The sequence below is a fragment of the Tamandua tetradactyla genome, chromosome 9 (genome assembly GCF_023851605.1).
Source record: "Tamandua tetradactyla isolate mTamTet1 chromosome 9, mTamTet1.pri, whole genome shotgun sequence".
NCBI lineage: Eukaryota > Metazoa > Chordata > Mammalia > Pilosa > Myrmecophagidae > Tamandua > Tamandua tetradactyla.
Window position 1 is genome coordinate 61,554,738 of NC_135335.1, and position 68,105 is coordinate 61,622,842.

A 68,105-nucleotide genomic window follows, 5' to 3' on the forward strand; every position below is an offset into this window, starting at 1 on the left:
TCTTAAACAACCTATTCAAATAAATACCAAAGCACTCTTAAAAGAGTAGTCCTAAGGTGTGGCCTCTCTTGCGAAGCCAGCTCCTCAGGTGAATTTAATAAGTGTAATATAATATTTTGTGGTCAAATTCACTTCCTTTTCTCGCAAATAGTTTTTTGTAGGTATTACATTAAGTGAGGGCTTCAACTGAGCTTCCCAAAGTATTCTCTCACCCTGGGCATCATTGTTTGCATTTTAATTTAATTCTACCGATCAACTCTCAAACATTTTGTTATACTAAGCCACTATTGGAAGAGTGTAAAATTACTTTTGACACATTATGCATTGATTAAAATTCCTTCATTCCTTCACAAATGACCCTTTCCTATTTACCACATATTTCCCATGTCTAAATTGATTACACTTTATTCTTTAATGTATTTTGAACTCCATCTGATTTGAGAGCATAGTCATACCCCAGATATCATTGTACATGTCTTACAGACACTGTTTCCGTGTATTATTACACAATATTTACCTCCCCCCAACATAGGAGTAGCACAATGATGTTTATCGAACCATAATATGTTACACAAGAAGGACATATGTTATCTTTCATTCACTCTAAATGGGACATTAGAGAAGAATAACAAAAACTATGATGTTCAGTGACATCTTTGCATGGTATAAGTTTAACAAAGTTTTCCCATGAAGGTTTCTCTTTACTTTTGTTTTCTGTAAGATTTCTATCCACTGACTATTAATGACATCTCATTCTATTGTAATTAAAATACCCAAGGGCATTGCCTAAGTGAGAGCACATTCCAGTTCCAAAGTTATTAATGGAAATGATGTTTCATTACTGCCATTATTTTATTTTTTTATTCAACTTGAGATATATTATTCTTCATGCCATTTTATAACCGTAGTCAGTTTTCTGTAGGAGAACTTCCTCTAGTATCTCTATTTAGACTAGCGAAGAATTCATCATGATCAAGCTTCAAAAATATTACTTCAGCATGATCTGATATCACCCATGCAGCCCATAAATCACTGCAGAATATTTGCGGCAGCCAAGCCAATGCTGATGAAACCATCATAGATGTGGTTGCTGTATGGCTTGTGCAGTTCAGAAGTGCTTGATGCTTTTTACCCCACAATGTTATGTGCTCCATGACACTGTCAACTAGGTTTATTCTAGTCTCAAATTAGCTCTCTCTGGCTGAGCCATCTTGGTTCCCTTAAAGTTTCCACGCTTGCCTATGGATTGAAATTTTCTGTTTTTGGACTACAAACTCATACCCAAGTATATCCTCCTTGAATATGTTTGGATTTCATAGCTACTGTATTCAAATAAATACTATCCACATTGATATGCTAAAGGAACAGATAAACATAACATCCTGGGTAGGTAGCCATGATGTTTTCCATAACACATAGCCATCTGATTTAACAACAGGCTATCGTGTTTATGACCACACAGAACTCAGAAAGCTCTCTTGTACAGTGTGCTCCTCCTTAAAATATTCATCAGTAATATGTCCCTCAGGTAATCTGAAATGTTACCAGAATGGAAAACATGGCTTGTCTTAGTTTCCCATGGCTGCCATAAAAATGAAAGCCAAAATAAGTGGCTTAAAACAATACCAATTTATTATTTCACAGTTCTGGAGACCAGAAGTCCAAAATTGAGATATCAAGAGGGCCATGCTCCCTCTAACCTCTGGGAACTAATGTGTTCCAAGCCTCTCCCTTGGCTTCTGACACTTACCAACAGTTTTTGGTGGTCCTTGACCTCTGTATGCATTATTCTATTTTCTGTCTTCTCCATTTTCACGTGATCTTCTCTTCAGTATATATCTGCATCCATTTATTCCCTTGTTTTAAGGAAGCCAGTCATAATGCATTAGAAACCACATTAATCCAGCTTGGCATCATCTTATCCTTTATCGCATCTTCAAGGCTCCTTTTCCAATTATAGTTACATTCATGGGATTGGGGGGTTAACATTTGAAGATATCTTTTGGGGGAGCACAATTCAAACAATAACCTTCCTTCCTCTCTCACACACTCATGCCCTTCCTATGTGCAAAACACATTCACCCATCTTGACATCCTTCAAAGTCTTAATTCTAAGTCCAAAATGTCATCTTCCAAATCAGCTAAATTAGTTATTTTCAGGATATGACACATGGTGAGACAAACTTTCTCCCCATAACTGGACCCATGAAACTAAAAAAATGAGTTAGCTGTGTCCAACACAAAATGGTAGGTCAGAAATATGATAGATATTCCCATTCCCAAAACGAGAAATTCAAAGGAAGAAAAAGTCAGTTGCCTTCAGCAAGTTCACAACACTAGAAGGGGAATTGGATCTAAGAGCCACAGGACTAATCTCTTTAGCAAGTGGCTTCCTGGCCCCACACTTGACCCTATCAACAGAGCAAACTATCCGAATTGGCTAAGAATTTTCCAAATTATCAAATGATGGTTTATTTTTATTAACAGTTATACTGAACTGTTCTCTTTCTTCCTACATTTTTCTATACATAGCAGTATACATCAAGCTGCACTTTCCACATTTTGCTTGAAAATATCCTCAAAAAACCATTCAAGTTCATCACTTATAATGTCTACCTTCTTCCAACAAGGGGTATCCACACACAAAGAAATGGAGATACATCCTACCTCATAATATACTCAAAAATTAAATTGTAACTTTTTAATAACCTAAATGTAAAAAGTATAGGACTCTTAGAAAGAAACATAGGTATAAATTTCCATGATTTAGGATTTGGCAGTAAATACAGATATAACATCAAAACCATAAGAAACAAAAGAAAAAATGATCAATTGATTTCACAAAAATCAAAATCATTTTCCATCAAGGGACAAATCAAGGTGCTGAAAAGACAACTTTCAAAATGGGAGACAGTAGTTGTAAAACATGTATTGGATAAGAATACATCTACAGAATATGTAAAGAACTCCAGCAACTCAACAGCCAAAAGGGGAACAATTCAAATGGGCAAAGGAGTTGAACAGACATTTTCCAGATATTCAAATAGTGCAGGAAAAAATGATCATTATCTATCTAAGTTTCCTGCCTGTGATAGCAAATATTAAATGTGTTGGCTTAAACTACTGAAATTTTTTGGTTCATGGTTTTGAAACCAGGAGAAATCTAAAATCCAGGTTTCAGCCAGGCAGTGCTCTCTCCCTGAAGACTAGGGTGTCCTGGGAGTGGCTGCTGGCAGTCCTTGAGCCTTTAGTTTTTATTTTTTTATGTGTTACTGCACATGGTAGTGTCTTTTCTTTCTCTTCTGTTTCTATTGACTACCAGCTTCTACTCCTCTAGGTACCTTGCCTTCACAGAACTTCCAGAAATAGGATTAAGACCCAATGTTATTCAGCTGGGCCACATCTTAACTAAAAATAGGACCTCAAAAAGGTAAGGTCCTCCTTACAAATGGGCTCACACGCATAGAAATGGATTAGGATTAATTACATGATCTTTTTTTTCTGTATAACATAATTCAACCTACCAAAGCATAACTAGTCATTTGAGAAATGCAAAATGAAACTAAAGTGAGATATCCCTTCCTACCCAGTAGGATACTATAACAAAAATGAATAAGCAAAAGGAAAGTAACAAATATCAGAGAGGATGAGAAGAAATCTGAACCTTCAGAACTTGCTGTTGGGATTTCACAACGGTGTTGCTACTAAGGAAAATTTGGCATGTGTTATCATGCAGAAGAAAAGCCAAAGGCCCAAGAATGTCCAGCAACCCTGAATGTGTGGGGTCACATCTCAATCTAATCAAAAGGTCACACCCACAATTGGGCACGCCACATCTCCATGAGATAATCTAATCAAAGGAGTCCCCTCTACAGTATTGAACTAGGGTTAAAAGAAACGGCTGCCCCCACAAGATTGGATCAAAATTAAAACATGGCTTTTCTGGGGTACATAATAGCTTTAAACCGGCACGGGGGGTATAATGGAGCTCTTTGTCTTGTTTTAATTTTATTCTTGCAACTGAAAATTCTAAATAATTTCAAAATCAAACTTTTAAAAATAATAATTCCCAATATTTTATTGGACAAGGCTTTCCTTATTATTCATGGTTTGAAGAAAAACTGTAATTTTTAAGTACAGTTTTGTGGAAGAAATTCCAAACATACTGAAATTTGCCTAATACACAGGAAAAGAAGGAAGTATAATAAGCACAATGAAATGCATCCTTCATTACTCGTCACTAGCATGTTTATCAGCATTGCTGACCTCTACCCACTAGATGCATGCAACATGTCTTTAGCGACAATCAGTAAAGTTTCCAGGTATTTTCCAATTGTTACCTGGTAGGTAGAGGGTGAACTACTCCCTAGGTTGGAATGATGATGACAGATAGGTAGATAGATAGACAGACAGATGGGCGGTACACAGACAGACAGATATTTATATGAAAGTGAAATGCATTTTTGTTTAAAATTGTTTTTAGGTATCTATACTAACTGTACTAGGTTTATTTTTACTGTTGTACTAAATACCATTATATAAATAACAAATTCATTAACATTCTCAAATGTTTATTGGCCTTGTCACCAGTTAATTTACTTTTCCTTTTACTATTGTACGTAACACTGCTCTCATTTACATGTTTTCTGCTGCATATAGAGAAGGTATAGATTGCATATAAATTAGGGGTACCATTTCTCAATCAGAAAAAGTATTGTTGACCATTATAAATTCAAATTATTTTTAAAAATAATTGCAACAATTTCCTTGCCACTCGCAATGTATGTAATAGATATATGATATCCTAATGTGTATATTTTTATAGATAAAATAAGAGTTAATACATAGATTAGATTAATGTTTCAAGTAGCATCTTGAATTCCACAAATGACTAGATGCTTGCACTTGATTGATTTTATCGTGTGCCCTTATCTTCCCATTTTAAATGTGAAGGAAAAGGAGTTATAGCACCCAAAATATGGAAATTGCTCAATGTCACTTTCTATGATTATTTTATATTCAGGATGCATTAAAGTTTGAGGTGTGACAGTGTAATATTTTCAGTTACCTGTCCTCCTAGAAAGCAGCAAAGGTTGAGAAATGTCCCCAAACTTTTGGGTTCAAAGACATTGCTAGCTGTAAAGGACCACCCTACCGTCATATATATTGAGATATGACCCACCTCCACCTTTCATTAATGATTCAGGTAAGACCTACTTGCAACTGTCCTCATGACTCATGGCTTTGCTGATCACTTCCTTGTATATCTGCCTCTATAAAACCCAGAACCCCTCATTCACTTTCAGATATTTCCATTAATGCATGTCTTCACTATTGAAATATTTTGAATAAAATGATCTCTTTAATTGTCCAGTTTTTTAGGACTGTTGTGATAAATAAGCAAGATTATAGTTTCAATGTAGCATATATGCTTGACATATGTTAAAATACAAGTGACTGATCATTATATTATGATTAAATAACCTTCACCAGTTAGAGATGAAAAGAAATCTGTGTTTCACAAGAACTTAGCTAGAATTGCACTGTAAATTCTCCCCAGGTTTTCTACTGTGACAGAAAAAAGAGTTTGTGCTTTAAATCACATTTGGAAAATTACAAGTTAGGTAAGCTTTTATTTCCTAAGGCCATTCTTTTATTTATTTATTTCGCTTGGGCAGGCACCGGGAAACCATTCTTTTAATTTTATTTTTGGTTTTAAGTGTTTCCATTAGGTGATTTCTCTGACATTCAATATTTTTGAACTCTGTACAGTTCCATTATGTCATCCTCAATGTGTTTATATGATTTTTAGTTAATCATATATTTTTTAAATGCCAATGTATTTTGTGTTTATTTTTGTCTTTCATGGATCAGAATTTATCCTGTATGATGTAAGATGGGAAATCAAGTGACTTGTGCATGAAGTAGCTAGACAGTTATACCATGGGCATTTGTTTAACTATTCTTCTATTGATTTTGAATGTCTCTGATTAAATTATATTTTATACAAAAGTATTCATATAAGCATTTAATTTTAATTTTGTGGTATCTAACAGTATTTACAATTGTATGTCACTACAAAATTGCTTTAAAAGGTTACATTTATGTGTGCTGCATGTGTGTGTGTGTGTTTGAGCATAGTAAGTATAAATTATGGCAGGTACGGAGAACATCCCTCCAAAGGAAAGCTAAGATCTGGTGATGGTCTTGCTGGAATTCGGTCTAAACCTGCTGACGCCAGGGTCAAACTCTGGCCCTGGTCTGGTTTCCCCACCGCTTAAAAGAATTGAAAAATGAGCAAAGCACTTAGCAGCAAATAGCAAAAATACTTAAATATTTTAAAATCAATTCAGCTTTTAAAATTGAGGTTTCATTTGTTTTTGTGTGTGACGGTTTGGACGTTTTATGGACTCCAAAAAAGACCATGTTCTTAAAGTTAGTCCATTCCTGTGCATGTACCTATTGTGAGCAGAACCTTTTGATTAGGTTATTTCAGCTGAGGTGTGTCCCAATTGGGTCTCAATCCACTTACTAGAGTCCTTTATAAGAGGTGGAAATGCGGAGGGAAAGACACAGAGAAAAGAGAGAAAGTCCCAGAAGATCCAGAAGCATAGAATGAAAGCAAATAGAGCAGCCAGAAGCTGAAAGCAGCAAAACCCGGGAGAGAAGGACCAGCAGAGGCTGCCACTTGCCTTGCCGTCCACCGCCGCCCAGTCGCCTGTTGATGTCTTGATTTGGACATATACACAGGCTCGGAACTGTAAGCTTATGAGCTAATAAACCCGGTTGTTTAAAACCAGGCCATTTCTGGCGTATTGTGTTTTTGCAGTGTTAGTGAATTAAAAGTGTGTTTTTTTAATTTTGCCATACTATGTACCTAAAATTCCCCACTTACCAATCCAACAGTGTTAAATATTGATGTTGTGGTTTATTGAGGGTCTTACCAAAATCACTCAAGCATAAAATTTTATTTCTTAAACTCATTTTTCCTCATGAGCAATTCATTACAGTAATTGGCAATTTATGGGGAATACAAATGAGTTTTTTTAAAAAGAAATTCTAATGCCAGACTTCTAAGTAAAGACATTTTAAAAATAAAGACATTTTCCTTTGTTTGCTTTAAGTTTAATGAATTAATTGAAAGACATTTAGGGGAATTTGTGTGACCCAAGCACTTAAAAAAATTGTAGTAAATTAAACCTATGATAAAGACCAAGTAATATATTGAGACAATGATGGATTACGATTATACTCATTTAGACTTTGAAAAGTCATTTGGCTTGTAAAAAATGACCAACACTAAATTACTTTCTCATCTTTTGAGCTATCTATTTTGAAAGATGAATTATTTTAAATTAGTTTGGTGGTTTTTAATTTATCACAGACCAATGGCCATCTGATGATTTCTGGACTAGCTAATAAGAAACTTAATTGCCTTTGTGAATAAAGAAAATTACTTTTTTGTAATGCAGTCAATAAAGTATATATTTTTTCTCGTGTTTATTCTTTTATGCATTTTCTTATTTAAATTTTTTCATGACTGCTATTCTTATTTCCTTATTTACAATTTTTAGTTCACCAGTTTTTTGTAGTTGGAAGATTTTTATTTCTTTTCTGATTTTTAGAACCACAATGTCTAATATCGTGGCCAGTAACAATAAGTGGATATTTACATTTACATTAAAATTATTTGAATTTATTGAAGAAAAAATTAATTCCTCTGTTTCACTAACCACACTTCATACTAATCATGCAGTTGGCCACTGCAACCGTAGCTTGACTGATTAATACACATCTATAAACAATTTGATCATTGAAGAAAGTTCTATCAGACAATGATTTTCTGCAAAATGTCATCATTCTAAATATAGATCCATTGTGACTTGAAAATTTGGAATCAATATGCTTAGACAGACACTTACATCATATATAAGGCTTTTGCATTAATTTGATGTGTTTAATAAAATAACTTAAAGAGTCAATTGCAAAATAGATATAAGAAATAATGAAGTTAATATATCTTGATATAATTACAGAAATTTTGATCCAGATTGAAAATTATTTGAAATTTTTTGTTATTTACAAAATGAGAAATGTGTATTTCTGCTTCTGATTAAAAGTTGATTTCTATAGCAAGCTATTTGTAATCCCAACTAATTATTTTCATCAACATTTGTTTAATAATGTCTAAGTTCCAGATAGAGGGGATACAAAAAGAAAGCAAGGATTTTATCCTTAAATTGATTCTTTGTAGGCTCTATGCAAAATAAAGTTAAAGCAATTTAAAATTTCAGGGATATGCTGACATGAAGCTATTTTGTACCCCAGAAAACCATGCTGCTTTAATCCAATTTTGTGGGTGCAGGCCTACTGTGGTTGGGATATTTTGATTAGGTTGTATCCAAGGAAATGAGACCCACTCAATTGTGGGTGGGACCTTTTGATTAGGTTGTTTCCATGGAGATATGACCCACACAATTCAAGGTCAGTGTTAATCTTTTTTCTGGAGTTCTCTATGAAGATAATAAAAGAAAGAAAACATAGAGAGACCTCAGAGCTACCACAGGGTGCAGAGAAATGAAACCAAGTGACAGATACTTGTAGATGCTAAACTAAGAGAAGAAATCCAGAGACTGCTCTAGAGAACCAGAGGATGCACAAATATTGGCAAGAAAGCCACTGGAACCTGGAACTGAGAGAGCTATTTGAAATGGGAGAGAAGGACAGTAGATGTCATTATGTGGCTTCTCAGCTGACAGAGAAACCCCGGACACCATCAACCTTTCTTCAGAAATAAGGTATCTTTCTCTGGATGCCTAAATTCAGACATTTTCATAGCCTTAGCATGGTAAATTTGTAATAATAAATATCCTTTGAAAACGCCAATCCATTTCTGGTATATTACATTATGGCAGCATTAGCAAACTGAAACAAGGGAGCTGGAGAAACAGGGAGACATCTAAACACATTTCCATTGCCGTAGACCTTAGTAGCATAAAAAGGTGGGGCAGAAGGGGAGCCAACACAGAGGTCTACACATAGAATTTACGTATTTATTTGTGTTTAAATGTAATTCAGGATGTGTCCCAATCGTAGTGATCCTGGATAGCATGACTGAGTAATAGAAATCTATTCCCGAATAGCTAAGTCAAATCTGTGACCACTTCACATGATTTTGGAAAATGTGACAACTAGACCAATACTGAGGCTTTTATATCACTGTAGTAGATAGAAAGTGAGCTCTTTACATATTTCTCATTGCAGAAGATCTTAGTCATCTTTTCATCTTTTATATTTTATATATAAAATCTTATATATAATTTTTGATTTATTTTATATTTTTATTTATATATTTATATTTTACATTTTGTATCTTTTATATTTAATTTTTATATTTATATTCTAAATATAATTTTTTATATTTATATTAGATTTAGAGAAATAATATTAGACTCGGTTTCTACCTAAAGAGCATAAATTCAGCATGACTTCAATTAGCAGATATAAATGAAAGGCTATTATACACCAGCAAGTTGATTATCTAAGAATTTTCAGAATAAAACATTTGGTTCTATTGTTGTGGTGAACACTAACCGATGTACTTGACAGAATAATTTATAGTTAACTGGAACAAACTAATTTTCTTATGAATCTATCCAATATGCATAAAATAAAAATAGCAAAACATTTCTAATCACAGTCTTTAAATTAATACAGTACCAGGCAGGTTCCCACTACTGCTATTTAGTTCTAAACTTCCCAGCTGGCAGTGTCCTGCCTTTATTCAGTATACCTACTATTATAATGCATTTTTGGGAAACTATGCCAATGTCACCCTCTCCCAATGGGGAAAGAGACATTAGTAGTAAACAGCAGGTGTTTTTCATGGTGCATAAAGCCATATAAATAAGGACTACACTGTTCATCCAACCTTAAAATGGAACATAAGCTTTGGGAAGGATAGGCTATCTTTAAAAGATGACATTAAGATCTTCTGCAATGAGAAATATGTAAAGAGCTCACTTTCTATCTACTACAGTGGTATAAAAGCCCCAGTATCGGTCTAGTTGCCACGTTTTTCAAAATCATGTGACATGATCACAGATTTGACTTAGCTATTCAGGAATAGATTTTTATCACTCAGTCATGCCATCCAGTATTGCTACGATTGGGACACATCCTGAACTACATTTAAACACAAATATGGACATAGTCCATATGCACTGGACTATGAATAATAATTTCATAGTATGAACTGCACAAGAGGAGGTGTAAAGTTGGAATGGTAAATAGCTTTCCTGGTAAACTCCCATTTTACTCAGGAAACGACAAAGAAGAAACACAAGGCAACTGAGGCAGGCTGATGTGCCAAAGAGCCCTTGTGGTGCTAATTAAAACCCCTGGCTCTATGGGAGAGGAGGAACTGTGCTAAACAAGTCATGCTGATGCCACAGTCTGCTCATCTTCACCAAATAGGCCTATTCCTACACAAACATTCTACTGGGCAGCTTTTGCAGATTTATGGGACCCAAGAATGCCCTGCCCAGACAACTCACATAGCTCATGTCCTCCTTGCTTCTTCATTCCCGTAGGGCCCATACCTTGTCTTTGTTCTGAACTGATACATAAACCATTTCCCCGCTCTTTGCGTTGAGCAGTAACTATCTTTTAGTTCTGTTTCTACGTGTGCCACTTAGCTCAATAAAGTTATTCTGTACTTTGGTTTTCAGAGTCTAGTTTCAACTTAACAAAAGCTATAGTGTGGATATTAAAATGTTCATATTTTAGCACTCAAATTATACAAGTGTAACATGATGGATCTTTTTGATACAATAGCATGCAATTCCTTACTCCATTGAATCCGGACAACTATAGATGCACCGAATCAAATTTTATATGTAGACAGTAATTATTGCTAGATTACTAATGACACATTCTATATGTTAAGGCTATTTTGGTTAACAGTTTCCAATTTCTGTTTAATGGAAAATCCATAGATATGTAGTAAAACAAAGATTTTGGTACATACATTACTAAATATATTTACATAGTAATTAACGTTTTTTATTAGCCTTTAATAGATGGAGCCTCCCATATTGCTCAATTTGTAAAGAAAAGAAACACAATTACATGTGAATTGCAAAAGTGTTTTTGATACCCATAAAAGTACAGGCCAGTAACTCTTTAAAAATATGTGCTTGGTATGACTCCCAAACTGTGACTGAGAGCAGGTTTGAAAGAAAACCCTGAATAATACAGGGTAGAACTCAAAATTGTATGTATACATATTTTAGAGCAATGATGCAACCTACAGTAACCCTTAAATTTTATCACTTCAGGCTGCAACATTCACCAATAGATTGAGATAAGATTCTTTCTGAACCTAGATGGTAACATATGATTCTGAAATATAACAGTAAATGCCCTGAAAAAAAGCAACAACAGTAATATAGATAAGAAAGAAGTGCTGAGTTAAGCAAGGCATCTAAAATCAGCATTTCACTTTGAAGAAACTGTATGATACATAACGGTGCCTAAAATTAATGCATTTTTGCATAATTATTAATAATGGTTATGTTCATTAAAAGTCTTACTATTAATTAAGCTGTTTTCAAAATATGAATTAATATGTTCTAGTGCTGTAACGTATAATACAATTATTATATTAAAAATTGGATTAAACATACCCCACACTGCAAAATACTTTATTGGCACTTAAGCTAACACAAAGGAAATATATTTACAATGATGTCATATAATTTAACTGATAATTTTTGCATAATTTTTAAAGAACTATAGCTAAGGATATAAGTATCCTATGTAGGATCTATGGTCCCATTTTAAAGATATTTGAACACACATATAAGGGTATGCCACATTGCAGAAGTCAATGCAACCTTGAGAGAGGTTTTTAGCAAGATTGGCAACCTCTATAAGAAGAAACTTGCAAAGCCTTCTGCAGGCATACAAATAAAATTAAGATGAACAGTAAACACCCTGCTACTGGCTGAAGTCCTCAAGAAGCAGACTCTAAGACAGAGTATAATGTCCAAGGTGTACAGCAGGGTGATTTTCAGAACTAACACGTGTGCCTCAGAGAAGCAACATTAGGGAGAATTTGGTCTACAGTGCCAACTCACAGTGAGCTCTGAAGCACAAATGAGCCTTCAGAGTTGTCCAAGGAGTTTGGGCACCAAGGTTTTATACTGAGTCAACAAGTCATTGGTTGTAGGCTGCATCGGGTGAGACAGCTGTCTTAAGCCTAAACAATTCCTGAAGAGACTGACAGTTGAAAGATTTCATTTGCTCCCTCTCCAGCAGCTTGAGTTAACAGGGTACAGTTCAGCTTCCATCATCAGTCTAAGTGCTCATTTATGTAATTCTATATAACCCACAATCTGCAGTTTTCTAGCAGCCTTACTTAGCTTCATGCATTTGTTTAATATGAAGAACAAAGAAAAATTAACTTTAAGGAGATGCTACTTTTATTTCAATGTAAATATCTCAATTCTGCATATATATGTGTGTGTGCATGTGTGTAGAGATATAATAGTGTATTTTGTTATCAGACACCCCTTATTCATAAAATAAATGTTATACAAAGTTAATTACATATATTTTTGACCTCTAGAAGCAAACAGGCAAAAATAAATAAATTATTCATATTCTAGAATTTCAATAATTTTCTGTAATGTGGACTTAATAAATAAAATCACATAGTAACATGTGATAATATTATATAATTATATGATTGTTTCATATTATGCTAGTGATTATTTGACATTTATTGTAATAATCTTCTGCATGACCTTGAGGTAAATCAATAAGTTAATAGAATTTTATGAAAAGACTTCAATGTGCATGACATTATGATAAATTTTCTAAATGAAACAAAAATGCTATTTTTCTATTTTTTGAAGACATTATAATCCAACTGATAAAACCAGATGTAAGCAAGTAATTCACAATATAGACTACTTGGAATATTGCATTGGAGGAAAAAAACATTTCCCTAAATCACTCTGAATGTATGAGTTATAAAGACACTGTTAAATAAAAAAAAAAGAAACAAAACTGGCTAAATTTTCTGAATATCAGATATCAGAAATATAAAGGAATTTAAGAGTAGGGTATATATGTTAATTATGTATATTACATACTAGATTAAAATAAAGCCAAATAAAAAGTGCCTTTCAAAAAACAGAACCTGATTTTTATTTTAATTCATTTAGAACATGGTTTCATTTTCAGTATAGGGAGATATTACATCAGTACTTTTTAGTGTTATTTTCCCCCTATTTCACAGCTGTTTCATTACATCACTAATTATACTTGTGTTGATTTGTCTTCGTCCTTAATAACTTTTGATTGTCTTTGGTTTTTGTTCACTATTAGACAACATCTTTCCTTTTAGCTATAGTATCGTTTTCCTTCCATTTTCTGTAATTTTATCATCTTATCTCATTTAATTAAATTTAGGCTTTAATTAATTAACTTGAAGGTACAAAATTGAAGAAATTTCTTTCCCTGCGTATGAGTTATTGCTATTTCTTGTGACAGGTCCTTTCTGGGAGGTTGGTGTACAGTAGAGACATATTATACAGAGTTTGCATCTTTATGTCTTTCATACGTGAGTAGCTGGGAGTACAATTTGTAGAATGCAGGCAAATAATTGTTCTCTGCCAGGCAGTTCCAAGTCTAGTGAGTTATCCTTTAAAAACTGAGAATTGAGTATTAATGTTTTTCAACTTTTCTGCACCATGAAGTCATGAGGGGAAAGATGGAGAACTAATGTTTAATTGACATATTTTAATAATAAGTTTTAAGTTTATAGAATAGTTGTACAGCGGGTACCCCAATGCTCCTCTCCCTGACCCCCAGAAACAGTTTCCTTATTATTAGCATCTTGGATTAGTATAGTATATTTGCTACAGTTGGTGAACTAATATTGATATATTATTATAAACTAAAGTCTATAGTTTAAACTAGAGTTTATTTGTGTGTTGTACAGTGCTACTGATTTAGACAAATGCGTAATTTCTGTAGCCATCATTACAGTGTCATATAGGAAAGTTTCACTTGTGCCCTCTTCCTGAACTCAGAGCAGCCCCTAATCCTTATACTATCTCTATAGTTTTGCCTTTTCTACAATGTCATGTAGTTGGAATCATAGAATATGTAACCTTTTCAGACTGATTTCTTTCACTTACAGAAATGCACTTCAGGTTCTCCCATGCTTTGGATCAAGTCTTGATAGCTCATTTCCTCATATTGCCAGATAATATTGAATTGTATGGATGTGGGCATCTTGGCTATTTCTAGTTTTCGGCAATCATGAACAAAGCTGCTGTAAACATTCATGTTCAGGTTTTGGGTGGCCACAAGTTCCTTTTGGGTAATTGCCTAGAAATGCAATTGCTAGGTCATGTGGTAAGCCTATGTTTAGCTTTGTAGGAAGCTTCCAGCATGTCTTACAAAGTGGTTGTACCATTTTGCATTCCCATAATTTATGAATGAGAGTTCCTATTGCCCATTTTTAAAATGTGTTTTATTTAATATTGTTTGCTTATTGTGGAGTTTTTAAGACTTTGTTTTGTTTTGTAACTTCGTTGTCAGATAAATCTTTTGCAGATATTTTCTATCACCCTGTGGCTTGTATTTGCATTCTTAACAGAGTCTTTTTCACAGAACAGAAAAATGAATTCCCATTGATTTTTTTTTCTTTAATAGATTGTGCTCTTCGTGTTGTGACTAAGAAGGCCCTATCATACCCAAGGACACGTAGATTTTCTCCTATATTTTCTGGAAGTGTTATAGTTTTGAATTTTATATTTGTACCTATGATACTTTTTTTACATGAGGATGTTCTGTTATTCCAATACCATTTGTTCAATAAACTCTCCTTTCTCCATTAGATTTGATTTATGTATTTGTCGAAGACAAGCTGACTATGTTTGTGTGGGTCTCTTCAGACTTTCTATTCCATCCCATTGAAATATTTGTCCATTGTTTTGCTAGTATCACACGTCTTGATCATTGTATTTGCAAAGTAAGTTAATACTATTCCTTGGATTTGTTCTTCCTATATAGTTTTTGTAGTGTACTCTGAATCTTTTGCCTTTCTATATAAACCTTAGAGTTCAGTTAATAGAAATCTAAAACTAACAAGATTTCTAAAGGGATTGCATTGAATCTATTGATCAAGTTTGGAAGAATTGACATCTTTATTATATTGACTCTTTCAATTAATGAACATTGAATATTTCCATATTTATTTATATCTTCTTTAATTCTTTCATCAGAGTTTCATGGTTTATCCCATATATATCCTGTGGGCATTTTGTTAAATTTATACATATACATATAATTTTTTGTTGATACTGTAAATACTGTTGTGTTTTAATTTCAAATTCCAGTTGTTTAATTGCAGGTATATATGAGATAATTGACTTTCATATATTAATCTGGTATCCTGCAACTTGCAATAATTGCTCATTAAATACTGGAGATTTTTGTCGTTGTCAATTCTTTGGAATTTTTTACATATGTCATTATATAATTTGCCAATAAAGACAGTTTTATTTCTCCCTTCCTATCGCTATGTGTTTTGTTTCCATTTCTGTCTTGTTGCATTGTATTAGCTAGAACTTCCAGTACAACCTTGTTTTATTCACTATCATATGGGAAAACATATAGCTTTGCACCATTAAATGTAATGTTGGTTGTAAGGTTTATTTTGTATATATTATTTATCAAGTTTAGGAAGTTCCCAACTATTCCTAGCTCTGAGAGGTTTTGTGTGTGTGTGTGTGTGTGTTTGTGTGTGATGAATGGGCATTGTATTTTGTCAGACACATTTTTTCATCTATTGATATGATAATATGTTTTTTCAAATATTTGGTCTGCTTGTTTGATGAAGTACATTAATTAATTTGCAAATTTTGAACCAGCTCGCCATACCTGGAATAAATCTCACTATGTCATGTTGTATAATTCGTTTTATACATTGCTAATTAACAGCTATGTAAATGTAATGTAAAATAGTACATTCAGTGTTTTCACATTATATCCATTAAAGATATTGTTCTGTAATTTTCCTTTCTTGGAATGTCTTGCCTGGCTTTGGTATTAGTTTAATGCTAACTTCATAAAATGAATTAGGAAGTATTCTTTCTGCTTCTATTTTATGGATTAGTTTGTAAAGTACTGATATTATTTCTTCTGTAAATATTTGATAGAATTAACCAGTAAAACCATCTGAATTAGGTGTTTTTTTATTTAACAAGTGTATATTTTATGAAATTTATCTAATAAATATAAACCTGTTCATCTTATCCATTTCTCTTTCTATATATTGCATTTTTCAGAGAGTTGGCCCATTTAATGTGAGTTCTCAAATTTGTGGGCATAGAATTGTTCATAATATTCCTTTATTATCTTTTTGCATGTTCACAGAATCAGCTGTGATAGCCCCTCTTACATTTGTGATATTAATAATTTGTGTCTTCTCATTTTTTTTTTTCTTGCTAGCTTGGCTAGGTTTTTGTCAACTTTACTGATCTCTTCAAAAACACAGATTTGTGTTTTGTTGATTTCTTTGATTTTTTTTCCTGTTTTTTCTAATTTCATTTATTTCTGCACTAATAATTATTATTTCTATTCTTATGTTTATTTTGACTTTCATTTGCTCTTCTTTGTGGATTTTTCTAAGACAGAAATTGCCATAATTTATTATCTGTTTCTTCTTTTCTGATACATGCGTTCAATTCTGTAAATTTCTATTATGAGTGTTTTTGCTGCATTCCACAAATTTGGGTAGGGTGTATTTGAATTTTAATTCAGTCCATTTAACAACAACAAAAATGACTTCTCTTTAGATTTCTTATTTGTTCAGATGTTAATTATCAGTGTGTTTTATCTCCTGATATTTTAGTATTTTCCAGCTGTCTTTCTGTATTATTGATTTTTAAATTAATTCCATTGGGGTCTGAGACAATACATTATATAACATCTCTTCTTGCAAATTTGTTAATGTGTGTTTTATGGCCCAGAGTGTGATCTAATTTGATGATTTTCCATTTGAGCTTAAAAAGAATGTTCATTCCAATGTCATTAGATGAAGTATTCCATAAACGTCAATTAGATCCAGTTGATCGATGGTGCTGCTTAGTTTAACAATATTCCTTTTTGATTTTCTGCCTACTGGGTCCATCACTTATTGACATAAGGATGTTGAAGATTCTTCTCTAATAATGGATTTGTGTATTTCTCCTTACCGTTCTATTAGTTTTCTTTTTTTTTTTTTTTTATGCTATATGCCCGGGGTCACATTTCATTCTTTTTTGTTTGTTTGCTTGTTTGTTTGTTTTTTTGTTTTGTCTGTGGGGGAGTCCATGGGATGGGTATTGAAACTGGGCCTCCAATGTGGCAGGCAAGAATCTACCACTGAACCACCCTTGCACCCCTGTTCTATTAGTTTTTGAGTCACATATTTTGGGTCTTTATTTTAAGTGTATAACATTCAGGATTGTTGTCTTCCTGGAGAATTGATCCTTTTGTCATTATGTTATGTCCCTCTTTATTTCTGATAACTTTCCTTGTTCTCAAATCTGCTTAGTCTGAAATTTGTACTGCAACTGCAACTTTCTATCAATTAGTGTTAGCCTGGTATATCTTTCTCACTCTACTAATTTTTAATCTATATGTGTCTCTATATTTAAAATGGGATTCTCAAAGACAACACGACATTGAGTCTTGGTTTGTTTTGCTTTGCATTTTTTCCACTTCAATAGTTTCTGTCTTTAAATTTTGTACTTATATCATTCATATTTAAAGTGATGTGATGTTGTATTAATGTCTGCTATATTTATAACTATATTTTTGTCATTGACTCTGCTTTTGTTTTTCATTTTTGTCTTGCATTCTATTATTTTGCTTATTATGGTTTTAATTGCATATTTTATATTATGTATTCTTCTCTTTAACATATCGATTATACTTCTTTTCAAAATTATTAAGTAGCTCCTATAGAGTTTGTAAAATACATTTACAACTAACAAGTGAACTTTAAAATAATGCCACTTAACAGGTAGCGCAGGTAACTTATAACAGCATTTTCAACTCTTCTGTCCTATTCCTTACAACTTTTTTGTCATTCATTTCACTTTTTCAAATACTATAGTCACCTATAGTTTGGTGTCTGTCACTGGTTCTGGAAAATTCTCAAATATTTATTCTGTTCCTTTCTTTTCTTCTTCTCTTTCTGGTATCCCTTTAAGAATATGTTCCACCACATGCGATTGTCCCACAAATCTTGGATATAATTTCCTTTTTTTCATTATTTCTTTCTCTTTGCTTTTCACTGTTCACAGTTTCAAGAGATATATCCTCAGGCTCCCTAATTTTTTACCCATCATTTCCAGTCTGTTGATGAGTCCATAAAAGTGACTCTTCATTTCTCTTAAAATGTTTTTGATTTCTATAATTTCCTTTCTATTCTTTCTTGGATTGTCCATCTATTTGCTTATAGTACACATCTGTTATTTTTATTTTTCACTTATTTCATATGAGCCCATAGTACATTAACTTAAAATTTCGAGTCAGAGAATTCCAAATCTCTACTGTCGGCCCTGGAGTGAAGAGAAGCCCATGACTGACAATTAGGTACTTGGCTGTGGTTCCATAAATAGAAAAGTTACACCAATACAATATCTTCCTGAGAAGTAACAGTTTCCACAGACCTCTTCACAATGTCCTTCTTTGCTGCCGTTCCTTGACATATAGATGCTCTTGCTCAAGAGACATGAAAGGACTTGCAATCAGTGAGCCAATAAATTGAAAGGCATGGCAGAAAGTCTCCATATGCCCACTTTAAAGGTCATCCATGCAAAGCTGCAAATTCCTCATTTTTGTTGGCCAAACTGCTTAGAACACCCCCTCTGTATCAATTAATGCTCATAGAGACTGCTTGTTTCTGCCAAATTTTGACATTGTACTTACCAAAAGGAGGGGACACTTTTGTGTATGTTTAAGACTTGAGTTATATTTTGAATATGAGTAATTCGGCAAGATTTTCTTGAGCACAGGTGAGTGAGCCCAGCAGTTTGAAGATGGTATCTCTGGCTATTTATAATTAATTTCTCCAGGATAGTTCACACTGTAGAGAAGATTATAGGAGTCTTCTACTTCTTAAGTCTTCTCAAAAATCCTCTTTTTAAATTTTTTTCATATTTCAAAGATACAACCGTGGTCCTTGTGAGGCAAAAAAGAATAACAGAATATGCAGAACAGTCAGCCTCCCCTTTGAGGCAAACGTAAATCTTTCTTTTTCTGTTTCTAGCCAACATCAGCCATCCATCCTTTATTCATCCAAAACCTATTGAAAATTTCCTCTGCTTTCTTCCTGACCTAGTAACCTCTAGTTTAAATAAAGCTCGAGTGTGGTAGAGATTTGAAGCACTCTGATGCCAGTATGGAAAGCTTATTTTATATTCAGGAAATAGGGCACAATCAGAAGGCAATGTCTGCAAGTAGAACTTTAGGGAAACTGTGCTTATTTCCCCACAGAGCAAATAATGGTCTAGTTGAGCACTGATTTGAAGGTAAAAGTAAGAACAAGAAACAACCTGAAATATGGCATTAAACATCGCTTAGTCTGACTGTGTTCCTTTCATCAAGAATACCCACAGCAGACTAGGAAGATTCAATGAACAAACTCCTAGAAATAAGAAGGAATAGTGATGAGGTACAGATATTCTCCAAAGGGCCCTAACAGAAGTTCTCAGATGAAGAGAATGAGTAATTCATTATGTACTTCATTTATTTATATTGCATTTGAGATGCAAACTTAGAAGTCTGCCAACATAATTAAAGACTATTTAGCATGTGGTACTGTCACCCTCAGAAGACAGCCTGAAGAAAGTACCTGATGCTTAAAATACATTTGTCTTGTGTTTTGCCCTACTTCAAAAGGCACATGGAGAGAAAATTTAGAAGACAGATGCTGTGTTCATGAATTTCAAATACTTCCCTAGAGAGAAAGTGCAATGGGTGGGAAAATAATTATACTAACATCTGGACCATAAGCCTTATTAAAGAGTTGAGAATCTCTTCATATCAAACTATTCTGAAAGCCCCTTTATGAGAAGTCGCAAATATTTTCTATAAAGGGCCACAGAATAGTTTAAGCTATATAATGATAGAGTAATATTTTAAGCTATATGGCCTCTATTGTAGCTACTTAGGTCTGCTATTTCAGCACAAAGGTAGACCTGGAAATACATAAATGAATGAGCAATGGTATGTTCCAATAAACTTCGTAACAACAAAACAAAACATGTTGGGCTGGATTTGTTCTTTGGGCTCTGGTTTGTTTATCACTGGTTTAGAAAATTAAATCATGAGAGCATTATTGTAAAAAGAGTATGAACATGAAATAACTGAATTGCTTACATATGTAAGATCAGACTTTTGTGGATGCAGCAGGGTGTGGGGAAGAGATGAAGAGTGACACAGGACACAACGCCTGGTTTTAGAAGGATGCTTGGGCCTGTGTTGAAAAACGGCCACAAGGAATTCCTACTGATATGGTGATCACAGTAATTCTAAGACCAGGTTTATCTACCATCCAAAATTATGTTATTTGCACAATTGTGGTGTAAGTCCTTTTGTCTCATGAGCTTTCAGTAAAGTTTGCTCCACAGAGGAGCACCCTATAAGAGAAAATAATTGCTAGCCTGTGTTTGTTTATTTGTCTACATTGAGAATATCAGGAATCAGGATTTAACTTCAGTTCATGGGTTGGTGTGGATCAAAGAGATAGGTGTGTAGTTACAAGGATTTCCTTGAGTTTTGTGGACACTGGAACCAGTAGCCAATGATTTCATAAACTTTAAGTCCTTAAAAATGTGCAGGCATCTTGGGGATGACAGCAGATAGTTTTCCTGAGCTGAGATCTGAGTGTAAGAAAATCTCAATTCTAAATGCATTTATATCATTAGGACATTGCAACAACTATGCATGTATTAGTTCACTTTATAAAAGTGGTCACATGCATGTCAATTAGATTTCAAGAAACATATCTTTTACTACATTTCTTTGCTGGAAAGTATGAGTGAATTGTGTGTGGAAATCCAAAGCAATGTTTGCTACATCTAGTTCATGAATTGTTTGAAACAAAATCTCATGGAGTAATTTTTTCTTGTTATATTATGAACATTCACCACTATTGAGATTCAGATTTGGTTGTTCTGGGTGGGATCCATGGATGATACTTGATAAAATTCTATTCACAGCTTCATGATATACCATCAGATTTGGGCATCATTGCTGGAGGTTGAATATGAAGTAAATGAAAATGCAAGTTATCTACTGCTGTAAAGAGGAATTTTTTTTTTTTTTTTTACATTGTATTGGAAGTGGCTATTCACATGAAAAGGGCTCATCTACTATTTGGTTGGACTCCAAGTAGGAAGTGATCTATTTCATGTTAAGGGGGATTCTAAATGGCATTTGTGTTACTATAATATAGAACATTCATGGGGGCAGAAAGAATGAAGTGATCACATATTAGAAATAAAGACAACTGTATGATCGCTAATTGGAAAGCTAAAATTTTAGATCAAACTGGAAGTTTCTAATATAGTTGAATTAACTTTTATACTCTTTACACACACATATAGAGAGAGAGTAGACAATTGAGGGAGACTTGGATGACATAGTATAGCCCTAAAAAGACTAATCAAAGACAATCCAACCTAAATGTCCTACTTGACTTTATTTTTATTAAGGGGGAATAGCACCGAAGGAAAGGTCTGATAAGTCAACAATATCTGACAGTTTCCTAGAGTAAAAATAAATATTTAGAGTAAAATCTGCGTGATCCTGTGGGTGTAGATTTCTGTGAATTAACAGGAGATGTTTTTTTAAGAATCTTCATACTAACCATCCACTTTACATATTTTGTTCCTATAGTAATTATTTCAATTTTGGCACATCATTAATTTATAGAAAAGTATTTATTGTACACATAATATGTTTGAAAACCTGTATTTGGCATAGAGGATATATCAGGGACCAGTATAGACAGTACCTGATCTCTCATAGCTTATAATTTAGAGGAGATGATTAACAATAAGCTTCTTCAAATAAGTTTATCTCAGGGGATGAGGAATCCTGTAAGAAAACACACAACATGATGATGAGTAGAAAATGGTGGGGTAGGAAGATATATGGATTGAATTGTGTCCCCCAAAGGAATATGTTCAATTCCTAACCCATGGCCCTGTGAATATGACTTTGTTTATAAATATAATCTTTGGAGTTGTTATTAGTTAAGATGGGCCAAGCTGGATTAGGGTGGGTCCTAATTCAATGACGTGTGTCCTTAAAAGGAGAGGAAATTTGAGCAGACTTGCAAGAGACAGACGGAGAGAAGAGGACCATGAACTGGAGGTAGAGACTCAGTTATGCAACAACTTGTCAGCAAGTCATCACCAGAGCACTACAGATTGCAGAGGCAGCATGCCCCTCCTGACACCTCGACTTCAATTTGCTGGCCTCCAAAACTATAAGTCAATAAATAAAGTGCTATTGTTTTAAACCATCCAGTTTGTGGTATTCTATCATGGCACTTTCAGCTAACTAAGAAGATGTTTTACAGGGAGAGGATGGGGGAAGGACAGAGAAAGTCTCCATGATGTGGTGGGCTTGTAGGATATCTCTAGCCAGGTAGTAAAGCAGTTTCAAAGGCTATGCAGAAAGAAAGTGGACAGAAGCAGATATGCACTTGGTGGGTCTGGGGAGGAGTATGGAGGCTTTCAGTCTCTATGAGTAATTAGTAAATGAATTAACAAATGAAATGGCTTCTTAATTTCCAGGCTGCCATAACAAATGGTGTACAATGGATTGGCTGAGACAATATAAATTTATTGGCTCACAGTTTTGGAGGCTGGAAGACTTGCTTCTTCATAGTCAGTAGCCTTTTGGAAGGCTGGCAATCCTTGGATCCTTGGCTTTCTCATTGAATGATGAGGTCCTTTTTCTCCTTCAGGTTCCTGCTGTATTCAGGTTTCCAGCTTCTGCCCATGGCTTTTCTCTTCCATGTCCCATTGCTTTTGTGTATAAGGATTTTAGCCATCCTCCACTAAGTCCTACCCTAATTCAGTTTAGGTATACCTTAACCAATGCAAACAATTTCAAAGGTCTTGTTTACAAATATGTTCACACCCACAGGAGCAGAGTTGAGGACTCAAACATGCCTTTTGTGGGAGACATGGTTCAATCTCCAATAAGAGGGGAGGATAGATTTGAAATATGTACAGGATGGAAGAAACTGCGAAGACAGTGAAATACATGTGCAAAGGTTCAATGCTACAGATTGTCCAGCATGTGTTAGAACTGTTTGAACAAAACCATTACTTGTACCCTGTGTTATAAATACTATGCCACTATTGAACACTTTGGAACATGGAAATGAGATGGAGAAAATTAGTATTTAAATATCTATTTTGCAGTACTATAAAGTGTATACTGAAATGCAAAGGAGCTAAAATGGGATTAGTAATGAATGGAGTATATTCACATGATAGATTAGGACAATATGTGTGAAAATAAAGGAAAGAATGAATGACATGAAGAAAGAATTGACAGTACGTGGTAAGTAATTTAACTTTGGGTCGAGGAAGACAAAGAAATCATATATGACTAAGATTTTCTGAATAAGTAACTGAAAGAAAAATGTTATTGGGGATGGCAGAAGAAATTAGTATCATGTATTTGATTAAGGGATAGGTTAATTTTGATGGTATTGCTTGTATTTTGAAATAATATACATGATACGGGGTGACTATAACTCTACTTGTCATGGCTAGGAAATGTTAGAGACTTGCATATTTTAGGGCATTTGTTTCAATGCTTCAAGAAAAGAGTGTTCAAACTCAGAATGTCCAAATTTTAAAAAATGATATTTGGGGAAATTTCACTTTTAAGAAAATGCATAATTAAAAATAATAAATACTAATTTTATGTATCAAATTATTTGAAATATTTAAAATATAATTTATATATTAACATTAAACACATATATACTTAAATATATATAAATATATTTTTATAAGCTTTCAATATTCTCTAAAGCTGCTCCTATCTAAGTAAATTTATTTTAATTTCTGGCCTTGACATTATGATGGATTTTTAAGTTTCTAAACAAAATAGTTACAATTAGAAACCAACTTTTGATTTCTTGAACATTACTTCTTAAGGTATTGGGCCAGTCTGTAAGGATTTATGTTCCCTAGAAAAGCCATATTTAATCCTGATCTGTGGGAGCAAGCAACTGTTTCTTTTAAATCCTATTCAGTACTGTATGTTGGAAACTTGATTAGATTATCTATCTGCACAGTGTTGTGACCCACCCAACTGTGGGTATTAACCTTGGATTAGAGGGAGATGTGACACCGCCCATTCTGGGTGGGTCTTAATTAATTTACCAGAATTCTTTAAAAAAGGAAGCATTTTGGAGAAAGATTCAGAATGACAGATGATCAAAGCCAGGACAGAGCTCACACAGCCAGAGATCTTTGTAGATGAAGAAGAAAGATGTCCCCAGGGGAGCATCATGAAGCAGGAAACCTGGAGAGAAAGCTAGCAGACATCCAATGTTCACCATATGCCTTTCCAGTTGAGAGAGAAACCCTGAACTTCATCAACCTTTCTTGAGTGAAGGTAACCTCTTACTGGTGTCTTAATTTGGACATTTTTATAGACTTTCTTTAATTGGGACATTTTCATGGCCTTAGAACTGGAAACTAGCAAGTTATTAAATTCCTTTTTTAAAAAGCCATTCCATTTCTGTATCACATTCCTGCAGCTAGCAAACTAGAACAGGTATATTTATGCATTTTATGTTCAAACATAAATTAAGAAATTAATATGTACTATGTGCAAACCAACTTGCTACCAGCTAATAATAGAAAATATTAGAATTAAAAACTTATGCTTTGGAATTTATTACCTAATTAATAATGATGGTAATAATATTTATGATCATAAGGAATTAACATCAAGATGCTTATTATATGCCAGACATTCTGGAAGGAAGTTTACATGTTTTAAGTAATTTAAATATAACTACATGCCATTAAAAATTTACTGTTTTTGATAGTTTATTCATGAAGAAATTGAGGTATACAGAGATTAATCACTTGCTTAAGGACAAATAGTTAGCCACTGGTAATGCCAGTAGAGATCTTTCTTCCCTAAATGCCAACTTTTCTGCTTTTTAAATATAAGAGATAGCAGGGGTCATCCATATTCAATACCACATTGCAGTTGTATGCAAAGAATAACTCTATATGAGGGGAAAGCTTGATGAAATAAATTTTTCATTATATTGAGCTGTGGATGGATCCCAAGATGATACAGAGGTGACAAAACCTAGATCTCAAATTGTTGAAGTCACTTAAGTGCAAGGTGATGAACCCCTAGATGAAGACTTTTTTTTTCTGTTTTATTATTAGATGCCAACTTCTCTTGATTTTCACATAATTTTATTTACTTACCTTAAAAAAACAAAAAAAGTCAGTGATTTATTTTAGTGTAAATGGTAAAATCACTATATCACAAATGTATCAATAATCTTGAGGTTTGTATCCACAAAACACATATAATAATCAATGAGAAAACTTATACTATAATCAACTGTGAATCTCCACCCATCTCCAAAGTGTTTGCAGCAGGTCCTCTATATGCCTTGAATATCTAAATAGATTCATATCTATAATATGACTCCATTTTTCCATTCAAATTGGTAAGATTATTAAAACAGTCTGGTTAGTGAGTATATAAATAGAACAATATTTCCGCAAGAATTTCTTTTTTTAAAGAGGAGAAATCATTGAATTAATGATCAGGATATTTCTATTTCAAAAGTACATCTTTAATATCAGACAACAAAATCTTAATTGGAAATGCCTTTTTGAAGCATGAAACTAAAGTTTTGTAATTCAACTTCTGATAACATTCATGGAAGACACATGAAATAGGATCCCTTGGGAACCTAGAAAATTAAGAGCTGACATTGTGAAGTGTCTTTTTGAATTAGAAGTACTATAACAATTTTTGCTCTTATAGAATTATACATTTAATTTGCATAACTGCAATTCTAAGTCTCATTATTTTTCTTTAATTAAAAGTTCCTTGCATATTACATCTATGTGAATTAAAAGGAAATCAGAATTCATTACTTAAGCTTCTCTAATGGCCCTAGATAAATGCTCTTTTTTTGTAAATGCTTTATAATTTAAAAAAGATAAGAAAGTATTTTGAAAGAAAAAGATTATTCCATTATTATTTTAGGAGTGTGTAAAGAAAATAAGTAGTTTGTCATAATAGTATCTGAGGCTTGACAAATCAGTAATAATATCCATATTACAGTTACTTAACTGTTAAGATTACTTAACACTTTACTTTTAAGAATCATTAGTTTTCAGAGATTTTATCACATCCCTCCTAAAATTTTCCAGTCTTTTGTATCTGTTTTTGTTTATATTTAAAAGTATAAATTATGCAGAAAAGCTTAGATGTATGTGGGAAAATCTGGAGTGTACATATGATGCATATTTAAACTATAATTCAGAACTAAATTCTGATATTATGTTAACTTACCTTAAAATCATTCCTTATATTTCCATTTCCTTTTTCAGCTACACAAATTCTGCTGTCAAATATCTTTATGGGTTATCCTTTTTTTGCAGCTTAGGAAGAAAATTGCATTGCTCATAATATTTTTTTTCAGTTTTTTTAGTCCATAAGTTTAGACCATTTTCTTTCTGTTTCTCACTGTGTCCTCAGGAGATGACTGAATTTTTTTGGCCTTCAATGTTTCTTTATAATCTGTATTTTTGTTGGTCCATTACATAATCTTATATCTGCAGATTGAGTGATTTCCAACAGATGGTGTAGATGGGAAAGAATTATCCAACATCTCTTCTGTTGGGGTTTTAGCCACATCATACTCTCAGATATTTACCTAGAAATCAGATTGAGCAATGCAACTCTGAGTTATGGTCCTATTCTTTTTCTCTTTCATCTATTGTAGCTGTGTGGATATAAGAATTGTTCATCGATTCCATAAAAGCATCTATTTGTCTAACATATCCACAATTAATTAGCATAAGAGCAACTACATTCTTCAGCGTGGATTTCCAACAAAACTCTCCATCCTCTGGTCTTGCCTATAAAACTTTAATTTATGGTCATCATGTTTTTCCCAATATGCAATGTAAATATTCATCACTATGGTAGGTGGACTAATACCCTACCTCTAGAGGATTTACATGCCTTAATCCCCAATTCCCTAATTGACGAATGCTACTTTGAATGTCATAGGGAATGTTGTAGGTATGATTGAGTTTATAGGCCTTGAGGTGGTGAAATTTTCCTGGATTATCCTGGTGACCCCAACCTAATCACCTAGGTCCTTCAAAGTAGAGGACCTTTCCTGACTAGTTCAGAGACGTGTGAGGTGAGAAGAATACAATCTGTCCTTGTTGACTTAGGACATAAATGAAAGGGCTCATGAGCCCAGGAATGCAGTGGCCTCTACATGTGGGTAGAAGAATCAATCTCAGTGCTACAAACCCTCCTCTAGAGCTTCCAAAAAGGAAAACACTTTGTGGACACTTTAATGTTAGGGCTGTGAGATACTTACCAGACAACTGACCTACAGAATTGTAAGACTAGATTTATGTTGCTTTATGACAGCAAATTTATGGGTATCTGTTTCAGCAGCAATAGAAAATGAATATTTTCCTATCTGCCCCACCTTCTTCTTGTTCTTGCTAAGTTGTTTCTTGGGAGTTATCTATGGATAGAGGAGAGACATGGAGAGAGAGAGAGGGAGAGAGAGAGACATAAGTGTAGAGTAGAAAATGTGACACCTCAAGTACCTCATAGGGGAAAACAAATTACATGTAGGTGAGGCAATGTGAGCCAGATTATTGGATGGCTATAAATTTTGAATATCTGAATCAAGGAACACTAAGGTGATGGGCAGTCTACACACACTAAAAGTAGCTTACTCCTTGCTTTTAAAAGTCCAATCCTACCAATCCTATGTCTTGAGAAAAATTCTCCCATATTTTAATAACTTGCCCAAGGAAACACACTTATGAATGGCAATGATGAGGTTTAAATACTAGCCAAAACCCCTGAACTGAATCAAGGTATTACATTTTACTGCATTTCTATTAGAATTTAAGAAGGATCTATTTCTTCTTTGCAGGGCATGATACAGCCAATTTGGTATGGAATTGATAAGATTAAAATGGAATACTTTAAATTTGAAATGGAGAATTTGTTTTTATACAATACTTTCAATAATTTGATGTCAAGTAAATATGTTCTTTAACATTTACTAATAAGGAGGTTTTGCAAATTCAGCATTTCTTGAGCAGTTTCAACATTCAGTTCTACTCAATACCTAAATGTTCCCTTATTTTTAAATATTTAAAATATTTCTTTCAATTTAAGTACAGTGAGATGATGTCAGGGAAAGATATTAAGGTACTCCAAAAGACTTTCCCTCCACGGAATCCACAAGAATGTGGTAGCAATCATCAAAACTACCCTTTTCAGAACTCTGAAAATTAATCAAATCTTCCAAAAATGGAGTTTTGGTAATAATGGTTATTTTTTGTATTTTAACTTACCTTATCCCTCCCTCCCCAGCTCTTCATTACCATTGAAAATCAGTGGCCCCACAATCATGTTTAGAACCTATGTCTTAGGAGCCACAGGAAAAAGACTACTCACAGGGTGTTTCAGTTTGTTAAAGCTGCCAAAATACAACATACAGAAGTGGGTTGGCTTTTAAAAATGGGGATTTATTAGCTTACAAGTTACGATTCTAAGGCTGTGAAAATGTCAAATTAAGGCATGGACTGGAGGATACCTTCTCTAAAGAAAGCCATCTGGGACACCTCTGGAAGGCAAATGGGAAGGCAAATGGCTGGTATCTGCTGCTCCTTCTCTCCTGGTTTTTGTTGTTTTCAGCTTCTGACTTCAGTAGCACTTTCAGCTTCTGTGGGTCCTTGCTTGCTTTCCCTGAGCTTTTCTCTCCAAGCTCTCTCAGCCTTTTCTTCCTTTATCCTCTCATAAAGGACTCCAGTAAGAGGATTAAGACCACCTTGAATGTGGTAGGTCACATTTCAATTGAAATAACTTCTACAAAAGGTCCCACCTTGAATAGATCTACACCCACAGGAATGGATTAAAAAAACATGGCATATTCTGGGATACATAACAAATCCAAACCCTAACACAAGGCTTGTCTTTGTCTTTATCTATTCTGACTCACAGCCTGCTCAGTCAAACAACATTTTCTCCAGGGGAGTTTCATTAGAAAAAAAAAAAAAAAAGGTAATTTTAACATCACTGCTGGCTGAGGTGAAAATAACAGTGGGTGAAGTTAAGCAGTTGACCAAAAAACTTAAAAAGAAAAACTGGGAAATGAGATATCCATAGGAAGACATGAAAATATCAAACATATTTCTGGGGATCTATAGTACTTGTGGAAGCTCAGTGTTGTGTGAATGTTCAACAAAAATCAGAGAAGGCCATATTCTCATCTCTGGCTGATGTTGCATCTCTGTGATGCAGGAAATGAAACTAAGATAGAGCGATAAGCTGACTGCCTGAATAATGAAGCTATGCCGCAGCATGAATACAGGACTATTTAACAAAGACTAAGAGACTTATTGGTTCCTGCCACTAAAGGAAATCTCTGTCTAGTTATCAGCTTTCATTTAAGCTAGTTGTGTAGAAACTTTAGCTCTAAATGGTAAAAATAACAGTCTTCAGAGAATTATTTCAAGAATGTCACTTAGAACAACAAAACAACAAACTCTAAAGAAGGAAGAGCATTTAAATTGAATTATCTATATCACATTATTTAAAATACCCAGTTTTCAACCAAAAATTATGAAACATGCAAAAAAAAATGTTCTCCTTATATGAGAAACAAAAGCAGTCAATAGAAAACACTCCTGACGAAGCACAGATGCTGGACTTATTAGATACTAACTTTAAATCAGCTACTACAGCTATGTTAAAAGGACAAAGGACACAATATTTAATAAATTAAATATTAGAGTATATAATGAAGTAATAGAAATTATGAAAAAGAATAAAATGAAAATGCAAATGTTGAAAAGTGTGATATCTGAAATGAAAATATCACTACAGGGACTCAATGGCAGATGTGAGTGAGCAGAAGAATCAGCAAATTTCAATATATGCAAATGAGATTATCCAATTTGAAGAACAGACAGAAAAAAGAAAGAAGAAAAATTATCAAAACCTCAGAGACCACTGATTTAGAAAACCCTAAATCAGACCAATATACACATAATGGTGAAGTCCAAGGATAGAAGAGAGAGAAAGGAACTGAAAGTATATTTAAATAATTACCTGTAACTTCCAAAAGTTTGATGAAAACATTAAATTAAACATTCAATAAGCTCAATAAATTCAACTGAAATAAAAAAGAGACTCAACCCTAAATGCATCAAAATTAAATGCTTAAAAACAAAAGAGAGCATACTGGAAGAAACAAGAGATAAGTGACATCACATACGAGATATGCTTGAGAATAGCTCATTTCTCATCAGAAACCTGGAAAGCCTGAAAGCAGTGGATGACATATTCAAATAGCTGGAAGAATGAAACGCAATTGTCAACTAAGAATTCGATTTGTATTAAAATTACACTTCAAAACTTAAGGAAAATTAATGCATTTCTAGAAGAATAGAAACCGAATTTGTTTATAGCAGATCTGCCCCACAAGAAATAATAAATGGTGTCCTTCTGGTTGAAACAAAGAAAAGTTTCCCTAAATTTATCTACAGATTTAATATAATCCTTAGAAAAAGGCAACTTGCGTACATTGGCAAACTGATCTTAAAATTCATATGCAAATTGAAGTCACCAGAATAGACAAAACAATCTTGAAATATAAAACAAAGTGTAGAAACCACAATTCCCTTTAAGAGGGAAGCATTTTAGAAAAAAGCTTTAGAGCTTACACAGCTAGAGACATTTGGTTGATTGTATTAATTAGGGTTTTCTAGAGAAACAGAATCAACAGGGAACACTTGCAAATATAAAATTTATAAAAGTGTCTCACGTGAGTGCGGGAATGCAGAGTCCAAAATCCGCAGGGCAGGCTGTGAAGCCAACGACTCCAATGGAAGGTCTGTATGAACTCCACAAGAGAGGCTTGCCAACCAAAGCAGGAAGATCCTGTCTCTTCTGAATCCTCCCTTAAAAAGCTTCCCATGATTAGATTAAGCATCACTCATTGCAGAAGACACTCCCCTTTGGCTCATTATAAATGGAATCAGCTGTGGATGCAGCTGACGTGATCATGATCTAATTCTATGAAATGTCCTCATCGCAACAGACAGGCCAGCACTTGCCCAACCAGACAAACAGGTACATCACTTGGCCAAGTTGACACATGAACCTGACCATGACAGTGATGAAGAAGGAAAACACCCCTGGGGGAGCTTCATGGAAAAAGAAACCGGGAGAGAAAGCTAGCAGATCATTATGTGCCCTTCCAGACAAAAGAGAAACCACAAACTTCATTGGCCTTCTTGAGCCGAGGTATCTTTTTCTGGATGCTGTAATTTGGACATTAATTCATTAATTTGGACATTTTCCAAATTATTAATTCATTAATTTGGACAGACTTGGAACTGTAAACTCGTAACTTATTAAATTCCTCTTTTAAAAAGCTGTTCTGTTTCTGGCATATTGCATTCTGGCAGCTTTCAAACTAGAACAGTAAATGATAGCAGGGGGCTTGAATAGGTAAAACAAAGGAAATATTTCATGGTGGTGAAACTATTCTTTATGGGGATTCAGGGGTGAATATATCAATCTCTACATTTTTCAGAAAGCGTAAAATTTTACAGTATGAAGATTGTATCCTAATACAATAATAATATATATATGTATATGGTGTGTATGTGTGTGTGTGTGTGTGTGTGTGTGTGTGTATCAGCTAAGGAATAACAGATTTGAGTGCCAAAACAAAAGGATTTACATACATTACAAATGAATAATATGACCTCAGTGAAAGGCATGAAGGAACTGGCACTGAAAAAAATTTGGAAATCAATGAAACACGTAAGGATAAAAGTAAAAGGAATTACACAGAAGAAAACAGTCTAATTATACATTAGACACAATTATACAATAGCACTCAATACAATAACACAATTATACAATATACAATACACTCTAATTATACATAAGTTGTCCCCCATACAAGTTAATGCTGAAGACACTATAGGTGGTATGTACTGGAGGTTACCAATTAAGTAAATAGATGAGAGATGATGAGTCCGGTTTCTCGCTGCTGCATTGAGAAGTTAGAAATAAGCAAAGGGAAAAAGCGAGAATGATTCGGGTAGTAAATGTTTAGAGTTAAGGATGGCAAACTCATATGTAGCTTAATATATATATATATATATATGCATTTATATTTATATATTTATAGATATGTATATACAGACAAGTTAGTGTACACACATTTCCTTGCTATGTCAGCTGAGAGGACCTATAAGCAATGGTTCTGCAGTAGAAACAAGCGCACTTAAGACCAGATCTTGGTTTGTGATACCATTTTCCAATAAAATGAATCAGGATTCTTTGGTAAAATTCTTGCTAAGTATAGTGTTCAAAAATAAGGAAGTGCTAAAACACATACACACATACACACATACACACACACACAGATGGGAACATGCTAATGGGACACAAGAACCAAAGGAAAGTACTTCTAATGGCAAAAGCTAGAACAGTTTGAGCCACAAAATAAAGGTGAATTTGAATATTACCCAAAGTATAAAATATATGCCCATGAGTTCGTTCTGATATAAATTAATGATTAAATATATAAATAATTGGATATAGTAGACAGATCTGATATGCAGAAGAATTCTATATGGTGTATGAGATTATCTGCCTTCAAGTGGCATGCAGATTTTGTAACCCTGTACCACTCCTTAAGTGTGGGCTTTACACAGAGAGTTAACAGTGAAGTATGGAAATAGAGAAAACAAGTAACTTGGCAGTCTAAAAACCTGACAAGCATTGCCTCAGCCAGTTGGTCAAGGTTAGCATCAAAATGATATGATAGTTTGTATAATAAGAATAGATCTTTATTGCTTTGATCTCTTTCCTAAACCTCATCGCCCCAATCTAATCACCAGAAAAGTGTTAAATAAATCCCGAGCATGGATACTCCAGAAATTCTCCTCAAAGCTTCTAAAATCACCAAAACCGAGGACTGTCTGGGAGATTGTCGCAGCCAAGAGCGTAGGAGACATGGAGACTAAATGTAATATGGGAGCTTGGATAAGATCTTGGAAACAAGGAAGGTAAAGTGGGAGGGAATCTGAATAAAGAATTGACCTTAGTTAAAACCAATATACCAATACTTGTTCACTTTGACAGATGTACCATACTAATACATGAATAATGTGTGTACCTGAGTATGCGGATTAAAGGAACTCAGTACTACCTTGGCAATTTTTCTGTAAATCTATATTCTAAGAAAAATTCAGTTTAAAAAGTTTTTGTTTTTTTTTTAATTAAAAAAAATTAACTAACACAACATTTAGAAATCATTCCATTCTACATATACAATCAGTAATTCTTAATATCATCACATAGATGTATGATCACCATTTCTTATACATCTGCATCGATTTAGAAAAAGAAATAGCAAGACAACAGAAAAAAATAAAATGATAATAGAGAGAAAAAAATAAAAATTAAAAATTAAAAAAAAAAAAAAAAAAAAAAAAAAACTATAGCTCAGATGCAGCTTCATTCAGTGTTTTAACATAATTACATTACAATAAGGTAGTATTGTGCTGGCCATTTTTGAGTTTTTGTATCCAGTACTGTTACACAGTCTGTATCACTTCAGCTCCAATTACCCATTATCTTACCCTATTTCTAACTCCTGATGGTCTCTGTTACCAATGACATATTCCAAGTTTATTCTCTAATGTCGGTTCACATCAGTGGGACCATACAGTATTTGTCCTTTAGTTTTTGGCTAGTCTCACTCAGCATAATGTTCTCTAGGTCCATCCATGTTATTACATGCTTCATAAGTTTATTCTGCCTTAAAGCTGCATAATATTCCATCGTATGTATATACCACAGTTTGTTTAGCCACTCGTCTGTTGATGGACATTTTGGCTGTTTCCATCTCTTTGCAATTGTAAATAATGCTGCTATAAACATTGGTGTGCAAATGTCCGTTTGTGTCTTTGCCCGTAAGTCCTTTGAGTAGATACCTAGCAATGGTATTGCTGGGTTGTATGGCAATTCTATATTCAGCTTTTTGAGGAACTGCCAAACTGCCTTCCACAGTGGTGGCACCATTTGACATTCCCACCAACAGTGGATAAGTGTGCCTCTTTCTCCACATCCTCTCCAGCACTTGTCATTTTCTGTTTTGTTGACAATGGCCATTCTGGTGGGTGTGAGATGATATCTCATTGTGGTTTTGATTTGCATTTCTCTAATGGCCAGGGACCTTGAGCATCTCTTCATGTGCCTTTTGGCCATTTGTATTTACTCTTCTGAGAGGTGTCTGTTCAAGTCTTTTTCCCATTTAGTAATTGGGTTGGCTGTGTTTTTGTTGTTGAGTTGAACAATCTCTTCATAAATTCTGGATACTAGACCTTTATCTGATATGTCATTTCCAAATATTGTCTCCCATTGTGTAGGCTGTCTTTCTACTTTCTTGATGAAGTTCTTTGATGCACAAAAGTGTTTAATTTTGAGGAGTTCCCATTTATTTATTTATTTCTTCAGTGTTCTTGCTTTAGGTTTAAAGTCCATAAAACCGCCTCCAATTGTAAGATTCATAAGATATCTCCCTACATTTTCCTCTAACTGTTTTATGGTCTTAGACCTAATGTTTAGATCTTTGATCCATTTTGAGTTAACTTTTGTATAGGGTGTGAGATACGGGTCCTCTTTCATTCTTTTGCATATGGATATCCAGTTCTCTAGGCGCCATTTATTGAAGAGACAGTTCTGTTCCAGGTGAGTTGACTTGAATGCCTTATCAAAGATTAAATGTCCATAGATGAGAGGGTCTATATCTGAGCACTCTATTCGATTCCATTGGTCGATATATCTATCTTTATGCCAGTACCATGCTGTTTTGACCACTGTGCCTTCATAATATGCCTTAAAGTCAGGCAGCGTGAGACCTCCAGCTTCGTTTTTTCCCTCAAGATACTTTTAGCAATTCACGACACCCTGCCCTTCCATATAAATTTGCTTATAGGTTTTTGTATTTTTGAGAAATAAGTTGTTGGGATTTTGATTGGTATTACATTGAATCTGTAAATCAATTTAGGTAGAATTGACATCTTAACTATATTTCGTTTTCCAATCCATGAACACGGTATGCCCTTCCATCTATTTAGGTCTTCTGTGATTTCTTTTACCAGGTTTTTGTAGTTTTCTTTGTATAGGTCTTTTGTCTCTTTAGTTAAATTTATTCCTAAGTACTTTATTTTTTTAGTTGCAATTGTAAATGGAATTCGTTTCTTGATTTCCCCCTCAGCTTTTTCATTGCTAGTGTATAGAAACATTACAGATTTTTGAATGTTGATCTTGTAACTTGCTACTTTGCTGTACTCATTTATTAGCTCTAGTAGTTTTGTTGTGGATTTTTCCGGGTTTTTGATGTATAGTATCATATCATCTGCAAACAGTGATAGTTTCACTTCTTCCTTCCAATTTGAAGCCTTGTATTTCTTTTTCTTGTCTAATTGCTCTGGCTAGAACCTCCAACATGATGCTAAATAATAGTGGTGATAATGGACATCCTTGTCTTGTTCTTGATCTTAGGGGGAAAGTTTTCAATTTTTCCCCATGGAGGATGATATTAGCTGTGGGTTTTTCATATATTCCCTCTATCATTTTAAGGAAGTTCCCTTGTATTCTTATCCTTTGAAGTGTTTTCAATTTGAATCTTGTCCAATGCCTTCTCTGCATCAATTCAGATGATCATGTGATTTTTCTGCTTTGATTTGTTGATATGGTGTATTACATTAATTGATTTTCTTATGTTGAACCATCCTTGCATACCTGGGATGAATCCTACTTGGTCATGATGTATAATTCTTTTCATGTGTTGCTGGATTCGATTTGCTAGAATTTTGTTGAGGATTTTTGCATCTATATTCATTAGAGAGATTGGTCTGTACTTTTCTTTTTTTGTAATATCTTTGCCTGGTTTTCGTATGAAGGTGATGTTGGCTTCATAGAATGAATTAGGTAGCTTTCCCTGCACTTCAATTTTTTTGAAGAGTTTGAGCAGAGTTGGTACTAATTCTTTCTGGAATGTCTGGTAGAATTCACATGTGAAGTCGTCTGGTCCTGGACTTTTCTTTTTGGGAAGCTTTTGAATGACTGATTCAATTTCTTTACTTGTGATTGGTTTGTTGAGGTCGTCTATTTCTTCTTGAGTCAAAGTTGGTTGTTCATGCCTTTCTGGGAACTTGTCCATTTCATCTACATTGTTGTATTTATTAGCATAAAGTTGTTCATAGTATCCTGTTATTACCTCCTTTATTTCTGTGAGGTCAGTGGTTATGTCTCCTCTTCCATTTCTGATCTTATTTATTTGTGTCCTCTCTCTTCTTCTTTTTGTCCATCTTGCTAAGGGCCCATCAATCTTGTTGATTTTCTCATAGAACCAACTTCTGGTCTTATTGATTTTCTCTATTGTTTTCATGTTCTCAATTTCATTTATTTCTGCTCTAATCTTTGTTATTTCTTTCCTTTTGCTTGCTTTGGGGTTAGTTTGCTGTTCTTTCTCCAGTTCTTCCAAGTGGACAGTTAATTCCTGCATTTTTGCCCTTTCTTCTTTTCTGATATAGGCATTTAGGGCAATAAATTTCCCTCTTAGCACTGCCTTTGCTGCGTCCTATAGGTTTTGATATGTTGTGTTTTCATTTTCATTCGCCTCGAGATATTTACTAATTTCTCTTGTAATTTCTTCCTTGACCCACTGGTTGTTTAAGAGTGTGTTGTGGAGCCTCCACATATTTGTGAATTTTCTGGCACCCTGCCTATTATTAATTTCCAACTTCATTCCTTTATGATCCGAGAAAGTGTTGTGTATGATTTCAATCTTTTTAAATTTGTTGAGACTTGCTTTGTGACCCAGCATATGGTCTCTCTTTGAGAATGATCCATGAGCAGTTGAGAATAAGGTGTATCCTGTTGTTGTGGGGTGTAATGTCCTATAAATGTCTCTTAAGTCTAGCTCATTTATTGTACTATTCAAATTCTCTGTTTCTTTATTGATCCTCTGTCTAGATGTTCTGTCCATTGATGAGAGTGGGAAATTGAAGTCTCCAACTTATGGTACATGTGTCTATTTCCCTTTTCAGTAATTGCAGTGTATTCCTCACGTATTTTGGGGCATTCTCATTCGGTGTGTAAATATTTATGATTTTTATCTTCTTGTTTAATTGTTCCTTTTATTAGTAGATAGTATCCTTCTTTGGCTCTTAATGGTTTTACATTTGAAGTCTAATTTGTTGGATATTAGTATAGCTACTCCTGCTCTTTTCTGGTTGTTATTTGCATGAAATATCTTTTCCCAACCTTTCACTTTCAACCTATGTTTATCTTTGGGTCTAAGATGTGTTTCCTGTAGACAGCATATAGAAGGATCCTGTTTTTTAATCCATTCTGCCAGTCTATGTCTTTTGATTGGGGAATTCAGTCCATTAACATTTAGTGTTATTACTGTTTGGGTAATACTTTCCTCTACCATTTTGCCTTTTGTATTATATATATCATATTTGATTTTCCTTCTTTCTACACTCTTCTCCATACCTCTCTCTTCTGTCTTTTCGTATCTGACTCTAGTGCTCATTTTAGTATTTCTTGCAGAGCTGGTCTCTTGGTCACAAATTCTCTCAGTGACTTTTTGCCTGAAAATGTTTTAATTTCTCCCTCATTTTTGAAGGACAATTTTGCTGGATATAGAAGTCTTGGTTGGCAGTTTTTCTCTTTTAGTAATTTAAATATATCATCCCACTGTCTTCTCGCCTCCATGGTTTCTGCTGAGAAATCTACACATAGTGTTATTGGGTTTCCCTTGTATGTGATGGATTGTTTTTTTCTTGCTGCTTTCAAGATCCTCTCTTTCTGTTTGACCTCTGACATTCTGACTAGTAAGTGTCTTGGAGAATGCCTATTTGGATTATTCTCTTTGGGGTGTGCTGCACTTCTTGTCTGTAATTTTAGGTCTTTCATCAGAGTTGGGAAATTTTCAGTGATAATTTCTTCCATTAGTTTTTCTCCTCCTTTTCCCTTCTCTTCTCCTTCTGGGATACCCACAGCATGTATATTTGTGCGCTTCATATTATCATTCAATTCCCTGAGGCCCTGCTCAAATTTTTCCATTCTTTTCCCTATAGTTTCTGTTTCTTTTTGGATTTCAGATGTTCCATCCTCCAGTTCACTAATTCTAACCTCTGTCTCTTGAAATCTACCATTGTAGGTTTCCATTGTTTTTTTCATCTCTTCTACTGTATGTTTCATTCCCATAAGTTCTGTGATTTGTTTTTTCTGACTTTCCATTTCTTCTTTTTGTTCATCCCTTGTCTTCTTCATGTCCTCCCTCAATTTATTGATTTGGTTTTTGAATAGTTTTTCCATTTCTCTTTGTATATTCAGAATTAGTTGTCTCAGCTCCTGTATCTCATTTGAGCTATTGATTTGTTCCTTTGACTGGGCCATGTCTTCAATTTTCCTGGTGTGATTTGTTAGTTTTTGCTGATGTCTGGGCATTTAATCAGATTTCCCTGAGTGTGGGACTCAGCAGGTTGAAAGACTTTCCTGTGAAGTCTCTGGGCTCTGTTTTTCTTATCCTGCCCAGTATGTGGTGCTTGTCTGTCTGCGGGTCCCACCAGCAAAAGATGTTGTGGCTCCTTTAACTTTGGAAGACTCTCACTGCTGGGTATGTGGTGGAGACAGAGGAAAGGTTGTAGGCTGGTTTTAATGGCTTCAAATTGTGAAGTCCTGGGATCTGAATTCCTTGAGAGAGGGATTCCACCTGAGTTGCATTTCACCCCTCCCCTGGGGAAGGTTCAGGTGGTAGAGAGCCCTGAAAGCAGCCTGTTTCTGCATTTGGGGCATTTGCAACCTGTGTTATCCCAGCGCTGAGCCCAGAGGCAACCATGCCTCCATAGAAACAGCCATAGAAGGCTCTGTTTCACCCCCTTTCCTCTTTTTCAGTTAGCCCAATAGGCAACTTCCACCTTGATCAGTTTTGCCTGAGCTGAGGGCCTATTTTTAGTAGTCAGAAGTTGTTCATTAATGCCACTATTGGTGTTATGTTGGACTCAGTTTCTACTACTGTTGGAGACTCTTTCCTTTCCCTCCAGGAAGTCGCCTGTGGGGGAGGAGCACCGGCCGCTGCGGTTTGGGGAACCGCTGATCCGGGGCTCCCAGCCGGCCTGGGAAGCCGCGTGTGTGGGAGGGGTGCCAGTCGCCGGCTGCCGCAGCTTGGGGAACCACTGATCTGAGGCTCCCAGCTGGCCCGGGAAGCCGCATGTGTGGGAGGGGCGCCGGTCGCCAGCCTCCGCGGCTTGGGGAACCGCTGATCTGAGGCTCCCAGCCGGCCCGGGTAGTCGCATGTGTGGGAGGGGCGCCGGTCGCCGGCCGCCACGGCTTGGGGTACCGCTGATCCGAGGCTCCCAGCCGGCCCAGGAAGCCGTGCATGGGGGAGGGGCGCCGGCTGCCTCGGCTTGGGGAACCGCTGATCCGAAGCTCCCAGCTGGCCCGGGGAGCCGCCTGTGAGGGAGGGGCACCGGCCGCCAGCCACCGCGACTTGGGGAACTTGCCTCTCCGAGTTTCTCAGCCGGACCAGGAAGGAGGGAGGGAGGAGCGCCGGCCGCCAGCCGCCGCGGCCCAGGGAGGAGCGCGCCGCTCGGGGACCTCACCGCAGCGGAGTCTCATAGCCGGTCCAGCCATTCCACCCTGGGGTACACTGTGTGTCTGGACTCTATCGTAGCTCTGGGAGCTGTTCTGTACTTTTCCTAGTTATTTAGTAGTTGTTCTGGAGGAGGAACTAAGATGTGCGCACCTTACTAAGCCGCCATCTTCTCTGGAAGTCCTATAAAAAGTTTCTGAAGGCTGTAGTTTTCCTTCACTATGAGAATTTTTTTCATATTCTGACCATAGATTAACTGCTTATATCAAGTTTTAGAGATGAAGGAGTTTGTCCCATTATAAGTAGTCATAATTCTCTTTATTGGTTGCTGGCATAGAATGGCTGTTAATATTCCTATTTAAATAGATAATCTCTATCTACACCTTTTAAATGAGGTTTTGAAGTAAAAATCTGTTTTCTTATGACCATAGCACAATCTTAACAATTTTATTTTGCATTTTTAATTGCCCTCATTTTAAGAAGTTAAATATCCATGGTATTATTTTTGTCCTATTATTCTTTTTTAAAATCTTAAAAGTTAATATCCACTTGTATCATATCTATTGTTGCCTTCTTTGGAATATTTACTTTAGAACCTTTGAGTATGAACATTGTATAGTCTTCCATAATTTATGATAATATTCAAAAGCACAATAAAATTTCTTAAGGATGGATATATCATGATTGAGTATAACATTCACTTCACAGATAAACAGAAAACTAGGTAAGCTGAAGTTACTATTTCAGGACACTATTATCACAAGCTATAGGAATACAGTATTTTATTTCCTATCAGCTTACTACTCTCAGTCATTGTACCCAAGTACTTTCCAGTAAATTAAAATCAGAAGGAATTCTCTATTTTTGGAGTAAAAAGAAAGGTATTTGACTAGAAGACAGGTTTCCATTTAGGGACATTTCCAGCTAGATTTCAGAGAGAACCAAAGTGGCTAAATTTACAGCATGTTTCATTTACATGGTAGCAACTTTTCTGTAATTTCATTGCAAAGAGCACCTTCAAGGAAAATATTGTAACATCTCCTATGGTAGAATAACAAGAATTATCCCCCAAACAATTCTTTAAGCATGGAGAGAAAAGAAACATGAGAGAAAAATTAAATAACCTGTTAATTTGATATTTCTTCTTATAAATGATTTTATAATCACAACTCAATTAAAATATCAGGTTACGTACATCTCAGAGTTACTCTCATAATCTCTTAAAATGTTCAGTGAAGTACAGGGTATACTCATTCCCCACTGCAGTTTTCATGACAAACCACATATAATAATGATTCTGTGCCAGCAGCGTGAAGCAATATTCCATTCCCTGTCATATTATAAATTATTATGTTTTCTGCAAGCTCATGGCAAAGAAAAAAAATTTTCACAAAAAGAACCTAATGAAGATTTTGGTATACTGATATAGCACTATCTGAAAGCTGGGAAAATGTGAGATAAGATAGATCTGCAGTATTCCAGGCTTTTCTGGCTTTCTTCAGGCATGGTACAAATAATTTTCAATTCCAAGGCATTTCTATATGTATGGGAATATTGAGTAGCAGAAGTAAAAAAGTCCATCTCGTTTAAGTGCTTTTAAACACACACACGCATGCGCAAACATACACATATATGTTTGGGACAACGCAGGATATTCTAGGTGAGGCAACATATCTTTGAGGAAGGCTTTTCAATAATATCTAACTTTCTAATAACGTTTCAGTACCGAATTGCTTAAATTTTAAGCTACTTAATTTCCATCCTATAATAGATCTTTTCTTAATAAAGTTCCATACTGTGTGTCATGCATATGTCTAACTTATGGCAGAGAGTCTTCCAGATATTGGAGAGCTAATGGTATTTGAGATAGTCTAGAAAGATTCCAAAATATCTTGATTATTCACACAATAAGTAAAAATGTTGAAGGCATATTCCTGATATTGCATGTATTTTTACCAACAACATTTATATTACCATGGTCCTACCTCATTATATTCATTTTAAAGCAATCTAAAATATATCATGATAAAAATAACTACATATAAATATGTTGTCTTTCCTTATTCTAAACACATTAAAAGTTTTGTGCTTTCCATGTGGTACATGATCTCTTTGATGATTAGGTTCTGGAATCCAATTGGGCTGGTGATGATGTCCAGTTGTCTGGTCAGGCAAGCACTGGCCTAAATATTGCTACAGGAATATTTCATGGCTGGTTGATACACTGCAAGGCTTGTGTATTATTAAATCATTGCATCTTTGACTGATTATATCCATGATCAAGCAAATGAGTATCTCCTCCAAATGAGGTAATCCAATCAATTGTGTTTGAGTCAATTGATTGAAGACTTTTAAGGAAGAAGAGAGAATTTTCACTGTTTCTTCAGCCAGCAAGCCTCTCCTTTGGAGTTTTTCCAGACCCTTCATCAGCGTTGCCATCCTCATGGCCTGCCTTATGGATTTTGGACTCTTGCATTTCCATGGTTGTGTGAGGCACCTTTATAAATCTCATTTTACTTGTATCTCCTGTTGGTTCTGTTTTCTAGAGAAGCCAGACTAATGGTGTCTCCAATGCGGGTTCCTCTTTTCTTGAGAATCTTGGTGATAGAAGATTCTCATCTTAATTCATGCTCTAATATTTTACATTTTGTGTGTGTGTATGTGACACTGTATATACAGTCTGTTCTTAATTTTATACTCAAAGTTATAGAGGACAATGCAGTTTAGGGTGATCCAAAATACAGGATCATTATCATTTACTATAAAAATAGTATTTTCATTCTTCAATTTCAATTTAGAATCATGTTTGAAAAAGAAAAGGAACAAAAAATTTTGTTTCAAAATCAATTTGATCAGTGCTACTTGCTGTGCTAAGTGTGTTTTATATATTGTTCTCAACGTCTTTCTACAATATTTACCTGGCAATATTTCAGGTTAAGCAATGCATCCAACGCTAAATGGCTTCTAATTGGTTAATGCAATGTGAAATCAGCACAAATACTCTTATTTATGGAGAAAAGTAAACAAACTCAGGGTGACTATTGCCTCTGTAGATCATGCACTCCTTATGACTCAAAGCTGTTAGCATATTATTAAGCAATGTTAGGGCTAAAAGGTTAGGAGAGCATGCCATTAATATTCAAGTGTTAAAAAATGTTTATTAGAAAATTGAAGAAATTACACCCATAAGATGTAAATTAATTTCTGAATAACACAGTGGTATATGTGCAAAGTAGGAAAGAACCTCTGACCTATTAATTCTCAAACTAACACCCAATCTAGTATACCATATCTTAACATTGTACACATTGCTGCTATCATTTATTTACTTTTTATTTGGGCTAGAGTGATTCTCAAGGATTCAGGATATTTTAATATTTGTCTACAGAGAAAGTTAGAAGAGATTTCCCTGAGAATATCTATACACTTAGCACTATTTACAAAATGGAATTAGCACCAATCAACTAGACCAAGAAAAACTCCAACTTCAACCATTAAGAACATACCTGAAAGTATTTCTGACTAATGAACATATAGATAATTAGAGAACTGAACAGTTAAAGGACACTTGGAAAACACTGAAGGAATTACACAATGAAAAATGGAACCATTGCAAAGACATTAGGATAGCTCAAATGGATCTTTTCCACATTCCTATTTTCATCAAAAAGAGCTCCAGATTTTATAAAATGCATGTTTCAAATGAATTTATCTAAAATGCCATGTGCTAGTTTGAAACTGTTAGGTAGCCCAGGAAAGCCATGCCCTTAATCCTAACCCAATCATGTGGGGTTGTTTGGGTGGGACCTTTTTATTAAGTTGTTTCCAAGGAGATGTGACCCACCCAACTGTGGGTAGGACATTCTGATTGGGTTGTTTACATGAAAATGTGACCCTGCCCATTCAAGGTGGGTTTTAATCCTTTTACTGGAGTCTCCTATGAGAGAATAAAAGACAGAAAACATAAAGTTCAGAGCTGACATGGATGGCAGAGAGATGAAACCAGACACAGACATTTGGAGATCCTAAGCTGAGATGAAACCCACAGTTTTCCCCAAAGAAGCTAAGTGAGAATCCACAGACATTAGAGAGAAAGCCACTGGAAACAGGAGCTAGGACACCCATTTGAAACCAGAAACTAGAAGAAAAAGACATTGTCATGTGCCTTCCTGTGTGACAGAGATACCGTGGACGCCATAGGTGTTTCTTCAGAGTCAAGTTATCTTTCTCTGCCTTAATTCACACATTTTTATGGCCTTAGAACTTTAAATTTCTAACTTAATAAATCCCTTTTGAAAAAGCCTGTCAATTTATTGTATATAGTACTCTGGCAGCTTTTGAAATTTGAAACACTATGCTTAAAAAGGAATGTTTCTTTAGAACGTTTGAACAAGAAGATCAAATGAATACATAACATTTAGATATTAAAATATCTTTAATGACTGGCTGTGTATACAGCCTATTGGGAATTTAATCGTGTCCTCCACAGAAGACATGCTTCAATATTAATCTGTATTCCTATAAGTGTGAATCCATTTGTAAATAGGGCCTTTGAAAATGTTATTACTTAAATTGTGTCCAAAATTATTGAGGGTAAACCTCAACCCAGTATGGCTGAAGTGCTTATAAGACAATGGAAATGTGCTATAGAAATCGGTTGAAGCCAAAAGCGTGAGCAGCAACGCGGATAGATCACATATGACAGAACTGCCCACACCAGAGTAAGTAGTGCAGACTTCGGAGAAACCTTACCTACACCTTGATTTCAGATATCCTCCAAAACTCCAAGCCAATAACTTCCTGCTCTTTAAGCCAACCAGTGCATCGTATTTGTGATCACAGTCCTGGAAAATTAATACATACTCAAATCAAATTGAGAAGCAATTTTCAAAACAAAACATACCATGTCTATGGTCCCTGGTCAATCTCTATGTGTTAGAGCATTTTCACACACACGCACATACACAAACACACACAATGGCAAATTCTCTTCTGTTTTATTCTTTTACTCTCTCTCCTTTCTGCTCTCCCTTCTTTCCTTTTTCCTCTTTAATTCATTTTTTTTATTATTATAAAAGTATTTCTCTCAGCTAATAGTTTCTACTCCTCAGAAAGTTATATCAAATGGGCAAACATATTTAAAGTTTGCTTTTCAAGTCTTTGTCATTATTTTTCCTGTCTTAACAGATAAAGCCTCTTTCCACTACATTCTCCTGTATTGCCAGTTTCTTAACAGCACTCACAGGTAGAGAATGGGCACACACAGCACCTCGGCTCAATATAAGAGATTGTTCTTTCTCCTTTCAGCCTTTCCCCGTGAGTTATATTTTCCCTCAGAAAGCATGCTGTACCGTAATCTCACAGTGAGCGATGGCTTCTACGGTATCTGGAATAGTGTATTTTCATTTCTGGTAGAGAAGGACACTGCTAACTAAAATTTCTCTGTAGCACCGCGTTCACCTGTTTATCCACAAATGTACAGCAATGGAGCTTGAAGATACCTATGAACAGAGATGGCTTGAATGCAAACTGTCACTACCAGAGATGAAATGGTAAAAAAAAAAAAAAAAAAAAGACCTAATATTTCTTCATGTGTAGACAGTGCTACCATGAATACTTCTTCACATTTATTAATGTATTACTTTTCCTCAAGGATCCCTAAATGCCAGGCACAAAGGTAAGTACCAACATCTGTTAATTAATGGGGAGGTTAAATAAATGACAGAAACAACCACAATTAAATTAATTTGTTTTCAGTAACAAATGAATGCAGGTAATAGAGAATGATTTTAGGTTTCTTTATAAATTAATAGAAAATAATATATAAATAGTATGCTTGCAACTGAGATGGATATAATTGTTAATATTCATGTATATATGAACTATAATCTAGTAAAGAAAAAAAGATCTTAAAGACACTGACATACTACTTTTCATTGTGAATGTTTCATATTGAATTACAGAACATGCCTATTTTCTCACCTATTTTCATGCCAAACTTTTACCAGGCTAGTTCTTTATCTAAAGCAAATTTATATAGGGGCGGTGCTCTGGTGGCTCAATGGCAGAGTTTTCGCCTGCTGTGCCAGAGACCTGGGCTCTATTCCTGGAGCCTATCCATGCATGTTGTTGTTTGCTAGCTGCCGGAATGCAATGCACCAGAGATGGACTGGCTTTCAATAAAAGGGGATTTATTTAGTTGATGTAGAGTTCTTCAGAAGAAAGGCAGCTAACTTTCAGCTGAGGTTCTTTCTTACATGGGAAGGCACAGGGCGATCTCTGCTGGCCTTCTCTCCAGGCCTCTGGGTTCCAACAATTTTCCCCAGGGTGATTCCTTTCTGCATCTCCAAAGGCCTGGGCTGAGCTGCAAGTGCTGAGATGAGATATGCTGAGCTGCTTGGGCTGTGCTGCGTTGATCTCTCATTTAAGCACCAGCCAATTAACTCAACATCATTCATTGCAGCAGGCACGCCTCCTAGCTGACTGCAGATGTAATTAGGAACAAATGAGGGTCACATGCCATTGGCTCATTTCCACAGCAATAGAACTAGGCATCTTCACCTGGCCAAGTTGACAACTGAATCTAACTACCACAATGCAAAAATAAAAAGCAAATTTGGATGAAAGAACTATTTCATATTTTAAGTAGAAAATAATCCAAGCCAGAGAGAGAAATAACCTGCCCAATTATTATCAGAGATTTATGCCTTTATATTTTCTCCTACAGAAAATATAAGCCAAGTAAAATTTTACTTAATTTATGTTTATTTTGTCTGTGATATCTGAACCAAAATTCTTGTTTGATTCTATTTTTTAGAAACATTTTAAATTTGAAAAAAATAACTGATTTATGTATTTGATGACTTGTATGAATTTAATTTCAGGACTTTGCCTCAATATTTTCTTCAGAATTTTATTTTTTTATTGTCTAACAAAATTGATGGACCACAATTTAGAATTGTCACTTAGTTTATTTTCTAGAATATTGCAGTAAAGACTGATGTTATCCTTTTCCTAGTCTAGTTTCTAGGCAACCTAGAAACCACTACTAGTTTCTCTGAAAAGAGTGTAAGTGAACACTTAAAAATTCTAATAAACATAAAGGGTGAGTGTTGGAGAAGAAAGAGTCTTATTTAGTCTCACTGCCATTACTCTCATAATTGTGCCCTTCCAACTGTGGCTAAGGTCAAAATCAGAGATAGAAATGTACAAATGGTCATCATTTTCAGTCTGAAATAGCCTTAATAGAGGCAATAAAGATAGAATGAATGAGTCCATGCTATACTTCTCTTTATGTAAATTAAATTCCCTGGTCAGAAATGATGTGGTGTGAAAAAGATTGGAGCTGTCATACCCCAGAAAAGACCGTGTTCTTTTAATCCATTCCTGTAGGTGCAGACCTATTGTGGGTGGAATCCTTTTGGTTAGATTATTTCAATTGAGATTTGACCCATCCCATTCAAGGTGAGTCTTAATACTTTTACTTGAGTCCTTTCTGAGAGGACAAAAGACAAAAAAAAAAAAAAGCCAGAGAAAAATGTGAAGAAAAAGCCCTGGAGAAGCTAAGAGAGGATTGACAGAAACTCGGAAAAGAAGCCACTGGAACCGGAAGCTGAAAGCAGTGAAACCCGGAAGCCAAGGACCAGCAGATGCAGGCCATGTGATCTTCCATGTGGCAGAGATGTCCCAATGCCAAGACCCTGTCTTCAGAGTCCAGGTATCATCCTACTGATGTCTTAATTTGAACATTTTTACAGCCTAAGAACTTTAAATTGTAAGTTAATAAATCCTCATTGTTAAAAGCTAGTCCTTTCCTGGTATTTGGTTTGATTGGAACACATGGCAACGAATAAGACAATCTTTTAGTTCGTAGGCAGATTTGTCAAAAGAACTGAGAGGGAGGAAGGCAAACCCATAAGCAGAATAAATATAGATTCTAAAGAAAATAAATTGCTACCCTTCTATATTAGAAGAATCTGATATAATTAATCTACCACCAGGAGACCAGTTAGTACTTTCAGGCATGATTCTCTATTAGGGTTCCGTATCAGTTTCTGAAATGGCTTCTCAGATCTGATGTGGCTGAGATCATGCATTACCTACATACTTGCACCCGAGGCCACCTCATTCATGGGACCATGAGGAGACAACTGGTATGACTCAGGAAAGAAGCTAAATGACATCCATAAAAAGTCACCTTGAGCACTAGTTATGAAGAGCATTCTCTACAAAGAATGTTCTTATTCATTCTGAATATTTCATCCATAAACTTCTTTGCCAGGCTTCCTAGTCAGCAGTTTTCTAATTTTTCCTTCCTAAGTGACTGTCAGAAATAACAGCTAGTGACTGTCAGAAATAACTGCAGTTTAGTAGACTTGGTCATCTCTCCTTTGAGACAAAATGAACAATCAGATGCACTGCTTATAATTATGCCCGCTGGGGTTATTTATCATCCTTGCTGTCCTTCAGGGAAATACTTACATGGATCTGTAATGATGTTGTCTTCCAAGTCTGGGTGGTGTTTGCATACTGTGGAGTCATCTGGAAACTGGCCTCATTTATTTTTGATTTTCTAACCAAGAGGAACTCTGATAAAGTCAAGGATGAAGGCCAAGTGAGAGCTGTCAATACAGCAGAAGGGGGAATCAAGAGTGTCTCAGTCACTTGCTGCTAAAAATTTACCTTTGCATTTACAATTTCATCAGTTCTTATCTCATGCATAATTCTGTACTGACCATGTGGGGTCACATGAATCCAAATAATGAGGAGGATATCAGCTATCACGGTAACATAACTTCCTAGGGCCAAGCATTTGACTTTTCCCATGTGCATGCAGGGAGATAGAATGTGTCTTATTCTTTGTTCTTATTATTTTGCATGTATGAAGTTTACTGCAGAAACAAGCATACCATTGCTCCAAAATCTTAGTATCTCTGTAATGATTTTCTTAGTACAGCTTTCTGGAGTTTTTTACTTGAATGCGGCCTGAATCTGTCACAGAGCCTTTTATTCCTCTAAGTCCTATTCAATTAGCAGCCTTATGGGTAAACTGAAACATATAGTAAAACAAAACAAAGAAAACAAATAAGAGATATTAATTCAAAATTTAAAGAGGCCCATTAGGCGTTGTGTCTCTTTTGTGGTAGGACAGCACTTATAATTAACGTGGAAGTTTTAAGATGTTTTTGACTTCCTGATCTCTAGAACTATCAAGATGATGGGCTCCTTAGTTTTGAGGGCTATATTTTCATCCTCTGGTATACATATGACTTATGAAAGCATTCAGAATTTTCTCTAATTCTGGTTCACCGTGGACAATCAAAATGATGTCATCATAACAGAGGAACAGTGTGATTTATGGATCCCAAGATAAAGTTCCTGCAGTCTAGAATATTAGAGTGAGTTTATTCATATTGAGGAAAAACATAAGAGATACTGCTCACCTTACTACGTTAAAGCAAATGTTTTTATGACCTTTACTACCACATACACAGGGGGAAAACTCCCCCCTGCTAATGGGTGCATAAAAGTATGAAGTTCTTTTTTGATTTGCTTCTGTAAGTACACCACTTCTTGAACAAGGTTTCATTTTGATCCAGTGCTAATATGGTTTGTGATAACCCATCTCTGTTCCCAAGAATTCATCAAATACCTGAATAGAATTATTATGTGGTAATCAATACTCTTCATGTTCCATTTCATATGGGGCAAAAATTCTGTACTTTCTCCAGAAATAAGCTATCTCTTTCCATCTACTATTTAGATATAAATATGGTCTTCTTTCCCTTTTCTATGATGATGACAATAACACCCTGGGTCAAGAAACTGATAAGGTATAAAGTGATAAAATGGAACAAAACACATAAAGAGGGATATGGGATAAGACAATGTGTATGTTTTTGAAGCTAAGTTGGTATCTCTTCAAATTGGTAAATTATAGATGCAGGTTATATAATATAAACCCCAGGGTACCCATAAAGAAAGTATTTAAAAATATACAGAAACAGGAGCCCAGACCAAGAAGGAGAGCCTTTAATCCTCTATAGCTTAGTGCAATGCCTGGATACAACCAAGAGTGTAATAAGCAGATAATCAAAAAGTATTGGCAAAGTCCCTTGAGGGAGGGGAGAAAAATTATGGAACTATTAAAGTTTATCACCGGTGAAACACTGAATACTGTGACAAGCATTAGGGACACCCAAATCAATAGACCAAGCCTTTGATCTTGAGGCTTTCCCTTGTGAAGTTTATGTATGTAAAGGAGAAGCTTAGCCTATCTATAGGTATGCATAAGAGTCACCTCTGGAGGACCTCTTCTGTTGCTCAGAAGTGGTCTTTCTCTCTCTAAGCCCAACTCTGCAAGTAAAACCATTGTGCTCTCCCCATGTGGGATATGACATGCAGGGATGAAAGTCTCCCTGGTGGCATAGGAGATGACCCCTAGGGATGAGCCTAGCCCTGGCATCATGGGATCAACAATGCCATCTTGCCCAAAGGGGGGAAAAGGAGTGTAACATGTAAGGTATCCGTGGCTGATAGAGTTCAAATAGCATTGGGAGGCTACACTGGAGGTCACTCTTACACATTCTTTAGTTAGACATTGCTACCTACCACAACTTGCCAAACCCCAACCAAAATTACTTCCAATCCTAAAGAATACCTAGTGCATTTCATAAGATTCTACAAAGGTTCTATGCACTAGTGTAACTTTGCATTTAACCAAAACCTTCAACCTCCAGATAGGTCCCTGGACAAGGTAAGTCCTGAAATGCAGAGGGGCCAGCCTTTCCAAAACATCAACTAGTTCCATCCCCCATCCCATATTATCGATAGCCCCTTCCAACATGAAAAAGTTAGAATAACCATAGCCCAAATACCCCTAAAGAGTGGTAGAAAGATCAAAGTTGATGGTGGGGTTATACAGAAAATGTAGTATTTAACAAATGAATATGAATGCTGAATCATTATACTGATATTTCTTTTAGTCTGCAGTACCTTAGGGCAGTTAGAAATAAAATCCTAAAATTGTGGACTTGTAACCCATAGCAATCTCTGAAATCTGATATAAAACTAATTATTGCAATGTACTTTGAAAATTATTGTTTTTATATATATATGTTATTTAAACAGAAGGAGGATTATAACAGAGAAGATAGGATTAACAAATGAGTATGACTGCTGAATTATTATATTCATATTTATTTGGTCTACAGTGTCTTGGAGTAGCTAAAAGAAGAAAAGAAAAATTGCCAGTCTGCAACCCATACTAAACTTTAAAATCTGTTCTATAACTACTTGCTAAAATGTACTTGTAAATTTATTGTTTTTTGTATATATGCTACTTTTCACAATAAAAAAGAAAAAAAAATACATATAGCAACAGAAATGAGAAAGGAACCAGTCTGATACATCATAAAAGACCAACTATACAAAAAAGGAGGCTGCAATAAAGGAAAAAGAGAGCCAAAAAAAAGGAAAAGACATAAAAACAAAAGGACAAAATGGCTGAAGTACTATTTTACAGTAATAGCATTGAATATTAATGGAATAAACTCCCCAATCACAAGACACAAGTTGGAAGAATGAATAAAAACGATGATCCAACTATTTAGTGCTTACAAAAGACCCATCTTTGACCCAAAGATCCAAACAAAGTTGAAAATAAAAGGATGGAAAAACATATTCCATGAAAACACTAACCTACAAAGAGGTAGAGTAGATATACTGATATTGCACCAAACAGGCTTTAAGTCAAAAGCTGCTATAAAATTTACATAAGGACACTGTACACTTACATAAGGGGCAAAACACCAAGAAGAAATAATAGTCATAAATATTTATGCAACTAACAATGGTGCCCCGAAATACATGAGGCAAAATTGAAGAGAGAAAAAGACACCTACATAATATTTGGAGACTTCAATACACCACTCTCATCAATAGATAGAATATCTAGAAAGAAGATCAAGAAGGAAGAAGAGAACTTGAGAAACTATAATGAGTGAACTAGACCTAACAAACATAACCCAGAATGCTGAAACCTAAAATAGCAGGACATATATTTTTCTCAAATGAACATGTAGGGGTCTAGGGTAGACCATATGCTGGGTCATAAAATAAATCTCAATAAATTTAAAAAGAGTGTAATGATGCAAAGCATAGTCTATGACCATGATATATTGAAGTTGGAAATTAATAATAGGCAGAGACCTGGAAAATCCACAAATATATGCAAGTTAAATAACACTATTAAACAATCAGTGGATCAACGAAAAAATTTCAAAGGAAATCAGTAAATATCTTGACAAGAATGAACATAAGAACATAGCATATGAAAACTTATCAGAAGTAGTCAAGATTGTGCTTAGAGGGAAACTACTTGCCCTAAATAATTACATTTAAAAAGAAGAAAGGGCTAAAATCAAAGACCTAACTGACACTGGCAGGAACTAGGAAAAAAAAAAAAAAAAAAAAAAGAGAAAAGAAAATTAACCCAAAGCAAGCATAAGGAAAAAAATAAAAAGGATTAGAGAAGAAATAAATGAAATTGAAAATAAAAGAAATATTTGAATGTATTAACAAAATGAAGTTAATTCTATGAAAAGAATCAATAAAATTGACAAATCTTTAGCTAGGCTGATAAAGAAAAAAAGAGAAAAGATGTAAATAAATAAAATCAGAAATGAGACAGGGCATTTCTGTTGACCCCACAGAAATAAAAAAGAATCACAAGAAGATAAAATGAACAACTGCACATCAACAAATCAGACAACCTAGATAAAATGGACAAATTTCTAGAAACATATAAACAATCTACACTGACTCTACAAGAAATAGAAAATCTCAATAGGCCAGTTACAAGCAAAGAATTTGAATCATACATCGAAAAACACCCAACAAAGAAAGGCTCAGCACCAAATGGTTTCACAGATGAATTCTACCAGTCACTCCAATAATGAATACCAATCTTGCTCAAACTCTTTCAAAAAATTGAAGAGGTGAGAGCACTACCTAATTCATTCAATGACGCCAACATCACCCTAATACCAAAGCCAGATAAAGATACTACAAAACAGATTATCACAGACCAATTTTTCTTCTGAATATAGATGCAAAAATCCTCAACAAAATACTTGCAAATTGGATTCAACAGCACCTCAAAAGGATTATGCACCCTGAACAAGTGGAATTATCCCAGGCATGTAAGCATGGATCAACATAAGAAAATCAATTAATACATCACATTAACAAAACAAAGGGAGAAAAACACATGACCATCTCAATTGATGCAGAAAAGGCATTTGGCAAGATTCAACATCCTTTCTTGATGAAAATACCTAAGAAAATAGGAATGGAAGGAAACTTCCTCAACATGATAAAGGCCATATATGAAAAAAAATACGGCTAACATCCAACTCAATGGTGAAAGACTTAAAAGCTTTAAAGCTTTAACTCTCAGGTCTGGATCAAGTCAAGGATGCCCACTGTCACCAATGTTATTCAACAAATTACAGGGAGTTCTAGTTAGAACAGTTAGATAAGTAAATTAAATGAAACCATCAAAACTGAATGGTGTACCATTTTGAAAATATTATGTACCCCCAGAAAAGCTGTTTCAATCCAGATTCAATCTTGTGGAGGCAGCCATTTCTTTTAATACTGATTCAGCAATGTAGGGTGGAATCTTTTGATGAGATTATCTCCATCACCAATGTTATTCAACAAATTACAGGGAGTTCTAGTTAGAACAGTTAGATAAGTAAATTAAATGAAACCATCAAAACTGAATGGTGTACCATTTTGAAAATATTATGTACCCCCAGAAAAGCTGTTTCAATCCAGATTCAATCTTGTGGAGGCAGCCATTTCTTTTAATACTGATTCAGCAATGTAGGGTGGAATCTTTTGATGAGATTATCTCCATGGAGATGTGATGCGTCCAATTGTGGGTATTAACTTCTGATTAGATGAAAATGTGACTCCACCCATTCCAGGTGGGTCTTGATTAGTTTACTGGAATCATTTAAAAGTGGAAACATTTTGGGGAATGTCAGAAAAGACAGAGCTTACAGAACTGACAGAAACCTCAGAGTGATAAAGAGAGAGCTGACAGAAATCTCAGAGCAGTGCTGACACGAATGTGGATGTGTGAAGAACAAAGAGACAGATGTTTGGAGATATTTGAACTTAACAGACACCACCATATTTTTCACTGGAGCCCTTCATTTGAACATTATCATAGGCTTAGAACTGTAAACTTGTAACTTACTAAATTCTGTTTTATAAAAGCTATTCCGATCATATATTGCATTCCGGAAGCTTGCAAACTAACACAGATGGGAAGAAGTAAAACTTTCACAATTTACCATGGGGTTAAAGTTTAATTACCTAAATATATAACAATCATATATGGTTTAATACTAATATCTTCAATAGCATGTACATACATTTATTCTATACTCCTCTTTCACCACACCATTTTTTGTACTGGTTATCGCTCATACATTATACATATTGTGGTAGTTAGATTCAGTTGTCAACTTGGCTAGGTGAAGGCACCTAGTTCTGTTGCTGCGGACATGAACCAATGGTATGGGAACCTTATCTGTTGCTGATTTACATCTGCAGTCGGATAGGAGACGTGCCTGCTGCAATGAGTGATGTTTGAGTTAATTGGCTGGTGCTTAACAGCCCAAGCAGCTTAGCATACCTCATCTCAGCACTCACAGCTCAGCCCAGCGATGCAGAAAGGAATCACCCCGGGGGAAAAATTGTTGGAACCCAGAGGCCTGGAGAGAAGGCTAGAAGAGATTACCCTGAGCCTTCCTGCATAGGAAAGAACCTCAGATGAAAGTTAGCTGCCTTTCCTCTGAAGAACTAAAAAAATAAATCCCCTTTTATTAAAAGCCATTCCGTTTCTGGTATATTGCATGCTGGCAGATAGCAAACTATAACACATATTATATCCAAAATCCTAGATTTATTATTTTTTTAAGCATTTCGACTTTACCATCTATAGAAAGTAATAACTGGAGGCACATAACAAACAATACAATACTGGTATTTAAAATTAGCAAAATGGTTTGCTTTATTACAGGTCTTTATTTTTTTTATTAATTAAAAAATTAACTAACACAACATTTAGAAATCATTCCATTCTACATACACAATCAGTAATTCCCAATATCATCACATAGATGCATATTCATCATTTCTTAGTACATTTGCATAGATTTAGAAAAAGAAATAAAAAGACAACAGAAAAAGAAATAAAATGATAATAGAGAGAAAGAAATAAAAATTTAAAAAAATTTAAAAAAACAAACAAAAAAAACTATCTCAGATGCAGCTTCATTCAGTGTTTTAACATAATTACACTACAATTAGGTAGTATTGTGCTGTCCATTTCTGAGTTTTTGTATCCAGTCCTGTTGCACAGTCTGTATCCCTTCAGCTCCAATTACCCATTATCTTACCCTATTTCTAACTGCTGATGGTCTCTGTTACCAATGACATATTCCAAGTTTATTCGCTAATGTCGGTTCACATCAGTGGGACCATAGAGTATTTGTCCTTTAGTTTTTGGCTAGTCTCACTCAGCATAATGTTCTCTAGGTCCATCCGTGTTATTACATGCTTCATAAGTTTATTCTATCTTAGAGCTGGATAATAGTCCATCGTATGTATATACCACAGTTTGTTTAGCCACTCGTCTGTTAATGGACATTTTGGCTGTTTCCATCTCTTTGCAATTGTAAATAATACTGCTATAAACATTGGTGTGCAAATGTCCGTTTGTGTCTTTGCCCTTAAGTCCTCTGAGTAGATACCTAGCAATGGTATTGCTGGGTCGTATGGCAATTCTATATTCAGCTTTTTGAGGAACCACCAAACTGCCTTCCACAGTGGTGGCACTATTTGACATTCCCACCAACAGTGGATAAGTGTGCCTCTTTCTCCACATCCTCTCCAGCATTTGTCATTTTCTGTTTTGTTGACAATGGCCATTCTGGGGGGTGTGAGATGATATCTCATTGTGGTTTTGATTTGCATTTCTTTAATGGCCAGGGACATTGAGCATCTCTTCATGTGCCTTTTGTCCATTTATACTTCCTCTTCTGAGAGGTGTCTGTTCAAGTATTTTTCCCATATTGTAATTGGATTGGCTATCCTTTTGTTGTTGAGTTGAACAATCTCTTTATAAATTCTGGATACTAGAACTTTATCTGATATGTCGCTTACAAATATTGTCTCCCATTGTGTAGGCTGTCTTTCTACTTTCTTGATGAAGTTCTTTGATGCACAAAAGTGTTTAATTTTGAGGAGTTCCCATTTATTTCTTTCTTTCTTCAGTGCTCTTGCTTTAGGTTTAAGGTCCATAAAATTGTCTCCAATTGTAAGATTCATAAGATATCTCTCTACATTTTCCTCTCACTGTTTTATGGTCTTAGACCTAATGTTTAGATCTTTGATCCATTTTGAGTTAACTTTTGTATAGGGTGTGAGATACGGCTCCTCTTTCACTCTTTTGCATATGGATATCCAGTTCTCTAGGCCCCATTTATTGAAGAGACTGTTCTGTCCCAGGTGAGGTGGCTTGACTGCCTTATCAAAGATCAAATGTCCATAGATGAGAGGGTCTATATCTGAGCACTCTATTCGATTCTATTGGTCGATATATCTATCTTTATGCCAGTACCATGCTATTTTGACCACTGTGGCTTCATAATATGCCTTAAAGTCAGGCAGCTTGAGACCTCCAGCTTCGTTTTTTTCCTCAAGATACTTTTAGCAATTCGGGACACCCTGCCCTTCCAGATAAATTTGCTTATTGGTTTTTCTATTTCTGAAAAATAAGTTGTTGGGATTTTGATGGATATTGCATTGAATCTGTAAATCAATTTAGGTAGGATTGACATCTTAACTATATTTAGTCTTCTAATCCATGAACACGGTATGCCCTTCCATCAATTTAGGTCTTCTGTGATTTCTTTTAACAGTTTTTTGTAGTTTTCTTTGTATAGGTCTTTTGTCTCTTTAGTTAAATTTATTCCTAGGTATTTTATTCTTTTAGTTGCAATTGTAAATGGAATTTGTTTCTTGATTTCCCCCTCAGCTTCTTCATTGCTAGTGTATAGAAACGCTACAGATTTTTGAATGTTGATCTTGTAATCTGCTACTTTGCTGTACTCGTTTATTAGCTCTAGTAGTTTTGCTGTGGATTTTTCAGGGTTTTTGATGTATAGTATCATATCGTCTGCAAACAGTGATAGTTTTACTTCTTCCTTCCAATTTTGATGCCTTGTATTTCTTTTTCTTGTCTAATTGCTCTGGCTAGAACCTCCAACACAATGTTGAATAACAGTGGTGATAATGGACACCCTTGTCTTGTTCTTGATCTTAGGGAGAAAGTTTTCAATTTTTCCCCATTGAGGATGATATTAGCTGTGGGTTTTTCATATATTCCCTCTATCATTTTAAGGAAGTTCCCTTGTATTCTTATCCTTTGAAGTGTTTTCAATTTGAATCTTGTCAAATGCCTTCTCTACATCAATTGAGATGATCATGTGATTTTTCTGCTTTGATTTGTTGATATGGTGTATTACATTAATTGATTTTCTTATGTTGAACCATCCTTGCATACCTGGGATGAATCCTACTTGGTCATGATGTATAATTCTTTTAATGTGTTGCTGGATTCGATTTGCTAGAATTTTGTTGAGGATTTTTGCATCTATATTCATTAGAGAGATTGGTCTGTAGTTTTCTTTTTTTGTAATATCTTTGCCTGGTTTTGGTATGAAGGTGATGTTGGCTTCATAGAATGAATTAGGTAGCTTTCCCTCCACTTCAATTTTTTTGAAGAGTTTGAACAGAGTTGGTACTAATTCTTTCTGGAATGTTTGGTAGAATTCACGTGTGAAGTCGTCTGGTCCTGAACTTTCTTTTTGCGAAGCTTTTGAATGACTGATTCAATTTCTTTACTTGTGATTGGTTTGTTGAGGTCGTCTATTTCTTCTTGAGTCAAAGTTGGTCGTTCATGCCTTTCTAGGAACCTGTTCATTTCATCTACATTGTTGTATTTATTAGCGTAAAGTTGTTCATAGTATCCTGTTATTGCCTCCTTTATTTCTGTGAGGTCAGTGGTTATGTCTCCTCTTCCATTTCTGATCTTATTTATTTGTGTCTTCTCTCTTCTTCTTTTTGTCAATCTTGCTAAGGGCCCATCAATCTTGTTGATTTTCTCATAGAACCAACTTCTGGTCTTACTGATTTTCTCTATTGTTTTCATGTTCTCAATTTCATTTATTTCTGCTCTAATCTTTGTTATTTCTTTCCTTTTGCTTGCTTTGGGGTTAGTTTGCTGTTCTTTCTCCAGTTCTTCCAAGTGGACAGTTAATTCCTGCATTTTTGCCCTTTGTTGTATTCTGATATAGGCATTTAGGGCAATAAATTTCCCTCTTAGCACTGCCTTTGCTGCATCCCATAGGTTTTGGTATGTTGTGTTTTCATTTTCATTTGCCTCGAGATATTTACTAATTTCTCTTGTAATTTCTTCCTTGACCCACTGGTTGTTTAAGAGTGTGTTGTGGAGCCTCCACGTATTTGTGAATTTTCTGGCACTCTGCCTATCATTGATTTCCAACTTCATTCCTTATGATCCGAGAAAGTGTTGTGTATGATTTCAATCTTTTTAAATTTGTTGAGACTTGTTTTGTGACCCAGCATATGGTCTCTCGTTGAGAATGATCCATGAGCACTTGAGAAAAATGTGTATCCTGCTCTTGTGGGGTGTAATGTCCTATAAATGTCTGTTAAGTCTAGCTCATTTATTGTACTATTCAAATTCTCTGTTTCTTTATTGATCCTTTGTCTAGATGTTCTGTCCATTGATGAGAATGTGAATTGAAGTCTCCAACTATTATGGTAGATGTGTCTATTTCCCTTTTCAGTATTTGCAGTGTATTCCTCATGTATTTTGGAGCATTCTGATTCGGTGCATAAATATTTATGATTGTTATGTCTTCTTGTTTAATTGTTTCTTTTATTAATAGATAGTATCCTTCTTTGTCTCTTTTAACTGTTTTACATTTGAAGTCTAATTTGTTGGATATTAGTACAGCTACTCCTGCTCTTTTCTGGTTGTTGTTTGCATGAAATATCTTTTCCCAATCTTTCACTTTCAACCTATGTTTATCTTTGGGTCTAAGATGTGTTTCCTGTAGACAGCATATAGAAGGATCCTGTTTTTTAATCCATTCTGCCAGTCTATGTCTTTTGATTGGGGAATTCAGTCCATTAACACTTAGTGTTATTACTGGTTGGGTAATACTTTCATCTACCATTTTGCCTTTTGTATTATATATATCATATCTAATTTTCCTTCTTTCTACACTCTTCTCCACACCTCTCTCTTCTGTCTTTTCATATCTGACTCTATTGCTCCCTTTAGTATTTCTTGCAGAGCTGGTCTCTTGGTCACAAATTCTCTCAGTGACTTTTTGTCTGAAAATATTTTAATTTCTCCCTCATTTTTGAAGGACAATTTTGCTCGATATAGAAGTCTTGGTTGGCAGTTTTTCTCTTTTAGTAATTTAAATATATCATCCCACTGTCTTCTCGCCTCCATGGTTTCTGCTGAGAAATCTACACATAGTCTTATTGGGTTTCCCTTGTATGTGATGGATTACTTTTCTCTTGCTGCTTTCAAGATCCTCTCTTTCTCTTTGACCTCTGACATTCTAACTAGTAAGTGTCTTGGAGAACACCTATTTGGATTATTCTCTTTGGGGTGCACTGCACTTCTTGGATCTGTAATTTTAGGTCTTTCATCAGAGTTGGGAAATTCCCGTGATAATTTCTTCCATTAGTTTTTCTCCTCGTTTTCCCTTCTCTTCTCCTTCTGGGACACCCACAGCACGTATATTTGTGTGCTTCATATTATCATTCAATTCCCTGAGCCCCTGCTCAAATTTTTCCATTCTTTTCCCTATAGTTTCTGTTTCTTTTTGGATTTCAGATGTTCCATCCTCCAGTTCACTAATTCGAACCTCTGTCTCTTGAAATCTACCATTGTAGGTTTCCATTGTTTTTTTCATCTCTTCTACTGTATCTTTCATTCCCATAAGTTCTATGATTTGTTTTTTCAGACTTTCCATTTCTTCTTTTTGTTCATCCCTTGCCTTCTTCATGTCCTCCCTCAATTTATTGATTTGGTTTTTGAAGAGGTTTTCCATTTCTGTTTGTATATTCAGAATTAGTTGTCTCAGCTCCTGTATCTCAATTGAACTATAGGTTTCTTCCTTTTACTGGGCCATATCTTCAATTTTCCTGGTGTGATTTGTTATTTTTTGCTGGCATCTGAACATTTAATCACATTTCCCTGAATGTGAGACCCAGCAGGTTGAAAGACTTTCCTGTGAAGTCTCTGGGCTCTGTTTTTCTTATCCTGCCCAGTATGTGGTGCTTGTCTGTCTGCAGGTCCCACCAGCAAAAGATGTTGTGGCTCCTTTCACTTCGGAAGGCTCTCCCTGCTGTGTGCGTGGTGGAGACAGAGGAAAGTTTGCAGGCTGGTTTTAATGGCTTCAAGTTGCGAAGTCCTGAGATCTGAATTCCTTGAGAGAAGGTTTCCACCTGAGTTGCGTTTCACCCCTCCCATGGGAAAGGTTCAGGCGGTAAAGAGCACTGACAGCAGCCTGTTTCTGCGTTTGGGGCAATTGCAACCTGTGTAATCCCGGCGCTGAGTCCAGAGGCGACCAAGCGTCTGTAGAAACAGCCACAGAAGGCTCTGTTTCACCCCCTTTCCTCTTTTTCAGTTAGCCCAATAGGCGACTTCTGCCTTGATCAGTTTCACCTGAGCTGGGGGCCTATTTTTAGTAATCAGAATTTGTTTATTAATGCCACTGTTGGTGTTTGGTTGGACTCAGTCCCTGCTGCTGTTGGAGACTCTTTCCTTTCCTTCCAGGAAGCCACCTGTGGGGGAGGGGTGCTGGTCGCCGGCCACCACGGCTTGTGGAACTTGCTGATCCGAGACTCGCGGCTGGTCCAGGAAGCAGCCTGCGAGGGAGGGGTGCCAGCCGCTGGCCGCCGTGGCTTGGGGAATTTGCCTCTCCGAGACTATCAGCTGTCTGGGAAGCCACCCATGAGGGATGGGTGTCAGCTGCCAGCCGCCACGGCCCAAGGAAGCACGCGCCACTCGGGGAACTCACCGCTGCAGAGTCTCGCAGCTGGTCCAGCCAGTCCAGACTGGGGTACGCTGTCTGTCCAGTCTCTGTCGTGGCTCTGGGAGTTATTCTGTACTGTTTCTGGTTATTTGGTAGTTGTTCTGGAGGAGGAACTAAGACGCGTGCACCTTACTAAGCCGCCATCTTGGCCCCCTCCCGGGTCTTTATTTTTTATGCTGCTTTATAACACAGTCTAGTTTTCTTTCCTTTCAGTCTGAAGAACTTCCTTCAGCTTCTTGGATGTATATACTCACATCCTTTGCAAGTTTGGGAAGGTCTTTGTCATTATTTCTTTGTCTATTGCTTCTACTCTTTTCTCTCTTCTTCTGGGATTCCAATAAGGTGTATATTTATGTGCATGATGGTGTCTCATGGCTATCTTGGGGCTATTTTTGCTTTTAATATTTCTTTTCTCTTTCTGCTCCTCAGTGTGACTCATTTCAAAAGTTTTGTCTTCAAGTTCACTGATCCTTTCTTTTGCCAGCTTTGGTCTGCTCCTGAAACCCTCCTGGGCTTTTTTCAATTAATTTTTTCATGACTTGCAATCCAGTAGTTCTGTTTGATTCATTTTTTAAGTTTCTGTCACTTTACTAAGTTTCTCATATTGCTAATTCATTGTTTTCCTGATATTCTTTAGTTCTTTTTACTCTCCTTCATCTCCTTGGGCAATTTTTAAGATCATTAATTTTTTTTTAATTTTAAAATATTTTTTTGTTTTGTTTTTCTTTTGCATTTTGAGAATGTCCACATTCTCATCTTCCTTGTTGATGTGTTCTGTATCTTTGTCCTCTTCCTTTGAATGGGCCATCATTTCCAATTTCTTTTTTGCCTTGTACTCTTATTACACAGTATGCATTTTGTTTGTTTCTTTTTGGTTACACGGTCTGAGAATCAAACCCAAGTCTCCCACATGGAAGGCGAGCATTCTACCACTGAGCCACACATTTTGATATTTTAAAAGGTTAACTTTGGTATTTACTCCCTGGTTTGTCAGTTTCTTGGCTTTGTAACCAGGTGGTGATAAGACAGAGATTTTCTTGAGTTTCAACCCTCCTTTCAGGAAGATCTGTCTGCATTGAATGCAGGTTGTGGGTTTTCCCTTATTTTCTGGACCTCTATCTTGTCCTGGGGTTTAGTTTGTTAGTTATTTTTGAGTTCCCTTGTTTTAGGAATTTGGTTGTCCCCTTTGATCTCATTTTTCCAAATATTTTAAGTTGCTATGCTTTGGGCTCAGACTGTCCACCTCTGTAGTTTTTGCTCTCCTTTTTTTTTTACCTTATTTGCTTTTGCCTGGAGGCCAAATTCTGAGAGTAGGTTTGATGCAAAAAGACTTTCCCAAATTAGTCTTTTCTAGCCAATCCAGGGCCAGGGACCCATAAAGGGGACACAGACTGCCTACAGATTGTTTTGGGTATGCAATAGGGAAGGGCTGAAATCTTCTCTGATGCACTCCAAAGCAGACATTTCCTGGCCTGCCCAGGAAGCACAGCCCTTCAGCTAACTATCACCCACAACCTTGTGGAAGCACTGGATCTTTTAATCTCCACTGTCTCTGCCTCAGTCTGGGGATGGTTGAAATAATGACTGCTGCCAACTTTGTGTATGGTGAATTGAAAAAATAGCTGCCTTCAGAGCTAGGACCCAGTGATCTGAATTTGCTGATCAAAAGCTGTGATCCATGATCAGCTGTGCCCACTCCTGTTCTTAGGGAAGAGGATTTTTATATCCTTTCTCTCACCAGCAGCTAGTCAGGATCTAGCCCTTGACAGCCTGCTGTGAAGGTGGGGGATGGGTGTTGAAGCTATCATGCAGAGAGAACAACTTATAATTCTTTATCATATTTGTCAGTCTCTTCCTACCACACTTCTTGGGATGCTGTGTGGTGTTCTGGCATCTGTGATTTCCAAATAGTTATTTTGAAATAGTTGTTTCAGACAGTTCCAAAGTGTTTAATGGTTGTTTGATCTGGTAGGTCTGTGTTTTGCACTCCCTACTCTGCCATCTTCCCTAGAAGTTCTATTGTATATATTTTTAATTGATATTTTCCAGATTAATATATGTCTTAGTCTGCCATCTGTTATAGAAAAATACCACACAATGAGTTTGCTTAAACAATGTGAATTCATTGGCTTATGGCTATGAAATTAGAAGAAGTCTAAAAACCCAGGCATCATCAAGGCAATGCTTCCTTCTCAATTCTGTAACATTCTGTTGCTGGCCTCTGATTATACTTGGGATGGCTGGACTTGTATTATCCCTGCTTTGCATACGATGCTGTTTCCTCATTTAGCTTCTGGCTTCTATTGACTTCTTGCTTCCAGTTCTTCCCCTTAGCTCTCTCTCTGTCTGAATTTCTTGTGCTTATAAAGCACTTCAGTAATACAGATTAAAAGCCACCCTCATTCAGTTGAGCCACATCTTAACTAAAGTAACATCTTTAAGAGATCCTATTTACCATGGCGTGCTAGTTTGAAACGGTTGTGTACCCCAGAACAGCCATCTTCCTTAATCCTGATTTGACATTATAGGGTGAGATATTTTTGATTTGGTGGTTTCCATGGATATGTGCCTCCATTCATTCAAGGTGGGTCACTTACTGGTGTCCTTTAAGAGGGAACTATTTTGGAAAAATCTTCCAAGCTGACACAGACAGTCAGATTTGGAGATGCAGAAAGAAGATGCCCCTGGGGAAGCTGTTTGAAACCAGAGGTCAAAGAGCAGACACCAGCCACTAGCTTTTCCAGCTGACAGAGGTATTTTATGCCATTGACTATTTTTGAGTCAAAGTATCTTTCTTTGGCTGCCTTCGTCCAGCCATTTTTATGGCTTTAGAACTATAAACTTTAAACTTAATAAATTCTCTTTATAAAAGCCAACCCATTTCTAGTATATTGCATTTCCTGTGGCAAACTAAAGCAAATGGTTTCACACCCTCAGGAATGCAAATTAAAATGAAGAGCATGTCTTAATCCTTACATAATGCAAACTACCATAATGTGTCACTATGATTTTAGTTTAAGACAAATTGCATTTTACTCATTTTTCCATAACTAAACTACATAAAACAATAACTTGAACATGATATGAACTTATCAAACATATGTTGAATTTCAACAATTTTATTTAAAATGTAACATGCAATGCAAACTCTTTGTAGTGAATATATGTTAAGTTTCTTCTATAGTTCATTACAAAACCATGTAAAAGATAAATTTCAGTCAACCTTTAAGGATTCTGACTGGAAGCAAGGTTTATCTATCTCAGTCAAAAAATTCCAAAAAAAGAATAAGGTTATTCAATATTTAGATATTTTCTTGCATTCAAGTTATGCAAACAAAGGGCCAACAGCTGTTTTTAAGTCTCTTTAGCATTATATTCTGCCTGTGGGAAATCAAATTTCAATGTAGAAAATGTAACTCAGCCCTAGGAGATCACTTATTTAAATGGGAATTTGACAACAGAAGCTGGCTTCATGATTTAGGCTTCAATCGATGTTCATTGATCATGAAAAATATTATAAGTGCATGGGTTAAAATTCATGCATTAAATTGTAATTTATCTGTGAAGAGTTAGAACTAATTATTCAGAATGTTGATATGACTCCTCTTCTGTTATATGAAATAGGAGAACCACAGACCTTGAAATTTATTGTGTTGCAGGTTTATACTTTCATAGTTTTCTGAAATGTCATTAAATGTCATTCACTTCTATCTAAAGGATCATCAGGATTGATTACCATCAGGGGCCCCATTGAACTCCCCATACTCTAAATACAGTTCATCATTGACTATTGCTAAAGGGCCTATGTAACACCTGTATTTGCTGTATGAATATTTATTTGTCAATTGGTTTTCAGACATTTAAAAGGTAGTTATGACTTTACTCACATCACAAATGCCAGTCTGCATCAAAGCTGCCAAACTGCAGGAAAATTAAATGTACATAGTGAATTTGATCTCTGAATAGTTTCCCAACCTTATATTCCTAAGTTTTGCATTTATACTTGCTTTATAGAATTACTGAAGAAGGGTGAAAACAGGTCTGAAACATTGTCAGTGTTATTTTTTTATATTATTTTACTTTCAGTAATTTTAATAACTTGATAGATTTTATTCTATTCACATTTACTTTTACCAAGAAAACATTTACAAGTAGGCTATGTCAGAAAAAAGTAAAATAAGTCTGTGTTTATGATAAATTGAAGACACTTATTTACTTGTCTTTTTGTTATGTGGAGAAAAGGGAAAAAGTGTTAAGACAACAAAATGAATAATGTAACATGTTTCTATGACTACAAGATCAGACATATTGAATAGGCCTTGTTGTTAAAAACATTTGAGAAAGTAATAGACAAAAAGGAAAAATCATATTTCAGATATAAAAAGTTTGTTATATAGCATAAGCTGCACGGTGCACATTGTAATTTATTCCTGAATAAGGTAATATTCTTAATTTAACTAATAGTTTAAAACAAATAATTTTCAGTTTCATTTTACTTTCATACAATACTTGGTAATGTTTTAAAATAAATGCATTTATTTATTTTAAATAATAATAGGGATAATAGATTGTTCTGTATATGGGCTTCATTACTTAATAAAATGAACAATTAAGTTTTCTGTTCTTTCCCTTGTTCGTAAATTTTCTAAAGCAATGCGCATTTTGGAACACATTTCTGTATATAGAAGACTCTTCAGGGAAACAGAAAAATCTTAGCTCTAAGATGTCACAGCAAGTTTTGAATTGTTTTGTTTCACATTCTAGCAGTTTCTCAATTTCCTGAAATTATGGCACATTTTTAACAATTAATTTACTTAAAAATATTGATCAAGTATCATGCAACTTTTGAGTGCTAAAGAAAGAACTATGTGCTCTTTATGGTGATATTTGTGTGATCATTAAGAAGGATATGATTGCTGTAACGTATTTTCTTAGGATGAAAAGAAATGAAAGACATTTTTTTTTGCCGGAATTCATGTAAGACAATTGGAGATAGTCACAAATGTGACAACCAGGTAGCATCATGGAAAAAGTAATGTATTTGAGTTAAAAGATTTGGGTTTGATTCCAAGCTCTTATCTTTTATGTGAAAGTTCGTGGAAACTAAGAATTTGGTCAGAAAGCACTATTTCTATTCAAATATGGAGTCAATATATTCCACACGCCAATCTAAGTCCTGTGTCTAGAAGTTGCTCAGATTCCATGGGGACCATTCAAACAATCAAAAGCTTGTTTCTCTATTCCAGAGAAGGATCTACTAAGTTCACACTTGTTAGCCTTTATTTTCTCACTCTCTGGGCATAAAATAGAAAAGAGTACAACGTAGGTAGGCATTATTTTCAGTCCTGTATTGCCCTTGGTATATGACGGATAACAACCCCTTATAATCTGTTATGTTAAAATCCCATCGTGGGCAGCATTGTGTCCCACATGTTCAATTCCTAAAACCTAGGCCCATGAAAGTGTCTTTATTTTAAAAATAAGTTCTTTGAACATGTGATTAGTTATTATAAGGCCAAATTGAATTAGGGGAACCCTAGTCCAATATGACTGGTGTCCTTATAAGAGGAAATATGGATAGTGAGAGATATGGGTACTGGGGAGAATGCCATGTGATCATGGCAGAAGCAGAGATTGCAGCGATGTATCTGAAAGTCTAAAAATGCTAAGTATCTCCTGAGAATTGAGAAGACAGAAAAAGTAAAGCAAGATTCTCCAGTATGGGTTTGAGAGGGAGAAGGACACGGCTAACACCTTGATTTTGTATTTCCATCCTCCAGAATTGTGAAACCATAACTTCTGTTGTTTTAAGCCATCCAATTTCTATGACTTTGGCACTGCAGTCCTAGAAAACTAAGATACCCACTATTTCCATGATTATCCCTAGCAGAGAGCTAATGGCCACTGTTTGGGGATTATCTCCTTACTTTTCTGTCTTTCTTCCTTATATTGCAAATTTCATGAATGCACAAATGGTGCCTTTATTTTTTGTATTGATTTAAGGTCTTTGCAAATGGCACATTGGATTGAACAGGGCTCAAGTGCAAGAAAATATTATTTCACAGCCCTAAAAAATAATGAATGACTTATATGATTTTGTTTCCTAGTTATCCTATCACATATTAAACATGAAATTATGTACTTTAAATTGATTTTCCTTGATATCACCTTTTCCGATATTTTCATGAATTAATACTATTTTTATCATTACAAAATTTCTCTTCAATGTCTCAAGAGACTCACTAACCTGAAGTTTGCTCAGGCAAGAGTAAAAAGTCAATTAATCCCTCTTTTGATAAAATGGAACAATGGCCAGCCAACAGGTCTCTTGTTTCAGTCCTTGCTGAGAAAGAGTTGATTAACATTAACTTATTCTAAATGCAGCTTCAGAACAAAATTTTGCTTCACAGGTATTCTTTTTTTCTTTTTTTTTTTTACATGGGCAGGCACTGGGAACTGAACCCGGGTCCTCGGGCTTGGCAGGCAAGCATTCTTACCTGCTGAGCCACCGTGGCCCGCCCCACAGGTATTCTTTTCACATTAAAAATAAAAGGCAGTCTAAATGGAAACATTTCAAATTTAACTCAAAATGCATTATATGCAGATTATAAATATATTAATATTTTGTTTCACAGAGTATATTTAATGAGTTGCATTCAGAATATTTTCATTGGAAAATAAAACTGTATTATACAGGATAATGCTTAAGAACTTTAAAATAAGAATATGTTACTTAACTAGAAAATCACAGTTATTATATCAACACACCATTCTTATGTTGTGATTTGATAGCCTGGGTCATTTGTGTTCCTCTTACTTTACTTATT

General features: G+C 35.3%; 1 long non-coding RNA gene across 1 annotated transcript; it reads right to left on the reverse strand.

The window, feature by feature from the left end:
- Positions 1-27,705: 27,705 nt before the first annotated feature.
- On the reverse strand, positions 27,706-45,545 carry LOC143646125 (uncharacterized). Its single transcript, XR_013157304.1, has 3 exons — positions 45,406-45,545; positions 44,807-44,898; positions 27,706-27,862 (listed from the first exon to the last, which is right to left on the reverse strand). It is a non-coding gene; the product is annotated as an uncharacterized LOC143646125 (long non-coding RNA).
- Positions 45,546-68,105: the final 22,560 nt, after the last annotated feature.